At 40.0% G+C, this 63,947-nt stretch overlaps 1 long non-coding RNA gene across 1 annotated transcript; it reads left to right on the top strand.

Moving 5' to 3' along the window:
- The first annotated feature begins 554 nt into the window (after positions 1-554).
- On the top strand, positions 555-18,386 carry LOC125280999 (uncharacterized). The gene is made up of 3 exons (XR_007187960.2): positions 555-1,629; positions 11,359-12,045; positions 18,219-18,386. It is a non-coding gene; the product is annotated as an uncharacterized LOC125280999 (long non-coding RNA).
- Positions 18,387-63,947: the final 45,561 nt, after the last annotated feature.

Genomic DNA, 63,947 nt, shown 5'->3' on the forward strand with positions numbered 1-63,947 from the left:
CTTCATCTCTGACTCAGGAAACTTGATTCTTCTGCTAGATTCCATGAAACAGAAACAGGCTAACTTCACAGCTTGGAAGGAGAGTAGAAATCAAATCCCAGATGAGATCTTGAGGAGCCATCAGCACTAGGGCCCACCAGATGTCCAAATCTGATCTTCATATTCAAACATGCACTATACATTTCTGAAGCTAAATAATCAGCATCCTCTAACTTCTGGTTACCCAATTCTCCTACAGGGAGGAATCTGGTACAAAGGCTCATACATACAGCCTATGTCAACACATGTCCAGGCATGCCACCAACTCTAGAAAAAATCTACTTCAGATAAATTGAAGGGGCACCTGGGTGGCTCAATCAGTTAAGCGTCTGCCTTTGGCTCAGGTCATGATCTCAGGGTCCTGGGATCGAGCCCCACATCGGGCTCCCTGCTCAGTGGGAATTCTGCTTCTCCTTCTCCCTCTGCCCCACCCCAACATTCTCTCAAATAAATAAATAAAATCTTTAAAAAATAAAAATAAAAAAATAAATTGAAAACTTGAGTGAAATAATTGCCTGAGTCTTTCACTTTTTAATGATTACTATTCCATGGTTCAAATAATCTTAGTTTGCAGGCTCTTTAGCCTGGTTTTCAGTGACCTCCACCATTTGACTTCAAGCTCCCAGTAGAGGGTTATATCATTTGACTCAGGTCCAGGTACAGTCAGTGCATCTTAACCGAGCTCAGCATGTGCTAGAAAACATTAAGTAGCAGACAGAATTCTTGACTGCAAGGAATAGAAATCAACTCTCCCAAACTTGAGATTTATGGAAAGACTATCAATGAGCTCAAAGGATTGACCTTCAAGATGACCTTTTCGGGGTTCAGTAGATAACACCTCTTTTTAATGATGTGGATTTTGAGATTGGGACTCAAAAGTCAGGAATCCAGTCATGGTTCAACTATATATAACTGTGCAGTCATTTAGCTTCCCTGAAACTGAAGTTCTTCATCTGTGAAATGTGACTAACTCTTGGTCTCCTCATCTGTTAGGAAGATCTCAGGCAGCAGAATATAGTTTACATCACTCAGTGCCTGAGTCTCCTTCCTCCAAGAGGCCCAGAGATGGTCAACATAGGGTCCCTACAATGACAACTCTGAATTATCGAAGCCCTAAAGCTGGCGTTTGCAATGTTGCAAGAAGTTTTTGCACTTTATGGTGAAGAACAAAATGTCTTCAAGATAGAGCTTCACTTTGTTCTGGAAGAGACCATTTTGTGAGACCTGTTAAGTTATGGAGATGTTTCTGTAAATGTGGAAAGTAATTCACATGGATGTGATCCAGGCTCCGAGGGTTAAGTGTTCTATTCAGTAAGTTCACTTGGGTCCTTTTGGAGCATAATCATGCTTGCATCTGTGAGATCTAAAAAGGTTTTCCTTAAATTTTAATTTTGACTCTCCAATCCTTTAAAAAACTGCTCTTTGAGGATGTGTGTGTCATCTTTTTCCAGGTATTTGCTTACCAGCAATGAGGTCCTGAGCCTGGAATGGAAAATGCAGACTTGGTCTCCTCAGGAGGAAAGATAATAGAAGGCCTGCATGGAAACTGATGCAAAGCACACTGAACTGCGCTGTTGGTTTTATGCACAAGTAATTATTTAGAAGGAAATAATTTATTAAGTCTAAATCTTTATTGCGGTTGCCTTCTCTGGGCCGTGAGGGTGGGATGAGGGTCAAGGTGTCCCCCTGAGGGACTGCATCTCCCCTCATCAGTGGACATGCAAAGCAGTTAGCCCTGGGGGAGTGAAGGGGGCTCTGGGCCTGGACTCTGAGCCGTGGAGGTGCTGCAGAAGTGGGCCCACCACAGCCAGGCCTGCCAGGATCAGGTTCTTGTCAGCACTTCCATTGGCCCTGAACTCTCAGTCAAATGGTACATGAAGGCATCGCTTGGTGGCAGTTGTGCTGGAGGGAAACAGAGAGTGTGGGGTGTCCATGGTGGTCACAAACAGAGACAGGATTTTCCAGTGAGAGAAATGAGGCCGCAGTGGGGAGGCCACATGAGGAGTCAGGGCAGCGAGACACAGATTCTGGACACTTCCAGTCAGTGCCCTGGAAAACCCTCAGAAACAGTCAGGGAGGAGGGGATTGACATTTTCAGGGGATAATGTTTCCAGAAAGTACGTCAGTGTATGAAAAGTTTATATAATCCCATTTTATGGACTCAAGATAACAAGACTGGAAAGGTATAAGTGTGAGACATTGTACTAAGCATTTAATACGCTTTCTCACATTTGAACCTTACACAACACTATGACATGGTACTGCTGTTCTCATCTTACCACCGAAGAAACTGAAGCTTAGAGACTACATTACTGGGGCGCCTAGGTGGCTCAGTTGGTTAAGCGTCTGACTCTTGGTTTCGGCTCAGGTTGTGGTCTCAGGGTTGTGAGATTGAGTCCCACATTGGGCTCTGTGCTCAGTGCAGAGTCTACTTGGCAGTCTCTCTCTCCCTCTCCCTCTGTCCCCCACCCCCGCTTCTGGAATAAATAAGTAAGTCTTTAAAAAAAAAAGATGTTAAATCACTTGCACACGGTCACATGCCTGCTAAAGAGAACAGTTAGGACTTGAATTCAGACATGCCTGACATCACAGTTTGTGCTCTTAATTAACCACTGTGCTCAGCTGCAGCTGGACTGAGTCATTCCTGCAAGGCTCCAGGGATACCAAAGTCAGATGGACATGCGGAACTTGGCCAAAGACTGGTCAAGTAATCAAAGAGGAAATGGGGACGGGCCTTCACAACTGAAGGGGAAAACCTCAGGCCTTGAGATCGCACAATGCCAGGGCTCAGAGAGCCAGGGGACGAACACACAGCAGGAGACAAGAGCAAGCACGCAGTTCTTCTGGGAAATGACATACACCAGCCATTGCCCTGAGCCAGTCTATGTGCTGCCTTCTCTCTTTTGGGATGGACAGAGAATTTGCTGTCTTGGCAAGCACAGCCCTTATGATGATTAATTTTATGTGTCAATTTGACTGAATCAGAAGGTGCTCAGATATGTGGCTAAATATTATTCTGGGTTATGCCTATAAGAGTGTTTCCAGAAAAGATTAACATTTGAATTGGTCCTATTGATCAAATGGGCCTGGATAAACTGAACTTGACCCTGTTAAATCTATTTCCAAACAGATTTTGCTACTTGTGTAGACAAACAAGCCTTTATCTTTTTAAAATTCATATGTAAATATGGGGAAATAGACATGGGAGCATAAATACTTTAAAGAATGATTTGGCAAATCTATATCAAAATTTAAAACGTGCTTCAGACCAAACAATTCCACTTCTATGCATTTATTCTACAAAATCATACTAGTGCACAAAACTATATTTACAGAGATGCTTATTGCAGCACATTTTTATTTAACCGTTTACTGTTAAAATGTGCATTACTATTTGCCGTAGAGAACAACCTTCTAATCTATTAATAGGAGACTAGTTAAAAATTATGATACATCTATCCTATAAATGATATGTAACTATTTTTAAAAACGATTACCCCTATGTCATGAAAGGATAGGTAATGAATATTAAGTGGAAAAAATTTAATTTCAAAAGAGTATATATAAAGTGGTCCTATTTATGTAAAAAAAATATATTATGATGTTTTGTTTTATTTTTTAAAATTTGTTTATTTGAGAAAGTGAGAGTATGAATGGAGGGGCAGAGGGAGAGGGAGAAGCAGACTACCCGCTGAGCAGAGAGCTCAACAGGGGACTTGATCCCAGGACCCTGAAATCATGACCTAAGCTGAAGGCAGCCGCTTAACTGACTGAGCCACCAGAGTGCCCCTGATACTTTATTTTAAAAATATTTAAAAACTTGGGGAACCTGGGTGGCTTAGTCGGTTAATGTCTGTCTTCAGCTCAGGTCATGATCTCAGGGTCCTGGGATTGAGTCCCTGGGCCGGCTGGCTCCCTGCTCAGCAGGGAGTCTGCTTCTCCCTCTTCCTCTGTGCGCGTGCTCTCTCTCTCTCAAATAAATAAACAAAATCTTTAAAAAAATAATAATTAAAAAACAAATAAAAATACTTAAAAACAGTTCCACTACCACCACGATCCTTCGTTTGTCCTTTTGTAACCACATCCATATGTCTCGATGGTTACCCAACCCATCCCTAACCCCTGACAACCAGTAATCTGGTCTCTGTCTCTGTAATTTTGTCATTTCAAGAATGTTATAGAGATGGAACCATACAGTATGTAACATTGGGGGATTAGCTTTTATTCACCTAGCACAATTCCCTTGAGGTTCTTCCAAGTAGTTGTGTGTATCAGGAGTTTATTCCTTTTCATTGCTGAGTAGTATGGATGGATGTACCCCCATTTGTTTACCCACCTGGAAGAACATCTGGATTCTTCCCAGTTTGGCCTGTTATGAATACAGTTGCTGTGAACATTCATGTGGTTATAAAGAGCAGCAAAGAGATCTTCATGGTGAATTCTTCAGTATCTTGGCTGGCTGTCATGAATACAGAATTTCCACATGTGATACAAATGCACAATACGAAATACATGCACACATGGGTGTGCAAGTCAAACTGGGAAAATCTCACTAAGATTCTTGTATTTTATGCATGTCAATATGCTGATTATGATATTGTACCATAGGTTCTGCATGATGTTACCACCAGGGGAAACTGGATGAAAGGATATGTGGGATGCTTTCTACATGTGAACCTGCAAACATCTCAAATTAGACAGTTAATTTTTTTTTACTCTTTTAAGAACTCCAGGTGAAAATGCACAGTTTGATTTCTATTATTTCAAATTTACTTCACTAAGTGTCACTGATTGCCTACTATATGTCAAGTATATTCAACTTTGCTTTATAACAGCTTGGTCTTCCTATGCTACTACATAATTTTATTTTTTTTCTTTTTTTTATTACAATAATATTTTTTATTATATTATGTTAGTCACCATACAGTACATCCCTAGTTTTTGATGTAAAGTTCCATGATTCATTAGTTGTGTATAACACCCAGTGCACCATGCAATACGTGCCCTCCTTACTACCCATCACCAGCCTATCCCATTCCCCCACCCCCCACCCCTCTGAAGCCCTCAGTTTGTTTCTCAGAGTCCATAGTCTCTCATGCTTCATTCCCCCTTCTGATTACCCCTCCTTTCTTTATCCCTTTCTTCTCCTACCGATCTTCCTAGTTCGTATGTTCCATAGATGAGAGAAATCATATGATAATTGTCTTTCTCTGCTTGACTTATTTCACTTAGCATTATCTCCTCCAGTGCCGTCCATGTTGCAGCAAATGTTGAGAACTCATTCTTTTTGATAGCTGAGTAATATTCCATTATATATATGGACCACATCTTCTTAATCCAGTTATCTGTCAAAGGGCATCTCAGTTCCTTCCACGATTTAGCTATTGTGGACACTGCTGCTATGAACATTGGGGTGCATATGGCCCTTCTCTTCACTACGTCTGTATCTTTGGGGTAAATACCCAGTAGTACAATTGCTGGATCATAGGGTAGCTCTACTACATAATTTTAAAGGACCAAATTAATTGAACAAAAAATTGGTATCACTAAAACATTTTTTAAAGTCATAAAATTTTAAAGTCAGCAATACAATTTTAAAATTATGTCAAGGCAGAAAGTCATCTTTCCCCCTCAAGTTCCCTCCTCCCATTTAATCCCATCCCTCTAAAATTTCCATTCACTACATCTGTTTCCTGGCTCCAAAGCATATACATATACAGAAACACACACACATATATCTACACGCATTTCTTTAATGAAAAAGGAATCCTGCTATTCAAAATAATCTACATCCTGCTTTATCATTTAATAATATATTTAGAATGAATAATATACCTGGGATGAATCATGACAGCTAGATATATTTGGCCACTTTTAATGGTGTACACCATAACTTATTCAACAACTCGCCTATAAGTGAACGTGTAAGTTGTTTCCACTGTTGTGCTGTAATAAGTAAATCTGCCATAAACATTCTCATACATGTATGTCTTTACATAATAGTGATATCATTTTTAAAGAACAGATTCCTTGAAATGATATTGTTGCACCCAATATATAGATATGTCTCTGTTTACTATTTAAAATGTAATATCAGGAGGCACCTAGATGGCTCAGTAGGTTGAGCATCTGACTCTTAGTTTCAACTCAGGTCATGATCTCAGGGTCGTAGATGGAGCCCTGCTGCAGGTTCCATGCTCAGCAGGGAGTCTGTTTGAGATTCTCTCTCTCCCTGTCCCTCTGCTCCCCCACCCTGCTCACATGTGCACGCACACTCTCTCTAAAAATAAATAAATAAATCTTTTAAAAATGTGTCATCAGGGGTATTACAGATATTTTCTTTTTACTTTACACACCTGTATTGCTTAAATTTTGAAATGAGCATATAACTTTATAATAAATTAAAACATTTAACCTCTTTATTTAAAAGAAAACAAAAACAAAGTCTTTCATCACTTTGGGTCATTCTCTATAGGCTTCTTTCCCAGAAATTCTCTCTACTATTCAGTGCTTCCCACCTGAGGCACTTTGGAAGTGTATGGGAGCAGGATCCGTCTAGGTGATTGGTTGGTTGGCTGGCTGGCTAACCATTTGATTTGTTAGGTGTGAGCTCTCAAGATGACTAGGAGTGGCATTTTGTGGGTAGGAGCCAAGTATGCCAATATCTTGCAATCTATTAGACACTTCTGCACAAAATGCCAAAAGTTTCCATGTGCTGGGAAACTCCAAATCTTGTTTGAGAATATCAGATCCACTTCTTCCCACCCTGGCTTTTGGTCTGAGGCCCTTACCATTACCATCCATGGACATACAGGACTGCAACATCATCTGCTTCTTGATAACACAAGAGTACAGACCTCAGAGAGGAGGAAAAGCAATGAAGACCCAGGCTGCTGAACTGAACCTGTATCTGCCCAGACCTACCATTGGCAGTGGGGTGGTGGTTAAGCTGCCAAACAAATCCCTGGCATCCCTACACACGTGATTGGCTCTTGTTAAAACAATCCAGATGATGGCGACCAATTCAATTATTGTTTCATCACCCAGCACTTGCCCGTTATGATGACTGGGAAGTAAATGAATTAAAAATCATCCAGCCTGAACTTCAGCCCAGTGGGAGACCCACGCACAGAAAAGAAAAAAAAAATGCTTTTTTTTAATGGACCAGCAATAATACAATAAAAGTCCTTTGTCTTAAAAGCGGAATCTCAGGACAGGAAGTCAGGACTTTTACGGAGCAAGTAACCTCCCAACCCTCATGACGGCCTAAGGAAAACCACAATTTGTTTTCAATAAAACAGTGTCTACAACTTATTCTATTATAAAGAGACTAGATCCCTCTTGCCAGAAGAATACTTTCTGCAGTCTCAGGTCTGTAGTCTGGCTATTTTTAGGTGAACCCAAAACTGTAGTATCACTGACTCCCTTGATGCATTTCACAAAACCAAAAGAGGCAGTTACATTAAATTATGAAGCTTAATTTTCTTATTCCTGTCCTCCCAGCATTACTCAGAAGGGCTTCTACTTCCATTAGGAAATATTCAACTATAAATTCGCCCCCAAATTCATTTGCATATGGCATGGTGGACGCTGATGGGCTCCAGGGGCTTCCTCAAAATTACCTTCCACTCAGGTCTGAATTTCAATGCTCTTCTGGTGCTGCCTGAGGTGGGTTTTGATAGCAAGAGGGGAATGTGCACTGAAGAGAGCAAGCCAGGACGGCGGGGCGGGGGAGGGGGGGTCATATTTCAAGGGAGGCGGGCAATCCTGCCTTCACAACTAGCTCATAAAGGAGGGAGATTGAGGCTGTCATTCCTCCAGGAGAACTCTTTCTTGAACCCCTGACACAGAAGAATGCAGTAAAAACCCGTAAGTTTTATCCTCAAAGCTATCTGAGATATCCCCCGCGGTGAATTGGCTCAGGGCACACAGTGCCTTAATTAGAACCTCGCTGTTGTAATAGTCGTAGTTCAGTGACAATCTCACAAAGAAGTGCCACAAAAAAACGACACAGGCTTTATCATTTGCTTGAAATTCCGTTTTTGCCTAGAGACATCTGGCGGCAATCATAATTTACTCATTTGGACCGAATGAATGGTGTCTTATTTCTTCCCCTATGTGCAAACCCTCAAGTATGGCCATTAGAGGAGGCAGAGCTCTCGCATGTCATCCGATGCTGCTCTTTGCCAAGAAAGTCTTGTTCCCTATTTTTAAGCTCCTAGAACAATCCCATTTTAGGATATTTTTTATCTGGACTAGCTTTTCAATAATTTGCATCACCTGTTTTCCTTTAAAAATGATTTATCTATTTTCCACAGTGGGAGGCCTTTCTGGATTTCATGTTGGAATATTCTTCGGGTCTCTATCCATAATGTCCCTGCTCATTCAGTTAAGAAGGAAGCAGCCTTCACACTTATTGAAGGAACAAGCTACAAAGACTGTGTCAGTGGTTCTCGACCTTGGCAGCACATTAGAATCCCATGGAAAGCTTTTTAAAATCCCAATGATCCAAAAATGACATACATATAATTCCATTTACATGACGTTCTTAAAGGGAGGTGGGAGGGGCTATAGAGACAAAGAACAGATCCGTGGTAGCCAAGGTCTGAGCCTGGGAGTGGAGGTGGGGGGTCTGACCTCAAAGAATGAACCAGGACAATTTGGGAGGTGTTAGAATTGTTCTGTACCCTGATTGTGATGGGTATTATGAGAGTCAGTTATACACATGTTAAATTCATAGTAACATACATCCAAAAAAAAGTGAATACTATTATATATATTTTATTTTAAATACCAATGTCCAGGCCATATCCAGACTAATTAATTCTGAATTTCTGGGTGGGATCCAGGCATCCATATTTTTTAAAGCTCCCATGGGTTTTCGGTGTGCAGTCAAGGTTAAGAACCATTGGTCTATGTGAGTAATGTTTCTTTGACCTAGAAAAGCTGCTGCTTTGTTAGCAGCTAATTCCCCACCTCCCAAAAAAACTCTGCCAGTCAGGACCCACCTGCCACAGTTCAGGGTGTAAGGTAGGTTTTTGTGCTTTGATTCTCACAGAAACACTTTTCCTTATTATTAGTATGGATTTCTGTCTCTGAGACCCCTGCCCAGTGCCCAAAAGTAGTCCTATTAGACATGAAAGAGACTGGGCTACTGTGTTTCTGGACTATTCGAAGTTCACTCTGGTCTCCTACCCTCCCCCAGCCACAGAATGTAAAAGATAAAAAAATTGACATATGTGATCAGAGACAGGCAAGAGTTTTATGATAGTTAATTTTATACATTAACTTGACTGGGCCATGGAGTACCCAAACATTATTCCAGATGTTTCTGTGAAGGGGTTTTTGGGTGAGATTAACATTTAAATCAGTAGACTGAGTAAAGCAGATTGCCTCTATAATGCTGGTGGACCTTGTCCAATCGCTTGAAAGCCTGATCAGAACACAAAGGCCAACTTTCATGAATAAGAAAGAATTCTTCCTGCCTATTTGTCTTCAAACTGGGACAATGGCTTTTTCCTGCCTTCAGGCTGGAACTCAAATATCAACTTTTCCAGATCTTGAGCTTGTCCGTCTATTGACCTGTTGGACTAGAACTACACCATCAGCTCTCTTGGTTCTCAGGTCTTCAGATTTAGACTAGAATTACACATCAGCTCTCCCAGTCTCCATCCTGCTGATTCACTCTACAGATCTTGGGATGTATATACATATGTATAGGCACATACATATACCTTCTATTCTATTGGTTCTACTTCTCTGGAGAACTCTGACTAATACAGATCTCTTAAAATTCACAACCTCTGGCCAGGTAGTCCTAAGCTACACCAGTTTAAAGTTAACAAGAAGCCACCAGCATCGACTGTTCTAGAAACACTATAGAAGACTTACATGCCCTGTCCACCATGCACTTCTGTTCCAAGACACCACCTCAGGTCCTGGGGACATGGACCTCACTTCCTGCTACTGCCTCACCAATCACTACTCCAAAATTAAGAGCAGCAAGGAGAGGAAGAGAGATCTTTCATTGCCTTTTCCTAGAGTATGGTGGAAATGTCCTCCTTGGTCAGTCAGAAAGGTCGGTTCAAGCAGATCTTTGATTATTGCTTCCATTTCCATTGTTATGTTTCCTCCTTGGGAATATCTGAAATTATGAGGTTGGCTTTCTTTGTTATCTTCAGCAGCTATTATCCAGCACACATCATCTTGGTTAAAAGTCCTTGTACTTTTCCTCTGCATTCTAGAAGAGATAATAACATTCGTGCTCTACCTCAGTGGGCCCATTGCTTTCTGCCCACCCTACAGTTTACTGCCTTCCATGTAGATAGAGATGCAGCTGTTGCATTTTTAATTACTTTGCAAAGGTTCCTTAATTTACCCAACTCCTTTCTTGTCTCGTCCTCTTATATTTTCATGGAGGCAGGTTCTCCTGTTACAAATGTCTATCCCTTCATCATTTACGCTAGGTCTTCCTGCATCCTGTTATGCAAATGTTCCCTGGAACATTCTTGTACTTCTGCAATAAGTTATTCCAGACTTTACTCTCCATCTGAATATTCAGGAAAATGTTCCCTCTCCTGGATGTGGAGAAAGGGGAACCCTCTTACACTGTTGGTGGGAATGCAAGTTAGTAAGTCACTTCAGAAAACAGTGTGGAGGTTCCTCAAAAAGTTAAAAATAGAGCTACCCTATGACCCAGCAATTGCACTACCGGGTATTTACCTCAAAGTTACAGACGTAGTGATGAGAAGGGCCATATGCACCCCAATGTTCATAGCAGCATTGTCCACAATAGCTAAATTGTGGAAGGAGCCGAGATGCCCTTCAAAGGACAAATGGATAAAGAAGATGTGGTCCATATATAAAATGGAATATTACTCAGCCATCAGAAAGGATGATTAGCCAACATTTGCATCAACATAGATGGAACTGGAGGAGATTATGCTAAGTGACATAAGTCAAGCAGAGAAAGATAATTATCATATGGTTTCACTTATTTGTGGAATGTAAGGAATAGCAGGGAGATCATTAGGAGAAGGAAGGGGGAAATAAGGGGGGAGAACAGAGGGGGAGATGAACCATGAGAGACTATGGACTCCAGGAAACAAACTGAGGGTTTTAGAGGGGAGGGGGCTGGGGGGGATGGGCTAGCCCAGTGAAGGGTATTAAGGAGGAGAGCACGTATTGCAGGGAGCACTGGGTGTTATACACAAACAATGAATCATGGAACACTACATCAAAAGCTAATGATGTACTGGTGACTAACATATCATAATTTTTTTTTAATTTTTAAAAAATGTTTCCCTCTCCTTTCTTTAGCAGGAGGATTTCATAAGCCCTGTGATGAAATGTTTTCTGTTGACTTATTCAATAAAGAGAAGATATCCATCTGGACTCAATGTTTACCAAAATTCAAGGTGTGTGGACTGTCCTTGGCCCTAAACCCTCTCCACTAGGGTGCTGACTGAATTTTATTCTTAAATATGCAGCTGGAGAGGAGTTGATATTTCGGTTCTGGATCAATTTTCATGTCTAGGAAGCTTTTATCTGATGTGAGTCTGTTAAGCTAAAATGTAATCAGATTTTATTTCCAGGACCTGACTCTGATGCTCTGAAAGGATAAAGCACGTATAATACCATAATTCCCAAAACATACCACTGTTGAATTCTTTTAGTCTCTGATTCCTACATAGAATGCTTACTTACAGGGGGCAAGAAGACAGGTGTTAAACTTCTCATGAGGCAATCCTGGCATCTCCTTCCCTCTTCTTTATGCAATCTGTGAGTGGAGGTAGAATAACAGGTAAGATGGGATGAGGAAGCTTCTAAGAGCAGTGGCCACTCAGTGTAACATTTTTCATTCTTTCCTTTATTGAAGGGCTACTGAACATCCACTCTGTGTTTGCACTCTCGTATGATTAGAGCATATAAGAAAACAAAGTCCCCCCCTGTGGAGGTTGCATTCTGGTGGGTACAGAGCCAATGACTGGCCAAAGAGTTGATCAGGTGGGTAAGTTCGTGAAGAACATTAGCAGGGTAAAGGGATGAGAAGTAATGGAGGGGCTTAAGGATTTGGGAAAGGCATCTCATAAACTGATTTTTACCAGCTTCTTTTCTTCCAAATAAATATTATATAGAATCATAGTACAGAAAACACAAAATTCTCGGTTAAAAGGGGCACTGAGCTTCCTTTTGTTCCCTTCAGAGGTCTTTGGGTATGTCCACAGGGTTTCATAGATATAAAAACTGGTGCAACCATGTTGAAAAACAATTTGGCATGATCTTCTAAAGTTGAATATTTATAGACTCTGCCTCAGCAATTCCACTCCTAGAAATACACACAAGACAGACAGACGCACATGTAGCAAATTCACACAAGATTGTCCTCTATATTTAAGAGTCTGGTTTCTTGTCTCTCTTTTTCTTTGTTTGTTTTGTTTCTTAAATTTCACATATGAGTAAAATCATATGGTATTTGTCTTTCTCTGACTGATTTATTTCACTTAGCATTATACCCTCTAGATCCATCTATATCATTGCAAATGGCAAGATTTCATTCTTTTTATGGCTGAGTAATATTCCATTGTGTACGTATGCCACATCTTCTTTATCCATTCCTCCACTGATAGACACTTGGATTGACTCTTAAATACAGAGAACAAACTGGTTATCAGAGGGGAGGTGAGTGGGGAGATGCGTGAAACAGGTGAAGGGGATTAAGAGCACACTTATCATGATGAGCACTGAGTAATTGATGGAATAGAAAATACCCAACTATATAAATAAAAGTGGACCATGCATGATACAATAACAAGAATGTGTCATTAATTTAGGATTATGATTGACCCAATTCTGTACACCTGGGATCCAATGAAAAAATAATAAAATAAAATAGGGTTGAATAAGGCTTATCTAGCACTGATCTATATATGTCTTGCTAGAAACATCCTTAAAATGCAGAGTACTGTCATTTATCATTATATTTGCTAATAAGGCCTAGAAGAAGAAAAAAATAGAATGGGACCGATAACACTTACTTCCCATGGTTATTGTGAAAATCTGCATGACTTTATGAAAAAAATATATGTAAAACAGCTGACACTTAGAAATAGATCTTAAATATTAACTCCCTTAATATATATTCTTTACTTAACAGTCACAAAAATGCAGTGCTATTCCTTCACATTTTCTTGCTAAAATATGGAACAGCAAAAAGAGGGGAGGGTGCACTTAGAATTAGAAGATCTAGTTCTCCCAGATGCTAGCTGGTGACTTTGGATGAGTCATTTGAACTCAATGAATATTGTTTACTCACTTGAAAAAAAACAGTAAATTAAAATGCTTCAGGGGGGCCTGGATGGCTCAGTCATGAGCTCAAGCCCTGCATCAGGCTCTGTGCATGGAGCCTGCTTGAAATTCTCTCTCTCCCTCTCTTCCTCCACCCCTCCTGTGCTCATGCCCACTGGCTCTCTAAATAAATAAATAAATAAATAAATAAATAAATAAATAAATAAATTTAACATGTTTGAGACTCCTGAATGTGGTACTCATGTCTGTTTATGTCCTGTGATTTTCTCATTTCATGAAATACCACATTTATTTACATATTTTCCTCTCTATCATTCCCAAGAACACCTGACATACAGAATAGGATTATTTGCCAGTCCTCTTGCTGGCATTTACTCTATGAAAGTTAGAATGGCTTAACCAATAGTAAATAATGTAATAAATAAGAAGAAACTGAAAATCCCCATTACACAAAAATTCCATGTCTATAACCATCTTTCATTGAAGTCACTGTAGCTGAAGAGTTTTAAGACTCAAACAAAATATAAATTACTGAAGCCCAAATGGCTTCTCAGATCTTAGCGCAGGGCAAGGCCCAGAAAGAGTAAGATACTAGAGGAACTAAAGAGGAATAAATGGATAAAGGTAGAACCAAAGGAGATCCAGAAAAGGGAAATTCCCAGCATTTGTGGGGGAGAGTGTGGGGCCTGGTTTCGTTGCAAATGAGGCTGTAGAACAAGGAAGGAGGAGGCCCCTGGAGCACAGGGAAGGTTGTGAATCAAAGGGCACTGTGGTGGCACCTGGCTGGCTCAGTCAGAAGAGTCTGCCATTCTTGATCTCAGTGCTGTGAGTTCAAACGTCACACTGGGTGTAGAAATTACTTAAATAAATAAACTTGTTTTTTAAAGAGCACTGCAGACCAAAGATGCTCAGTTATCATTCCACCAGCTGGGGATGGGGTGGCCCAGGGGCAGCGTGTGAACCTCTGCCACTTTCTTTCTCTCACATGCACACCTACATGGGCTCTCACATGTATACAACTCAATTAGTCAAACCTCAAGCAAAATAAAATCTGAAGAAGTTCATGTTCCCCCCAAAAGCAAATAAGTGCATGATATTTTATTTTTTTCAAGATAGCACCCTAATGAATATGAGAAATATTCCAGTCACTAATTCAGCCTCTTGATCAGTTTTGTGAAATATTTACTGGGTATCAACTATGAAAATACTGCTAGTCTACTAGATGAAGTAAGGCCATAAGGAAGGAAATTCAGTGTCTGACTCAAGGTAGATGTAACAGCAAACAGGGGAGGAAGAGGAGGAAAAGGAAGGGAGACAGAAGAGGGAGAGGAAGGGGTTCTCACATACTGCTGATGAAGCAGGAAATTGATTTACTCCTTTCAGAAACAGTTTGTTGGGGCACCTGGGTGGCTCAGTCAGTTAAGCATCTGCCTTCAGCTCAGGTCATGATCCCAGGGTCTTGGGATCGAGCCCCCCATCAGGCTTCCTGCTCAGCAGAGAGCCTGCTTCTCCCTCTCCCTCTGCCGCTCCTCCAGCTTGTGCTTGCCCGCTCTCTCTCTCTCTCTTTCTGTCAAACAAATAAATAAAATCTTTTTTTAAAAAAAGAAAATAGCTCGTCATTACTGATAACATTTAAGATGTATACACCTTCCAACCCCAAAATCCCACTCCTAAGGAATTACTGTACAAAAATCCATGCTTATGTACTCCCGAAAATGGTCTTAGCAGCATTGTAGTTAGTAATTGTCCAACACTGAAAACAAAATGCCTACAGAAGAAGCATGGTTAGGGGCGCCTGGGTGGCTCAGCCATTGAGTGTCTGCTTTTGGCTCAGGTCATGATCCCAGGGTCCTGGGATCGAGCCCCACATCAGGCTCCCTGCTCAGCGGGAAGCCTTCTTCTCCCTCCCACACTCCCCTTGCTTGTGTTCCCTCTCCCACAGTCTCTGTCAAATAAATAAATAAAATCTTTAAAAAAAAGAAGAAGAAGAAGAAGCATGGTTAAATTGTAGTCTGTTCATCCAATGGAATACTATACAACAATGAAAATTTTAAAACCACAACCACACACAGCAATGATGACACAGAAGAATCTTAAAATGTAATGTTGAACAAAACAAGCCAGACACAATATTCATTCTCAACAATCCCATTTATAAAGTTCAAAATCTGAAAAAACTAAATGAATTTTAGGGACATGTACATAGGCAGTAAATCAAAAAGTAAAACAAAGAAGGGAGGGAGGTTTGATCCATGTGATGGTTAATCTTATGTATCAACCTGATTAGGACAGGAGACCCAGATACTTAGTCAAACACTAGTCTAGATGTTGCTGTGGGGGCATGTCTTAGATAAGACTAGAATTTAGTACAGCAGATCACCTTCATAACTTGGTTGAGCCTCACCCAGTCAGTTGAAGACCTTAGGGAAAAAAGAATGAGGTCCCCAAAAGAAGGGATTCTGCTTCCTTATTGCTTTCAGACCCAAGCTCCAACATCAGTTCTTCCCTAGGTCTCCAGCAGTGGCTGCTGCTTGCCCTGCAAGTTTCAGACCTGCCAGTCCCCACAATTGCATGAGCAAACTCCTTCAATATCTCTTTCTCTCCCTTTTCTCTCTCTCTCTCTCTCTCTCTCACACTCTCCATATATGTATGTACATCCTTTTGATTCTGTTTTCCTAGAGAACTCTAACTAATAGAATCATCTAGAATGGGACTTTGGGTTGCTAGGAATATTCAATTTCTTGTCCTGGATGGTAGTTAAATAGGTGCTTACTCCTCAATAATTCATTGAACTGAACGTTTATGTTTTATGTACTTCTGTATATATTTTTATACTTTACAATGAAAAAGGATTCATAAAAGTATTACTTTCTAGCTAGGACTGAGGAGTTCACAAACAGTCACCAGATGTTGTGGAGCATCAAATGACATGCTTTATAGCTGAACAACTGGGGAGTCATGATAAAACATCCAAATGTCATTATACCACGTTTTCATCCAGTGCCTGATCTTTGCCTCCCCCCATTCTCTAAAAATTTAAGTCTCTTTCTTCTGAATCCCCACAATACTTTATCTACACTTCTTTCTATCTTTTCACATCTCCTTGATTAGACTGAATGTTCTTTAAAGAAAAGACTGCTATGTCTTTCATTTTTGCATCCACTTTTGAGCACAGCATTCCTGCAGAACAATGGGGATATCTGCAAAGATGGGGCAGAACACATGAACTAAGAAGTGGAACAAAGCTGGCTGAATAAATAAAGCCAGGCTGGGAGACTGGGCCTTATTCTCTAGAACAAGAGCCAGTTATTATTTTCTTATCCTTTTTACTTTACATGAAAACCCCACTTTCAGGAAGAAGACCCTACAAGTTCATTCTCCTTGTGGCAGGAATCTTCATTCTTAAAAAATCTAAATTCTATGTCATTGTAGTTCTAATGATACTGAAACACTTAGATTTTCTCTTTTCCTTTGGCCTTCAGAGAGGGAGAAATACAGTTGTTACTAAGGCATGATCAGAGTGCTTTAAAACAGAGAAATGATCATCTTAGGATAATGGTCTTTGGTTTCCACCATGGAAGCACACTTGGGAAGACCCAAGTTCTTACACTGAATTATTGGACACAAGATACAAAAGGTTAAGACCTCATAATTGGTTAGATTGAGCTTTGTCCACAGCGCTGAGTAATATTTTTCAATTATTTAGATGGTTATTTTGACATCAAGTAGACTTAATCACCAACAAATTAAACTTTCACTTTTTGTGCTCTTGAGTTCATGCATTTTGTGTCTAGGAAAATTAATACCCTTTATCATTGTCCCAATAACACCATAGAGAGATTGCCAACATTTGGGGAAAGTGTTGGCCCATAGTTTCAGTCATCTCTGTACCATTGTTCTCTCTGATAATTTCTTCACTGCTGTTCTTTTTCTTTAGCTATACTTGGACTCCTAATGCAGCTTTCTTAGCTCTATAGCTTTTTTTTCTTTTAGTGTATTACATTCATAAAAGATAAAGCAGCCCTCTATAATTGAATCCTATGTGAATAAAAAAAAATGAAATTAAGAAAAAGCAGAGAAAATGAGAGATGGGAAAAGTGTCTGAACAAATGGTTGAAATCATGGGCAACTTTCCAGCTTGATTTATGCTGCTTTTAATTGCCAAGTCCCAGGAGCCTCTTCTGCCTGTTCTTTAATAGGAGAGGGGATGATCTATGCTTCGACCCAGAGTGAACCTGAAATGATGGATGGCGTGTGCATTCAACAATTATGCTCTTCTCGTATGGAGAAAACTTCCCCTGCCTGGGCCAAAAGCTTAGCTCAGTTGTTTTATAATTCCCATAAAGGCCAGAGCCCACACAGTGTGCACTGGAATGACACAGTGTCACAGCACCTATTTTAAAGAATGGTGTTTGTTGTAGATTCTTTGTTCTGGAATTCATACAGAATGTTTCAAATCTCAATGCAAAATAAAGGGAGAAACACATTTGGAGGTCATTATTCAATTGTAAGTTGTTTTATTAGCATGTAATCCCTTACATAAGAGTAAAATTTCTTTTGAAAACAATGACAAATATGCAAAAATACATCACCTCTTGTTCTACTATTCAGAGATAACCACTATTAATTTTTTGTGTATATTATTACAACACATAAAGGTGAGAGTGTTATTAAGGACTGAATGTTTGTGTTCCCCCAAAACTCATACATTGAAACCCTAATTCCCAATGTGATAGTATTGGGAGGTGGGGTCTTTGGAAGGTAATTAATTTTAGATGAGGTCATGAGGATGGAGCCCTCATAATGGGATTTGTGTACTTATGAGAAGAGGACGAAACTAGAGCTCTCTTTTTCTCTCTTTGTGCACAAAGAAGAGGCCATGAGTAGACACAGGAAGAAGGCAGCTGTCCACAAACAGGAAGAAGGCAGCTGTCCACAAGCTATGAAGCAGTTCTCACTAGGAACCAAATCAGCTGGCACCTTGATCTTGGACTTCTAGCCTCCAGAACTGTGAGAAATAAATTTACATTATTTAAGCCATCCAGTCTATGGTATTTTCTCATAGTAACCAGAACTAACTAATACAAGGTTTTGTTGTTTTTTAATGTGGACCAATGGTTTTCCAACCTCTCACTCCCAGGTTTCTTTTTTATTTAGCCCATGTGAGAAGTGCTCTATAAAGAGAGAAATGTTTGTCTGGTAGATGTGCCTCCCTGCAGCAGATTGGCTAAAAGCAGGGGCTCCAGTCTGTTTGTGTTCAAATATACCACCTATTAGCTGTGTGACAATAGGCACACTATTTAATCGCTCTGTGCCTCAGTTTTCTTAATTTGCATAGGATGTGTACGGTACCTCCTACAAAGGGCTTTTGGAGGGATTTAATTAGTAAATATATTTATAGTACTTGGAACAGCATCTGTTATATGGTAATTGCTCCACAAGAATTCACTATTACCATGTCTGTTCTCCTGTGGACTTCTTGGGTGGAGCACCACAAGTGAGGACCTAAAACGTGAAGATGTCAGCAAGACAGAGGCAATGTGGGGCAGAAGAGAGAAGAGGAAGAGAAGCCAGAGACAGGAACGTATTCCAAGACAGCCACCCAACTGCATGAAGACCAAAAAGCAATGTAAAAGAAAAATTGTCCTAAGCCCAGCCTGGGACAAAACCTTTTCATATGATGTAATTCAAAAGTCATTCTGAAAATAAATTAGTATTTCTGATCATATGCTTGAGCAATTTTCTGATAAACTTTAATGGGATTAAAACTTGTTCTTGGAAAAGAAAGAAAAAAAAGACTTGTTCTTGGAAACTGTACTCTGTGCTGTCAGTCAAGAGTCTAATGGTCATGTGTCCTTGGGTACAGGGTAAAGTTCCAGGTTCATCTGTGTAATCATTAATAGTGTGTCCTTCTTCTCTCAAATGCGTGCCATTTGGGAGAATTAATTCTTTGGACAAGTATTCTTTTCTTTTTAATATAGTATAACTTTTTAAATGTAGATTAACAATTATTAGCTAACCATTCTATTTTCCTTTAAATGTGTCTTCCAAAAGTGAATCTCTTAAATATATTAAAGCCTTTTCCTATGCAATTAGATTAAAATAAAACTTTGGCAAATGTTCTTAACTAAACTGCCAGGAAATATTTTTACTTGACAACAGCTCAATAGGTAAGAGACAAGGTGCCTGCTCCCATCCTCCTACATAGTTGTGATCTGTTAGAAATAATTTGTTACCAGCAATGAATAATTGGGATTTAAAATTTAAAACACAATAGCATTTTCACTAGCACCAAAAAAGTGAAATATTAAGATATAAATTTTTTTAAAGTACAAGATCTGTATGAAGAAACTACAAAACTCTGATGAAAGAAATAAACGAGGGGGGCGCCTGGGTGGCACAGCGGTTAATCGTCTGCCTTCGGCTCAGGGCGTGATCCCGGCATTACGGGATCGAGTCCCACATCAGGCTCTTCCGCTATGAGCCTGCTTCTTCCTCTCCCACTCCCTCTGCTTGTGTTCCCTCTCTCGCTGGCTGTCTTTCTCTGTCGAATAAATAAATAAAATCTTAAAAAAAAAAAAAAAAAGAAATAAATAAACGAGGAACTCAATAAATGAAGAGATATAATATGTTCATGGATAGGAAGACTCGATATTGTCAAGACATCAGTTCTTCCCAGCTGGATGTATATATTCAATGCAGTCTCAATCAAAATCCCAGCAAGTTGTTTTATGGATATTGATGAGCTGATTCCCAAGTTTATATGAAAAGACAAAAGACCCAGAACACCAAACACAGTATTGAAGAAGAGCAAAGTCAGAGGACTAATACTACCCAATTTCAAGATTTACTAAAAAGCTACAGTAATCGAAACTGTGTAGTATTGGTGAAGGAATAGACAAATAAGTGGAACAGAATAGAGAGCCCAGAAATAGATCCACACAAATTACAGTCAATTGATCTTAGACAAAAGAGTAAAAGTAATTCAATGAAAAAAAATAGCTTTCATAAATCGTGCTGAAACAACTGTACATTCACATTCAAAAAAAATCTAGACACAGTACTTAAACTTTTCACAAAAATTAATTCAAAATGAATTATAGACGTAAATGTAAAATTGAAAATTATCAAACCCTTAGAAGAGAACACAGGAGAAATCCTAGGAGACCTTGGTTTTGGCAATGACTTTTTATTTATTTTATTCATTTTTTAATTTATTTTTTAAATTCAAGTATAATTAACATGCAGTGTTATATTAGTTTCAGGTGTACAATATAATGATTCAACAAGTCCATACATCACCCAGTGCTCATCAAGATAAGTGTACTCTGAATCCCCTTTACCTATTTCACCCATCTCCCCACCCATCTCCCCTCTGGTAACCATTTCTTTGTTCTCTATACCTAAGAGTCTCGTTTTCGGTTTGTCTCTCTCTTTTCTTTGTTTTGTTTTTAAATTCCACATATAAGTGGAATCATATGGTATTTGTCTTTCTCTGACCAACTTATTTCACCTAGTGTTATACCCTCCAGCTCCATCCATGTATTGGCAAATGGCAAGATTTCATTCTTTTTTATGACTAAATAACATGCCATCATATAAAATGGTGATGACTTTTTTCAAGTACCATATCAAAAGCACAATCTATGAAGAAAAATACATTTTACTTCATTAAAATTAAGAACTTTTGCTTTGCAAAAGTCATTGTTCAGAGGATGAGATGACAAACTTTTCACAAAAATTAATTCAAATTAATTGAGAGAAAACAATTTTTAAAACACATAACTGATAAAGGTCTTGTATCCAAAATATACAAAGAAATCTTAAATCTCTATGATAAGAAAACAAGTGCCCAATTAAGAAATGGGCAACAGATCTGAATAGATATCTCACCAAAGAAAATATACAGATGGCAAATAAACATATGAAGAGACACTCCACATCATATGTCATTAGGGAATTGCAAATTAAAACAATGCGATACCGCCAGCAGTATTAGAATGGCCCAAATCCAAAACACTAAAACACCAAATGGTGACAAAAATGTAAAGCAACAGGAACTTTCACTCATTGCTAGTGGAAATCAAAATAGTACAGCCACTTTGGAATAGAGTTTGGCAATTTATTATAAAACTAAACTCTCACCATACAATTCAGTAATCATACTCCTTAGTATTTATCCAAAGGAGCTGAAAACATGCCCACAGAACAATCTGCACATGGATGTTTACTGCAGCTTTATTTACAATTACCAAAACTTGGAATCAACCAAGATGTCCTTCAGTAGGTAAATGGATAAATGAACTGTGGTACATCCAGATGGTGGAATATTATTCGGCACTAAAGAGAAATGATCATTAAGCCATAAAAAGACATGTTAAAATATGTTAAATTCATATTACTAAGTGAAATAAGCTAATTTAAAAAGTATACACACTGTGTGATTCCAACTATATGACATTCTAGAAAAGTCAAAACTATGGAAGCAGTAAAAAGATCAGTGTTTGCCAGCTCAGAGACAGGGAGGGAGGGATGACTAGGTGCAGCACAAAGGATTTAGGGGGCAGTAAAACTATTCTGTATGATACTGTAGTAGGATACATGTCATTACACATTTTTCAAGACTCAGAATGTAAATGCAAAGACTGAACCCTGATATCACTTAAGGACTTCAGTTAATAATAACGGAGTAAAATTGGCTCATTTGTTCTATCATATGTACCACACTAACACAAAATGTTAATAACAGAGGAAACCGGGGAGTGGCGGTGAATGGGCATATAAGAACTCTCTATGCTGGAGTGCCTGGGTGGCTCAGTCGGTTAAGCGTCTGCCTTCAGCTCAGGTCATGATCTTGGGGTCCTGGGATTGAGTCTCACATCGGGCTCCCTGCTCGGCGGGGAGTCTGCTTCTCCCTCTCCCTCTGCCCCTCACTCCTGCTTGTGTGCTCTCACTCTCTCTCTCTCTCTCTCAAATAAATAAAATCTTTAAAAAAAAAAAAAGGTTTTGTGCTGTATACAGCACATCTCATAGGAAAAAGTCAATCTACAGGAAGACAATAGAAACCAAGTAATTACCCCAAAGCAGGAAGGTGACTTCTGCACACCAACATTCACCAGTATGGTGCTGAAGTGGTGTTGATGGATTCGAAAAAATTAGGTTTGCTGTGAAGAACTGGCTGGATTCCTTGAAGTCTGAGAACCATCACCCAGATTCAATAGAATGATAAATTTCCATTTCATTTACTTTTGAAACTCACTATCCTGCTACTGATAGGCTTATACCCAAATCCTTAAAGTTTTATGAAGAGAATTTTGGGAAGTTCAACCACAAATAGGCAATCTCAATAAACCTCTGAAAGATGAAAATAAATGGAAGTGGGTAGCCAGTGAAGCAGAGCTGAGCATGCAGGGCTTTGAACTCAATTATGGAAGCTCCAGGCCTGCCTTGCAGACAGGGAGAATGGGGCTGGAAACCGGGCCTTAACAGAAGGTCTGTGTGTCAAAGTTCACCGCCCATCCATCCCTACAACCACTACCAAGCAAGCAGAAAAAGTAGATACCTACAGTCTCCTCCCCAACACAGTACCAGCAAAGACCAAAGAAAAAACATGATATAAGCTAGGGGGATGCTGTTTAAGAACAAACAAACAAAAAACAACGAGCTGCCTTGCTATCAGCCAAGTAAGAACAAAGATACAATTTGACAGGTACTTATGTAATGACTCACCCATTTAGTAGGTCACCTCCAAATCAGCCTTTTTATTGCTTCATACTTAGATACAAACAAGCAATGAAAGTTTACCAGACCTTCCTCAAATAAGGAAAACCCACAACATGTAAAGGAGAGACAGACCAAGATAAACATACTAGTCACAATTTCATGCAACTGGGTTTCCATTTTATTTCACCTGATATGAACTATGAGCACAACTGCAAATTTGTTTGCAAATTCCCATGAACAGCTGGTGTTGCTTCCCTAAGAATATGCAGAGATCTAAGATGTCAGCTTCACCACGTGGTGGGCCTGGTCATAAACAGAATCAGCCAATTAGAGGGTTCTAGTCATTGTGACCGCTATAATGAAGGGCAGTTAATTTGCTGCACACATCAGTGGTTCACTTCATGTACAAGAGAGTCTGGGTGACACCCACAAAATGTTTGCAAGAACTGGAATCAACACTGAGTAGCTGTTGTTCATGCTTTGAAGCTTGGGAGAAAACTAAATTCAGAAGTCAGTAGTAAACAAGAGTGGTTTGGCTGTTCTTGTATTGACACTTTCTCTCACTGGGAGAGGAGCTGGTGTGTGACCAACCTTCATTTCCCTTGCTTGGAAGCTCACATGCTGCCACCGTTTCAATCATGCGAAGTAGATGTGGAATGAGCACTGGTAAGGATACTTTCAAGTTTCCGGGAGGACTAAGCAACCATATTCCTTTTTTTTAAATATAGATTTTATTTATTTATTTGACAGAGAGAGAGACAGTCAGGGAGAGAGGGAACACAAGCAGGGGGAGTGGGAGAGGAAGAAGCAGGCTCCCAGGGGAGTGCAGGGAGCCCAATGCAGAGCCCGATCCCAGGACTCTGGGATCACACCCTGAGCAGAAGGCAGACGCCTAACGACTGAGCCACACGGGCACACCATAAGCCATCATATTCCTGTGATGAAATGCATGTCCTAGGCATTGAAAATGATGGTTGGACATTTCTATCAAAGGCCATTATTTTTGAAAGAACCCAAGAATGTCATTCTATTGACTCTTTCAATTCCTTTTTCCTTCTTTAGTTCAGGGATTTATGGTGTTGTTCTATTTTGCTTTCAAAAATAGAACTTGAAGCAAGTAGCTGGTGTGCTTCCTTGACATTTTCAGAGAACTGTTGCAAACAAACTCTTGTATTTGTAGTTGAGTACTGAACATTCTGTCAGTGCTCAGTATAAGCTGTTGTTAAATTGCTTTCAATGAAATGATGCGTACTTCATTAAATTTGGTGCCAACCTCACAATCAGGATACTAATTTGTTCACAGAAAATGGACTTGTAGCAATTAGAACGAGTTCTCAGAAAGACCTGAAAGACACTCTCTGGTTCTCAATTCTGATCTTAGAAAGGGAAAAACAGCATTTGGATGTTTTATGCGTGCTACTTAAGGCCAGAACAAACACAATTCTTGAGTAACTCCTTCTTTGCAACTGCTAGGAACAATATAGTAGTATAGTTATAGTGAGGGACATGAATGGGTGAGCATAAAACTTGGCTATATTTCAACCCTGGCCATGTAGCATTGACAGAGGACATTGCTGACATTGCTATCAATGACCAGATCCAGAAGCTCTTGTGCTTGAACTGGTTCTCATGGAAAGGTCATGGGATTCACACCAGACACTCCTTCAGTACACGGGGAATTTCTCGAGGAGCATATGTAGCCCAGTCTGTCTTCTTGACTCTGACCAACCCTTATCAAGTTGGAGAGAACACAGAGACAAACTCTTCCCCAGTGGTTAACATTTATAAATGAACCCCTCAGGTCTACTTTTTTTTATAATAATTTTTTATTATATTATGTTAGTCACCATACAGTACACCCCTAATTTTTGATGTAAAGTTCCATGATTCATTACTTGCGTATAACACCCAGTGCACCATGCAATACGTGCCCTCCTTACTACCCATAAATGAGTGAAGCCATATGATAATTGTCTTTCCCTGCTTGACTTATTGCACTTAGCATTATCTCCTCCAGTCCCATCCATGTTGATGCAAATGTTGAGAAATCGTTCTTTCTGATAGCTGAGTAATATTCCATTGTATATATGGACCACAACTTCTTAATCCAGTCATCTGTTGAAGGGCATCTTGGTTCTTTCTACGATTTAGCTATTGTGGACAATGCTGCTATGAACATTGGGGTGCATATGGCCCTTCTCATCACTACGTCTGTATCTTTGGGGTAAATACCCAGTAGTGCAATGGCTGGATCATAGGGTAGCTCAATTTTTAACTTTTTAAGGGACCTCCACACTGTTTTCCAGAGTGGCTGTACCAACTTGCATTCCCACCAACAATGTAGGAGGGATCCCCTTTCTCCACATACTCTCCAACATTTGTTGTTTCCTCCCTTGTCAATTTTTGCCATTCTAACTGGTGTAAGGTGGTATCTTAGTGTGGTTTTGATTTGAATTTCCCCGATGGCTAATGATTTTGAACATTTTTTCATGTGTCTGTTAGCCATTTGTATGTCTTTATTAGAAAAGTGTCTGTTCATATCTTCTGCCCATTTTTTTATTTGATTATTTGTTTCTCGTGTATTGAGTTTGAGAAGTTCTTTATAGATCTTGGATACCAGTCTTTTATCTGTAGTGTCATTTGCAGATATCTTCTCCCATTCCATGGGCTGCCTCTTAGTTTTTTTTAGTTTCCTTGTGCAGAAGCTTCTTATCTTGATGAAGTCCCACAAGTTCATTTTATCTTTTCTTTGTCTTGCCTTTGGAGATGTGTCATGAAAAAGGTTGCTGTGGCCAATGTCAAAGAGGTTGCAGCTTATGTTCTCCTCTAGGATTTTGATGGATTCCTGTCTCACATGGAGGTCTTTCACCCATTTGGAGTTTATCTTTGTGTATGGTGTGAGAGAGTGGTCAAGTTTCATTCTTTTGCATGTAGCTGTCCAATTTTCCCAGCACCATTTATTGAAGAGACTGTCTTTTTTCCACTGGATGTTTTTTCCTGCTTTGTCAAAGATTAGTTGCCCAAAGAGCCGAGGGTCCATTTCTGGGTTCTCTATTCTGTTCCATTGGTCTGTGTGTCTGTTTTTTTTTCCTTTTATTTTATTTATTTTTCATTTTTTTTAATTTTTTTTATTATATTATGTTAGTCACCGTACAGTTCATCCCTGGTTACTGATGTAAAGTTCGATGATTCATTAGTTGCATATAACACCCAGTGCACCATGCAATACGTGCCCTCCTTACTACCCATCACCAGTCTATCCCATTCCCCCACCCCCTGCCCCTCTGAAGCCCTCAGTTTGTTTCTCAGAGTCCATAGTCTCTCATGCTTCATTCCCCCTTCTGATTACCCCCCCTTTCTTTATCCCTTTCTTCTCCTACCGATCTTCCTAGTTCTTATGTTCCACAGATGAGAGAAATCATATGATAATTGTCTTTCTCTGCTTGACTTATTTCACTAAGCATTATCTGCTCCAGTGCCGTCCATGTTGCAGCAAATGTTGAGAACTCGTTCTTTCTGATAGCTGAGTAATATTCCATTGTATATATGGACCACAACTTCTTAATCCAGTCATCTGTTGTGTGTCTGTTTTGTGCCAGTCTGTTTTTCTGATCACAGCTTTGTAGTATAACTTGAATTCTGGCAACGTGATGCCCCCAACTTTGTTTTTCCTTTTCAACAAGTCCTTGGCGATTCAGAGCCTTTTCTGGCTCCACACAAATTTAAGGGCTGTTTGTTCCAGTTCTTTGAAAAATGTCATTGGTATTTTGATTGGGATAGCATTGAAAGTGTAGATTGCTCTGCGTAGCATGGACATTTTAACTATGTTAATTCTTCCGATCCATGAGCATGGAATATTTTTCCATCTTTTTGTGTCTTCTTCAATGTCTTTCAAGAGTGATTTGTAGTTTCTAGAATATAGATCCTTTACGTCTCTGATTAAGTTAATTCGGAGATAACGTATAATTTTTGGTGCTATTGTAAATGGAATGGATTCCTGAATTTCTCTTTCTTCAGTCTCATTGTTCATGTATAGAAATGCAACTGATTTCTGAGCATTAATTTTGTATCCTGCCACATTACTGAATTGCTCTATAACTTCTAGTAGTTTGGGGGTGGATTCTTTTGGGTTTTCCATATAGAGTATCATGTCATCAGCGAAGAGAGACAGTTTGACTTCTTCTTTGCCGATTTGAATACCTTTGATCCCTTTTTGTTGTCTGATTGCTGTTGCAAGGACTTCTAGTACTATGTTGAATAATAGTGGCGAGAGTGGGCATCCTTGTCGTGTTCCTGATCTTAAGGGAAAGTCTTCCAGCTTTTCCCCATTGAGAATGATCTTTGCTGTAGGCTTTTCATAGATGGTTTTTATGAGATTGAGGAATGTACCCTCTATCCCTACACTCTGAAGGGTTTTAATCAGGAAAGGATGCTGTATTTTGTCAAATGCTTTTTCTGCATCAATTGAGAGGATCATATGGTTCTTGACTCTTTTCTTGTTGATATGATCTATCACGCTGATCAATTTGCAAATGTTGAACCACCCTTGCATCCCAGGTATGAATCCCACTTGGTCATGATGGATAATCCTTTTAATGTACTGTTGGATCCTATTAGCTAGGATCTTGTTGAAAATTTTGGCGTCCATATTCATCAGGGAAATTGGTCTGTAATTCTCTTTTTTGATGGGGTCTCTGCCTGGTTTGGGGATTAAGGTAAATACTGGTCTCATAGAATGAGTTTGGTAGTTTTCCTTCTGTTTCTATTTTTTGAAACAGCTTCAGGAGAATAGGTATTATTTCTTCTTTGAATGTGTGGTAGAATTCCCTGGGGACTCTGTCAGGCCCTGGACTCTTGCTTTTGGGGAGGCTTTTTTTTTTAATGTTTTTTTATTACATTATGTTAGTCACCATACAGTACATCCCTCGTTTCTGATGCAAGGTTCGATGATTCATTAGTTGCGTATAACACCCAGTGCACCATGCAATATGTGCCCTCCTTACCGGCCTATCCCATTCCCCCATCCCCCTCCCCTCTGAAGCCCTCAGTTTGTTTCTCAGAGTCCACAGTCTCCCATGCTTCACTCTTTGGGAAGGCTTTTGATCACTGCTTCAATCTCTTCATAATTAATTGGTCTGTTTAAAAAATCAATTTCCTCCTGTTTCAGTCTTGGTAGTTTATACGTTTCCAGGAAGGCATCCATTTCTTCCCGGTTGTACAATTTATTGGCATAAAGCTGTTGATAAAAGTATCTAATGATCCTTCCAATTTCATTGGTGTTGGTTGTGACCTCTCCCTTTTCATTCATAATTTTATTAATTTGGGTCCTTTCTCTATTCTTTTGAATAAGTCTGGCCAGTGGCTTATCGATCTTATTTACTCTTTCAAAGAACCGCTTCTAGTTCTGTTGATCTGCTCTACTGTGCTCCTGGTTTCTAATTCATTGATCTCTGCTCTAATCTTGATCAACTGCTTTCTCGTGCATGGGTTAGGCCTGTTCTTCTGTTCCAGCTCCAGCTTCTTGAGGCGAGAATATAAAAACTGCATTTTATTTATTTATTTTTATTTATTTATTTGACAGAGATAGAGACAGCCAGCGAGAGAGGGAACACAAGCAGGGGGAGTGGGAGAGGAAGAAGCAGGCTCATAGCAGAGGAGCCTGATGTGGGGCTCGATCCCGTAACGTCGGGATCACGCCCTGAGCTGAAGGCAGACGCTTAACCACTGTGCCACCCAGGTGCCCCTAAAAACTGCATTTTAGATTTTTCTATTCTTTTGAGTGAGGCTTGGATGGCTATGTATTTTCCCCTTAGGACTGCCTTTGCAGTGTCCCATAGGTTTTGTACCATTGTGTTTTCATTCTCGTTGGTCTCCATAAATTGTTTAAATTGATTTTTAATTTCCTGGTTTACCCAATCATTCTTGAGCAGGATGGTTCTTAGTTTCCAAGTGTTTGAGTTTCTTCCAAATTTTTCCTTGTGATTGAGTTCCAATTTCAAAGCATTGTGGTCTGAGAAAATGCAGGGAATAATTTCAGTCTTTTGGTATCTGTTGAAACCTGTTTTGTGACCCAGTATATGGTCTATTCTGGAGAAAGTTCCGTGTGCATTCGAAAAGAATGAGTATTCTGTTGTTCTGGGGTGTAGTGTTCTGTATATATCTATGAGGTCCATCTGGTCCAGTATGTCATTCAAAGCTCTTGTTTCTTTGTTGATTTTCTGCTTAGGTGATCTGTCTATTGCTGATAGTGGAGTGCTGAGGTCCCCTACTATTAACATATTTTTATCTATATGTCTCTTTATTCTGGTTAAGAGTTGGCTGTGTATCCTGCTGCTCCCCATTTGGGGGCATAGATATTTATAATTGTCATATCCACTTGTTGGATACATCCTTTAAGAATAATATAGTGTCCTTCTGTATCTCTAACTACAGTCTTTAGTTTAAAATCTAATCTGTTCTCAGGTCCACTTTTTACAAAATAAGTGCTCTCAGAGGCACCAGCATCAATGAAGCACTTCTAATATTTCACTGCACTTCAGCCATAACCATATTCACCAAGGAAAGAAACTTCCAAACATTAATTTCCCAGATCTTCCCAAAGTTGCATGGAATCGTTCCAGGAATCTCATGTGAATGTACTTCCTATAAGCAAGGCAAAGGCTTGTGGACCGTGAAAGGGAAGAGTTCATTCACAGACTCTATCTTGAGCTCACTCCTGACTTGTGTAAGTATCCACACAAGTTCCCAGACATTGGTCTGGATTTCAAGAACTGAAATTTAAATTCTACTTGTAAGTTCTAAGGATCTACGGGAGCAAACAATCCAATGTTAACTGCTGGACCTTCTTAATACCAAAACAATAGTCGTTAGCCAACTAATTCATCACACTTAAAAGTGGACATTCAAAGAATCTTCTAAACAATAACTCGTTGTTGTTGAGGACTAGAATCAGAGTTCTGAACTTTAATACTCCCTGAAATGTCAAGATTTCTACACCAACAATTTCTTGCATTTTTATATTTTGCCAAAAATAAGTCACAAGACTAAGAATTTTCTAGCAGAAAAAATTAAAAATAAGCTTACTCTGGTATTAAGAATGTCTTCTTGAAACTGCATTAAATCCAGACTAATACTGTGTATGTTTCCTGTAGACGTACCTGTACTAACTATATGACTTACTGGCTGGCATAGAGTTAGCCTATTATACAACTAAATTTTCCTAACTGTATCACTTTCCAAAGATGCTTAGAAACTTCACTTTCATTGTCCAGGATATAAATTAAGCACTCGAGCTTGTATGACTTGGTTCTCCCTGAATCTCCAAGGAATGGAGATCGGATTCTCACCAAGCCCTGATTATTATAAACAAAGTGGGATTTGCAGTAGGTGCTGCAAGTTTTCTAAAACATGATCATTAATATAAGAGCACAGTGCCTTAGTTCTCTTCAACATTGCAAAGAATTCTTGCTTTTACCCACAGAGAATCCGTTGCTAGTAGCAAACTGGTAGCCATGCCATGCGCTGTGAGCTTTTGGCAAGAAAAATGAACTTCATTAGAGTATTAACAAGTGTAGACAGAAATACGTAAATATTACTGTCATTGTCTAAGAAATAAAGTCAAAGCATTGGCACTTGTGGCTTTCTATTTCCCCTTAAATTTCAAGGGATCTACTCCAGGTGATCTCTGCCATTTTTCCTTCCCATGAGCAAAAGGGTATTTTTTGTTTTTATTTTTAGTCTCATTAGCAGGTGCAAGGAAGACGGTAACAGCCCTGGATGGCTAGCATTTAAACAGCTTCCACATGTTGGCCTGTATTTTTGGAGCCAGCTTCATAGCTCTGCAGTTTCTTCCAAGCTTTGAAAAGTCACACCAGCTGGTTCACTCACGTCTCCTTCAAAAAAAATTTGTTTTTAAAAAGTTTGTATAGCTTCTCAAATGATCATTGGCATATTTTCTTTGTGCAACAGTCTTAACTATGGTGACCCTTCAAAGAAGCCTCCAGACCTTGCTGTCACTTTCCAGGTAGGGCACACAGGAGCAAGAGGTTGCTCATTCAGTTCTCAGGGAATCACCGAGGAATTAACTCTAATTGCTTCCTGGAAAGCTACTTCTGGAAATTGAATTAGTAAAGGCAAACATGTTTGGGGCAGTAAAATGAAAATATTATCATGCTACCTGATTAGTCAGCAACCTAATGAACATCAACTAAGACACCCTAGATTGTTACCTCAGCCAAGGAATAGATTTAAGCTCAGTTATTTCTCCCACCCAGTGGCTTCAAAGCTTCTATGAGTCTCTACTAGCTTCCACTGTGGAGAAGCAGAATTACTAGTATTCAGAACAAATGTATTTATATAAAGTGGGATATGTTCCATAAACAGGATGATGTGAGAGAAACAGTATGGGGAACAGTGAGAGCTCAGGAAAAGACAATGCAAAAACTGAAAATGCACAATATGAATTTCTCTCAACTACAAAGGCATCACTTACTCCTTCCAGGGAGCAAACAAGGGCAAGAAAGGGAATCTTTCTACCAGCAAAAGTGAAGGTATTCTCCATTGGGATATTGAACAGCACTTCTGCCTTGGCAAGAAGGGATGTTGGTAGAGATTCTGAACCTCTGTCATTGCCTAGGATTAAACTCAAGGGCTAGAGCTTGGGTCACTCCATTCTTGCAATTTCAAGGATTCAAATCAAGATGTTCTTCTTGGATTCTCTCCCACAAACAAGTTTTGTAGACAGTGAAAAACAGGTTGTAATAGACTGTAGAGGCTTATAGGCTTGTATACAGAAATAGGCTATAATAGCCTTGGTCCTGGCTGTGTGGTTCAGTAGAAATTTCCACATGTTCTGAATGCCTAGGATTTGGCTATATGCTGGATCTGCCCCTGCCCCTCCAAAGAATCCACTCATACAAAGCATTATTAGCTAATATGAACTTTACTGAAGATCTCACCAAGGAGACAGTGGAAAGACCTGTATCACATTACACAGCCCATAGCCCACTCTAAAATCTTCATTAAAAGGCTCTTGGTGTTCCAACCCTGTACCCAATATTCATTACCAAAACCATCACTGGGGTCTGCCAGTTTATTGGATCCACCCACCTACAGAGGTAGCTAGACACCATCTTTTATTTTGTAACATGCTCTAGGGGATCCCATTTAAAATTCTCACCCCTGGTAGTTTATTTTCCTAAACAGATTAAGTACTCTTACAAACAGGAATTATGGTGAGTGAAACTGTCTAATTACACTGATAAAGGCAACCAAGTAATCAAAAGCAAAGGGAAATCAGGCATGGTTGCGCAAGCACCAACAATAGATAATCCAATTTGAAGACTCAGAGTCATGATTACAGTCAGCTGCAGCACACGGATTCCATGAACAATAGACCCCCAGTCAGCAATTGAGGGTCCCCAAGGAGCTGGACCAAGGCCTGGGAGAAAGGAGACCCTAGACATCAGCAGGGAGTCAAAGTCTAAACTATATGGAATTTGAAGCAAAGCTCCAGTTTCAGAAGAGAAGTAGAGGCAGAAGTCCAGTAATAAAGCATTGGAGAAATGGGAAATGGTGTGACTCAAAGGTAATATAGATGTCCAGGAGTCATATAAGTCATACAAGGTCAGTGAGCACAAAAGCTTTCATTTCTGAGAGCTTTCTTGCTCTTACTCAAAAGTGGGAAGTTCTAAACCAAGTTGAAGGACATCAGTGATTTCCTCTAAGAGGGCCTGGCCATTAAGAAGGACATAAGGGGTGTACTGCCGAGCTGTATGGGCCTGGGGCCAGGCACTGTAGTGTGATGCTAACTCTTAGTACAAGCCATGAAGTTAAAGCTATCATTTACATTCTTCTGGAAAACACACACTCCCCAATCTTATCATTCTGATTGACTATTTCTGAGAATTACTTTGATGATGGACCCATGAATTATAAAAATAATACAGAACAAGAGAACAATTTCTTGGATTTTTTTTTCTACCTCAACTTTCAACGTCTTTGGTCTAAGATGTTCTATTGTTTTCTGACTTGACCCATTTTTCATGTCAGGAAACTTAAGTGTGACCTAAACTCCCCAGATGTTTGCCTGCTTTCATTTAATAGACTATTTCTACTTCATTATTTCCTCTTAATTTTAATTTTTCCTTAGCAAAACAGGACTTGGGATATATGATGAAATATTTATATATTCAATTTCAGAATATTTTTTAAAATATTTTTTGCAAACAACCTCTCAATATTAGAAGAATAGGTTGGAAAACTATATTACAATACAAAGGAATAGAACACAATCATTAAAAGCAATTAAGCAGACAACGAGGGGAAAGCTGATGAAAAAAAATAAATAAAAAGTTAAACTCTCCTCAGGACACTCCAGAGGATCAAATACAAAAGCTGACCTTGGAAGAAATAGCTTATGCACCAAATGAAGTCCAAGACTGTGCTTGTCCAGACAAGCAGGAAACTTGTAACACATGTAGAAGCAGGTTATAAGGAGCCTACACCAAGGAGATAGAGCATAGCTTAGGACTCGGCCAACAGTATTGATATGGGTGAAATATCTGAGACGCAGAGTTTATGTGTCAGTTACTACAACTGGGGAATGGTTCTCACAGTCTGCTTGGCTGGGTAGCATAATTAGAATAGGCACATTCAACAACTCAAAGAATCCCCGCATTGTCTCTCGGACCCACAGGGTAAGAGCTCCTTGTTAGGGAGGGCTACATGGAGTCCTCAAAACATCCCCTCTCTGCTAGGATAGCAAACCCAAAGCTATACTACATCTTGAAAGGAGTTTGCAGAAATCTGTGCCACCGCCACACTTGAAGGAAGAAGGAGGGGTGAAACATACCAATTTTCTCATTCTATAGATCTATTTGGCCCATCAGGAGGTGGAGACATCTCAGAGAGTGTCAATTATGGTAAATGTAAACAGGTGCTGGCTTCTATTGCAGCTGCTGCTCCAGATGTGAAACCTTTCCTAGAGCAAATTGGAACAACTCATTGCATCTTGTATGCAGTTCTTGATGTGGCAGATTCTTGGTTTCTCTACTCCAGTTTCCAAGGACCACTAAAATCAATCTGCTTTCATTGGCAGGGCCAACAGTACAACTTCAAATTTTGCTGGAGGGTAGAAATATTAATGGTCTTGGCATCCCACAAAAATCATACCAGTCTGCTATATCGACGACATTATGCTTATTAGATGCAATGCACATGAAGTAGCACGTACCTTGGATGCCTGAGTAAGAAAATGCATACAAGTCAGGGTTGGAGGGAGAGATGAGCCTGAGGTCTAGGCAGAGCATGTTGGGATATCTTCTCCAAAGTGGAAACAAGTTGCACCTTCCCCCTCTTACAGTGGTAAGAGATGATAATGCTTGGCAGATCCTTTTTTATTTTAAAGGGAACATATCACATTAAAGGTGCTATTCTGACCCATCACAGTTCTAGTTTTAAGTGGGGACGAGAGGCCAAGAGGGAGTCTGCATCAGGCCCAGACTCCAGAACAAGTTGTTCTGTCATTTGGGCCTTGTGGCACAGAATATCCATGATGCATGAAGTTTCTATGGAAACTAACAATGTGGTATGAAGCCTCTGACAAGCTTCAAATAAGGGTGTCTTAATGCAGAACCTTAAGGTCTGGGAGCAAAGCCTTCCCCTGGTCCATGGATAATTATTCTCCTCTTGAAAAATGGCTCCTGCCTTTCTACTCGTCTTCATAAGGACTGAAGTCCTAGCCATGGGATATCAGATGGTTATGGGACTTTACTAACCCATCATGTACTGGTATTATCTGATATACTTAAAACACTGGGGATGCACAAGATCAGAGATGCAGACTTCCAAGTAGAAATGATACAATGAATCAGGTTCAAGCAGGTTCAGAAGGCATGGGACCTTGCACTGTGTGTCTGTCTCAGACTTCCCTGACATCTGTTCCTGTTCAGTCCCCTTGTACAAACTCATAGGGAGTTTCTTAGGACTCACTGATGGAGATGGAGAAAGGCTCTGCCCTTGTTTCAGATGGTTTTGCACAATACATGAAGCAGAAATGGATTGCTGCTTGCTACGACCCAATCAAGAGTGTTCCTGAAAGATGGCAGGAAAAATTCCAATCAGAACATTTGTTATTCTCTTTGGAGATGTAGCCAGAGGCGTAGTCTATGCTGATTCATGGGAAGCAGCTAATGGTTTGGCAGGTGTCAAGGACTTAGAACAGGATTGGAAGATTGGTAACTAGGCTGTCTGGTGACAAAGAGGTATGTGGGTGGATCTCTGAGAATAAGCATGGGGTGTGGCGATAAATGTGTCCCATATGAATGTTAAGTATAGGGCATCCTTACAGTGAAGGCTCTTACAAATTAGGTGAGAGTGAGCCAGCTTGTTTCCCACACACCCAGCTCTTTATCTGTGCATGTGCAAGAGTCTCTGGTGTTGGGGAAGGGGCTGTCTTAATCAGCTCAGGCTACTATAGAAGAATACCACAGATTCAGTGGCTTAAACAACAGACAGTTCTTCCTCACAGTTCTGGAGGCTGGAAGTCCAAGAGCAAAGTGCCGGTGCTTTGATGTCTGGTGAGGGCCCTTTTCCAAATTGTAGATGGTGACCGTCTTGCTGTATCCTCACAAAGTGCAGAGAGAGAAAGCTCTCTGGTCTCTTTTTAGAAGGGGATTCATTCCATTGATGAGGGATCCACCCTCATGACCTAATCATCTCCCTCTAAAGGCTCAACCTCCAAATGTCATCACATTGGGGATTCAATTTCAACATATGGATTTGTGGGGGGACACAAATATTCATTCAATCAGGGGCTGTGCATAAACCCAGTAACTTGGGCCTCTTTCCACCAAGGCTAATCTAGCCACTGCCATTGCCTAGCCTGGCAGACAATCATTCTCATGTGAGCAATGCATCCACCAGGCAGTCACAATGATTCCATGATGACTGCCACCCAGCCATGTTGGAGTCCTCATGCCTCCAAACCAATGGCAAAAAAGGAGACTCCTGAATTAGCTGGAGTGATTGGTGCTGAGTCCCAGTGACTGGGTTACTTCTCCAGAAAGGAAAGAAGGGGATATTTCTGGAACCCAGTGGTTCCAGTGGGTTCTCCAAAATTTTCTTAGTGCCACCCTGCTCGGCGATGATAGTTAATGAAAAACTACAATAACTAAAAAAAGACAAGACCACGAAGATTCAGACCCTTTAGGAGTAAAGATTTGGGTCACCCTAACAGGTAAAGAACTCCACGTACTTGAGGAAAAGGGGAACAATGAAAGTTTTAATATATTTTTATATTAATATAAAAAAGTGCAAGAAGGCCTGAATATCTATGTCTGTCACCCAATTTCTCCTAATGCCATCATCTTCTGTTACTGTGGAACATTTGCAAAACTAAGAAACTAACATTGGTAGTTAGTAGCCAAGCCACTAGTAGCCAAGCCACAGACTCAGTTTGGGTTTCAACAGTTTTTCAATCAATGTTCTTCTTTCTATTCTTTCATATTTTCAATCCATAATATGATTCTAGGTTCAGTTGTCATGTCTCCTTAGTGCCTTCTGGCCTGTGACAGTTTCTCAGCCCTTCCTTGTTATTCGTAGCCTTGGCAATTTTGAGGAGTACTGCTCAAGCATTTTGAAGGATGTCCCTCAATTTAAGTCAGTCTGACATTTCTCTCATGACTAGATGGGGGTCATAGAATTTGGGAAATACCACTGAGATGAAGCATCCTTCTTATCACATCATATCAGGGGGTGCATGACATTTGCATGGCATCAGGGAGGATATTAGCCTTCATCTCTTTGTCAAGGTTGTGCTTGCCAGGTTTCACACAGTGGAGCTGTTATTTATCCCTTTCCATACTGTGTGCATTAACCCTGAGTCACCTAGTCCAACCCAACCTTAAGGAGCAGGGAGGGGCAGAATTAATCTTCCCCTCTTGGAAGGAGAACAGCATCTGCATACATTATATGGGACGCTTCTATAAAGAACAGTTGTCTCTTCTCTCCATTTATTTATTCAGTCATTTATTTATATCAGTATGTGCTCATTTATACCTTGGGTTATAATCCAATACTACTTTATATTCTATAGCTCAAATTGGTCCATTTTGGCCATAGAAAGCCCTTTCAAGTTGGTTCCTATGTCCTTTTGACATACTCCTATCTTTTGGGGTTTTGTTTTGTTTTGTTTGTTTTTTGGGTTTGGTTTTTTTTTTTTTTTTTTTTTTAGTATTTCCTTACTTTCTGGAGCTACAAGATGCTCCAGGCTCATCCCATGTTTTCCCTGCCCCAGATCAAAAATCAGTCATTTCTGAAAGAACTCTGATTCCTTTTATTAGAGAATAGAATTTATAAATCAAGATCTGGGCATTAAGTGTCCTCATTGCTAATGGGGTGTCATTGTTTCTAGGACTTCTCAGTAGACAAAGCTAGGTGATATGTGTCTACATACTACCCCATGTGCATACACACATCATAATTGTTTCTGGATCTGTCCATCTGTATACAGACATTAAATGAACCTGAGTTCCTACTGATGTCTCCAACTTAAGCCCAATATTACAGAGTTCATTCTAGCCTTTCCCCTTTGCTTATCTATAACTTTGGAAAAGGAAGTTTTAAATATTAACTATGGCCCTATAAACAAATAAAAGAAAACAAGCACTCTAGTAGCTTATGCATATTTTCTGTTTCTTGTGCTGTGTATAGAGAATACATCAACTAATTTTTCCCTCTCTCTTACTTTCCTCTTTTTATTTCATGTAAAAATTGTTGGTAGTGGTTAACTGTCAATTTATTATTTAGGTTACAGAATATTCCAGGGGGCATCTAACTGAATTTGGGAAGTAATAAATATCACCTAGAGATGGAAGCCATGACTGACTCCTCTTGAGGCTTCCTGTCTACAATTGGACTGGGGGGTAGTCCCAGCATATTCATTTATCTGAAAGGTGGTCCCAGCCCCACAGAGACCCCCTCCAAGCTGCTGATTTCTGGTCATCTCACTCCTTTCCCTCCCTTGCCCTAGTCTTAAGTGTGGGAGTGGCTCCCTGCAATTCCTGTTTATGTGTTACCTCAGTTTCTCCTGTGTGCTTAGTCAGTTCTCCAACTCCTGTTTAGCCAATTCTCTATATTAAATTTTCTCTGTTAAAACTAATTTAGCTTCTGTGTTCCCACTTGGATCCTTACAGATATTGGCCACAAAATATAAGCATGCAACTCAGAAACCACAAACAATATGCAAGGTGAAAATGGTTGTTTCCATGTGGTGAGCCCATGGGTGCTCCTGTATCTTCCTCTGAATATTTCTAAAGTCCTGGTATAATAAGGTTTCGTAACTCCATGCCCTTTTCAGAGGACAACATGTACCCTGTGTACCAGGGCAAGCTCCTCCTATGAGTAATGATAGGTAAGGAGACCAATTTACGTAACTAAATGTTAATTTCCGGATGGGAGGGGATAGAAAGCAAGTCCTAGGAGAAAAAGCAAATAGAATACTCACAGAGATGCTACCTAATGGAGAAAAAAATGTTTTCTGGTAACAGAAAACAATCCCAGAGTTGAAAAAGAGCACAGTATTTTATCACATTAAAAGTTCTGCTCTCTTTTACTTCCCCTGACATTTGGAAATGGGTGAGGTACACAGGCAACTGGAGTACACCCCGGAGGAACAAGCTGTCTTTCAGGAAGCATTCTGCAAGGGAAACTGATGATCTGGACGGAAGCTTCCTGGGAGCAGCACTGCAAGCGTTAACGCCCACTGTTGGTCAGGACTCTGAGGGTGAACTGACAGCACCCTGAGTGTTATTGGCTGAACCGTGTCCCTTCCAAAATTCATCTGTTGAAGTCCTAACCCCCAGGATCTCAGAATGTGATTTATTTGCAATTCTGACCTTTAAAGAGGTAATTAAGGTTAAATGAAAACCGTTAGGGTGGGACCTCATGCGATGTGACTGTTGTCCTTACAAGAAGAGTCCACACAGAGGGAAGGCCGTGTGAAGATGTAAGGAGAACACAGCCATCCATAAGCCAAGGAGAGAGACCTCAGAAGAAACCTTAACACTTCGATATTGGGTATCTATTCTCCAGAACTGTGAGAAAATAAATATCTGTTGTTTAACCCACCCAGTCTGTGGTGTTTATTATAGTCACCCTGACAAACTAATACTGAGTCCTTGATTACCATGACCACAGCCCCTCTTCCTTTGACCCCACTCCCAAAAAATGCATATTTTTTTACTAGATAGGGCTATGGCCCCAAACCTTTATCAAGTCTCCTACTCTGGAAAATTGGGCTGCACAAAGTAAGAACAGCAAGGAATTGGCATCAGGTTGTCTCAAGTCCAAGGTGGAATGGCTTTCTATTTCAAGAATAAGGAACATGAGGGACACCTGGGTGGCTCAGTCGGTTGAGTGACCGACTTGATTTCAGCTAAGGTCATGATCTCAGGGTCGTGGGATGGAGCCCTGTATTGGGCTCTGCACTCAGTGGGGAGTCTGCTTAGGATTCTCTCTCCCTCTGCCCCTTCCCCCTCTAAAATAAATAGATAAATCTAAAAAAAAAAAAGAAGAAGAAGAAGAATAAGGAACATGAGGTCATGTGGCACAAGTGGAAAGAGCACCAGCTTTGTACGTAGGCAGATCTGGTTTCAATCCCAGTCACAACACTCATTACGTGAGAAAGAAAATCAGTTCCTTAGAGTTTCCTTCTCTGTAAAATGGGGATACTAATGTTTACCCCATCATTACAGACTCTATTGTTATGGCATATTTGTGTCCACCACCCAAAGTTGTATGTTGAAGCCATTACCTCCAGTGCGGCTGTATTTAGAAATGGGGCCACTAAAAAAGTAATTAAGGTTAAATAAGGTCATGAAGGTGGGGCCCTGATCCCATAGGGTCAGTGTCCTTATAAGAAGAGACAGCAGAGAGCGCTCTCTACCCTCCCTGCACCAGCACACACACTGAGGAAAGGCCATATGAGGACAAGGCAAGAGGACAGCCATCTAAAAGCTAGGAAGAGAATTCTCACCAGAAGCCAAAACTGAACCAGCCAGTTCTTAATCTTGGCCTTCCAGCCTCCAGAACTGTGAGAAAATAAATTTCTGTTTTTAAGCCTCCCAGTATTTTATTATGGCAGTCCTAATAACTAATACACCCATAGAGATACCTTAAGAGAATAACCAGCCCCCAATATTCAATAAATACTAGCTGCAATTATTAAAAATTTGAGGGTAGGGGATAGAAAAGAAAGGTGACTTCATCTTCTAAAGGCCAGAGTTACCCAAATTGGAAGGGGATACCTTCGCAGGTATGTCTGCCACCATGAAATTCAAGAATAGGCCAGAAAACCCTTGGAAGGCATTGCCACAGAGATGACTCAAGCATCAAAAAGTGGTGGGAGAACATGTCTTTTCAGCGCCCTTTGAACCCCAAGAGTTTTTGAAAGTATGCACTGGGATTTTAAAGTTTTTCTAAGATGCCTTAATACCCATTTTCTCTGGATAAGATAAACTTCATCTTATAAAGTGATGGTCAATGCCATAAAAAATTGTCAGAAAAGGTGTCCTTGTTGAGCTATCCTCTTGTGTGTGTGTGTGTATGTGTGTGTGTGTGTGTGTGTGTTATGCTTAGAATATTGAAAATTCCCACTTTCATGTTTCCTTAGTATCAGTGTAGAGTATTTTTCACAGAGCACTTGTCCAGTGACAATAAAGTCACATATGTCCACATACACAAAGAAAAAGCCAGCAAAACAGTTAATCTGTGGCTTCCTAAACTATCTCCAACATAACAGGGCCGCCCTAACAAATCTCTCCCTTTTTGGCTTATCACAGGAAACTTCTTCCTTACCTGAGGCCCTGAAAGGGTTTTAAGTGTTGATTTTATTAACTAGCAACTGAGAGGTCTTAGTGTGTTGACTCTTAGCCCCTAAGATGTCCTGACATTTTCCTCCTGCAAGGAGACCCCTTCCTGGCCTGCCCCACATACCCCATCAACCTGGCCTGGTGTGTTCCTGCAGGACAGCTGACTTAGGCTATCATACCGGATCCCCCTCACAGGACACAAGAATCGTCACCATGAGTCAGATTTATATGTCTTCTGCCCAGTTTGCTCTCCTTGAGGAAAGCCACACACAGAACACCACAGTGAACAGAATTCCCTCGGTTTTAGTGCCCCTTATATCTGCACACTGTTTGGAAGTAACAATTCCTTTGTATGTGCTTTGAACACCCTTGAATTTTGTCAAAGATGGACAACCGGGCCACTGTCATAGGTAGATAGTTGCAGGGACCCAATCTGTTAGAACCATGAGAGAGGCTGAGAGCCATGAACTTGAGGATTGTGCTGGAAGCACCCTCTGGTGGACAAAGACCACCATGCTGCCTTGGTCTCTGGAAAACTGAAAACCTGTATAAAACCGTATTAAATCTATTTGATAACTTTAATAAAATTAAGTGCATTGTCTTATCTTCCAAAATTGATTGGTAAGTTTATCGAATTTTATTGGAAGGGTATAGTGGCTAGGAGTGTGATTTGAAGATAGACAGCCTGGCTTTGATGACCAGCAAAGCCACTTTGCAGCTGTATAAACTTAGGCAAATTTTTTTAACTCTTTATGCTTCAGTTTCCTACTCTATGAAATATTTCACACCACGTTGTGATAATTGAATAGGTAAATACATGCAAAGGCTTAGAACAGTGCTTAGCACTAAATAAATACCAATTCTTAATCTTAAAAGATGCTGAGAAGTCAGGTGACTGATTCAAATTTATCTTCTCCAGAAATCCTGTTTTATTAGCCTTGATTTGATCAGTCCCATAATGACAGATTCCTAACTCTGAAACTGACACAACCTGTGTGTCAACACTTCAGTGGGTATCTTCTGCCCCTTCACTTCAAGTTCAGCATGCACCTGTACGTGACTAGTCTAACCAGGACATGATGGTGATGTGTACTCCCATGCTGCTATAAACCTGACCTTGTTCCTTTCACTTTGGTGCCAGTCAGTTGGTGCATGTCATGTGCCCCCATGCCTGTGTAACTTAACCTTTGTTTTCTGGGGAGCTCTTTACCTCCTTTGATCTGGAGCCCTCTTTGCTGATCCCATTCTTCATTCATACCTGAATCTTCCATCTGGACCACTGCACCCAATACCCACTCCCTGATCTCAGATCACAGGTAGAATGTCACAAAATGCTAGGGGAAGAAACAGATTCATTGGACATGGTGGTGACAAGCATCTCCATGAAATGCCACAAAGTGCTCAGAGTTTATATTTATTCCATAACTGCATGAAAAAATGTGATTTGTCTCCATTGTCATAGAATAAATAGAAAATGTTGTTAAAGAAAAATAAAATGCTTAAATCCCCCAAAACCCAACTCCATCATTAAAATACAGATGAAGAAAATGAGATCCAGATAAGTGATGTCAGTTAACCAAAGACAGACAGCCACTATTGAGAAAACTGGAATTAGAACGCAGATCCCTGAGCCCTAACCAGCCTAGAACCAGAAGGGCTTCTGTCTAGTGCCCCACACAACTTCCTACTGCTTGATAATAACTGCATGATCACATTTTCAGTCCAAAACGTCCAAATACCTAAGTATCTCATAAAAATGAATATTCTTATTAAATAAGTGATTCAGATTTGAATTATGATGAAAAATCTCATCAACACCTTCCAGACCTAAATGGAGATTTACAGCAGTTGACAAGAATAAATTTGAGGTGAAGCCATATTCATAACCTACTTTAATCAAGGGACATGGAATATGAAGGAAGAATTGCCCCACAGCTCATTGATGTTCTGTTTATTCTTTTAATATTTGAATATTATACTTATATTTCATCTGTTTCTTATATGCAGCAACAGATGAATTATGAAAACCAATGCTGGAAAAAATAGCTGACAACTGCAAAAAACTTTGGAATCAGGAAAGCAAATGGTCTGTCAAAATAGCATAAAGGCATAAATGACAGCAAGCTCACAAAGACTGAATCATCAAGAAGGCTAACGTTAACATCAATCTGTTTAACATTGCAGAGTGCCCCCCAAAACTCAGGAATTGGCAGCGCCCAGATACCTTTGTACTGATCCACATGGTTACCATTTCTTTTGTTCTTCATTCACTTGTGTGATCTAGATTTCCATCTAGCATCATTTTCTTTCTGCCTAAAAGATTTTCTTTAACATTTCTTGCAGTGTGAGTCTGCTGGCGATAAATTCTTACAGCTTTTATTTCTAAATAGTTTCTTATTTCATCTTCATTTTTTAACAATATCGAGCTTGGTAAAGGATTCTAGGTTGATAGTTTTCTCTGGTAGTACCTTCCTCCACTATCCTCTGTGTTGCATTGTTTCCTAGAAGAAGTCTACTGTTATTCTTAAATTTTTTCTTCATATCTGTTTCTTTCTCTGACTGCTCTTTTTTATTTTTTTATTGTTATTAATAGACTTCACTTTTTAAAAAGATTATTTGAGGGAGAGAGTGTATGAGCAGGGGGAGGGGCAGAGGGAGAGAGAGAGAATCCTCAAGCAGACTCCCCGCTGAGCACTGAGCCCAACACAGGACTCTATTCCAGGACCCTGAGATCATGACCTGAGCTGAAATCAAGAGGGGGCCACTTAACCAACTGAACCACCCACATACCCCAATAGACTTTACTTTTTAAAGCAGTGTGGGTTTAGATAAAAATTGAGAGGAAAATATAGAGAGTTCCCAATATACCTTCTCTTCTCCCCCCATACAGTTTCCTCTATTATTAACATCTTGGGTTAGTATGGCACATTTGTTGCAATTAATGAACCAATATTATACATTATTATTAATGAAAGTCATTAGTTTACATTAGGGTTTACTTTTTGCATTGTACAATTCTATCAGTTTTCATAAGTGTATAATATCATGTATCTACCATTACTGTACCATAAAGTATGGTTTTACCACCCTAAAAATTTCCTATATTCCATCTATTCATCTCTCCCTCCCTCCCTGCTTCTGAACCTCTGGCTATGACCAAACTTTTTTCCTGTTTCTATAGTTTCACCTTCTCTAAGTGCTCTTATTGTGTTAAAATTTACATAATATAAATTTTACCATTTTAACTATTTTTAAATGTACAATTCAGTGGCATTAACTATACATTCACAGTGTTGTGCAATCACCTCCATTATCCACTTCCAGAACTTTTTCATCATTTCAAATAGAAACTCTGTACCCATTAAACAATAACTCTCCATTCCCCTTCCCCACACCCTCATTAACCTCCATTATGCTTTCTGCATCTATGAATTTGCCTAGTCTAGATACCTCATATAAGTGGAATCACATAATATCTGTATTTTTGTGTCTGGTTGATTTCAGTCATTGTTATTCGCTAATGTCCTGCAAATTCACCCATGCCGTAGCATGTATCAGAATTTCATTTCTTTTTATGGTCGAATAATATTCCATAGTATGTATATACCACATTTTCTATCCATTCATCTATTGAACAACTTAGATTGTTCTAATCTTTTAGCTTTTGTGAATAATCCTGCTATAAACAAAGGTCTATGAATGTCTGTTTGAGTTTCTGCTTTTAATTCTTTGGGGTATAAAAGTACAAGTGAAATTTCTCTGGTGCTTTTAAGATTTTCGCTTTATCCTTAGCTTTAAGCAATTTAATTATGATGTGCCTTGATATAGTTTTTCATTGTTGTTATACTTAGAATTTGCTGAGGTTCTCTGATCTGTGCAGTTATCTTTTTATCAAACTTGAAAATGTTTCAACCATTATTTCTTTGCACACTTTTTTCAGCACCCTCATCTCTTCTTCTTTGAGAACTCCAATTACACATATATTAGGCTGTTTGAAATTGCCTCACAACTCATTGATGCTGTTTATTTTTCTCTTTCTTTTGCTCTGAGTTTCATTCTGGATAGTTTCTAATGTTATGCCTTCAAATTTACTAATGTTTTCTTCTGAAATGTCCAATCTTCTATTAATTCCATCCAGTGTGTTTTTCATCTCAGACGTTGTAACTTTTATCTCTAGATCTTTGATTTAAGTCCTTTTTTTTTTAATCTTCTGTATGTCTAGTTAACACTGGCCATCTTTTCTCTACCTCCTTGAACAAATGGAGATTGGCTGTAATACTTGTTTTAATGTCTTTGTCTACTAATTGTCTGTGTCTATTTCTATTGACTGATTTTTCTGCTCATAATGGGTCATATTTTCCTGCTTCTTTGCATGCCTAGTAATTTTTTATTGGATACCAGATATTGTATTACCTTGTTTGGTGCTAGATATTTTGTAATGCCTGCAAATGTTCTTGAGCTTTATTCTGGAAGGTGGTTAAATTACTTGGAAATAGTTTGATCCTTTCATGTCTTAGATTTATGTTTTGTGAGGTAGGGCTGATTCTGCCCCAGTATTAAGGCAAACCTAACCCTTCTGGGTATTCTGTTGGTTTCCCTGTGAATTATGAGGCTTTTTTATTCTGTTTTGTGGGAGTAGGAACTATTCCTGATCTTATGCGAGCTGAATTATTGCTCCTTCTAATCCTGTTAGGTGTTTTTCCTAGGCTTGGGGAACTTCCTCATCTGCACGCACTGATCAGTACTCACATGACAACTCAAGGCAGACTCTCTGCAGATCATGAGAGCTCTTTCTATGCAGTTTTCTTCTGATTCTCTGCCTTGTGAGCTTTAAGTGTGTTTCCCTCACTGTATTCCCAGCTCCATCTCCTCAACTCAGCTCTGCAAATATACCACAAGGTCAGGGGCAACAAAAATTGACATGGTTTCAGCCCATCCTCTGGGGTTGAAGTGCATACTCTGGCTTCTAGCCTGCCCCTGACATCCATCATCCCTTCCTGAATCCCTGTCCTGTGGACTTAAAATTCCAGCCTCAGACATGGAGAAAACTCAGACTTACAGAGACTGTCTAACCAGCTCCCCCAGTTGTGTGGGGCCACATTCCTGTAAGAATCCCTTGATCCCTTATCCATTTGCATATTTTCATCCTTTTACTTATGAGTACGACTTCTATGGTTGAACCCAGGCTAACACACCTGGAATTTTAAAATGAACTTTGCCTGCTTCCAGGGATGGGAATGGGGCAGACTGTGCATGGAGTCTTGCTTGGAGGAGTCAGAGCAGGAACATTATATGCTGCATGTCTGAGGCACAAGAAGCCTGAAATAAGAGGTAATCAAGAGCTAGCACCAAAAAGGTAGCAGCTAAGCTTTCAATGGGCAAAGCATGGAGCTGAAGGGTGGAGCCAGGGTCAATTACTAGGGGTCAAATTCAAAACACAAAGAACCAACTTGAGTGGTTGGTGGTGACAAGGGTCACATCTGTGCCATAAAAAACCACAGTGGCTGAAATGGTCAGGGTGAGTAGAACAGAGATTGGCTTGGGAAGCCAGCGACCCCTCCCCATGTACCCTCATCAGGATCTATTTACATCAGATAATTTGCATATTGTCTCAGTCAATATTGAGACAGGAAAACAGAAACCACTCTGGATAGAGTAAAATGGGTTGTAACATTGTGAATCAGTTACAAATATGTTGGCAGAACTGGAGAAGTAAAATAGGATGAGAACGGGGATTATCTAGAGATCAGGAATCTGCTACCTGAGCTGGAGCCACACTTGCTGCCACTGTGGTTTCTGGAACTCTGTCACTGCTGTGGCTGCAGCGATGCTGTTGGATGCCACCGTCACCTGCTACTCCTGCAGCTTCCAGTGCCAGACACAGGGAGAGGCTTCTATCTCATGCCTTCTGTTTCCCACTACTACCTTCTGCTGACAGGCCTTACCTGGTAAACAGCTAGCAATGTCTGAGAAATGCAGTTTTTAGACTCTGGCCCCCTGCAAAATAGAGGAGAACACAGAAAGGCAGCAATGGAGCTGAGTGCCAACAGATAGCATCTGACACACATGCCATGCTCTTATTTTTCCTAACTGGCTGAGGAATAGGGATGTTTTTGTGAATGGGCATCTTGGGGAAAGATGGGGACAAAAGAGGAGATGGCATTAAATCTCTTCCCACCTGGTCCCATGGGCTGATTCTGATCCATCCTGGAGCAAAGTCAGAAAAGTCAGTAGCTGTTTTCTCGCAAGTCCTTGTGAACAGAAAGCAGTCAGGCCCAAGAGACAGACTGTAACAAATCCTTAGGGATCAAGTTGGTTGGATTGCATGCAAGTGCTTAAATCCCTAGGAGCATGGGAAGAGCACACAGACTGCTCGCACTGGGGTGTAAGTAAAGGAGATGAAAAGACAGCTCTGCAACCAGAGGGAGTTTGTCAATCTCTGAAGAACCCTGTTTCATGTTGCTCAGGCCGTCATCACAAAGTACCAGAGATGGTGTGGATTGAACAACAGACATTTCTTTTCTCACAGCCCTGGAGGCTGGAAGTCTAAGATCAAGGTGTCAGCAACACTGGTTCCTGCCCAGGCCTCCCTCCTTGGCTTGTAGGTGGCCACCTTCTCACTGTGTCCTCACGTGGTCTTTCTTCTGTGTGTACATCCCTGTCTCTCTCTCTCTCATTTTACAAGGACACGATCATATTAGATTAATGACTAATGACCTCATTTTTAACTTAGTCACCTCTTTAAAGACCCTATCTCCAAAAACAGTCATATTCTAAGGTACTAGGGGTTAGGACTTCAATATATGAATTGGGGGAGGGGAAATATTTCAGCCGGTAAGTCCAGAAGTTTGCAGGATCAAGAGAGCCAAAGAATCTTCAGCAATGCCTCTGAGCTCTGAGCACCCACGTTTCCTGATGGGAGAGACCCAGGTGATACTTTCAACTCAATAAGGCATTTATAAGCACATTAAAGTTAAGAGGATGCATGTACAACTGCAACAGAACTCACCTGATCACTATCAGCTCGTTTATAATTTTGGATGTGGTTGAAGCCAGTGCTTCTCAAAGTTTCTTGTGTGTACGAATCCTGGGAGTCTGTTAACACAGAGATTCTTATTTGGTGGGGCAGGGTGGGGCCTGAGATTCTGCATTCCTACACACTTCTAGGGACCACCCATACTGGAGGTCTGCAAACCATACTTTAAGTAGCAGACAGTAGTTCTCAACCTTGACCATGGTAGAGTCTGGGGAGCTTTTAAGATCCCCAAGAGCTGGGCTTTACCTCACACCAATGAGATCTGAATGCTGATCCTGGGACCCCGGCATTAGTATTTGTAAAGCTTCCCAGGCAATTCCAAAGTGCAGCCAAGATGGAGAATCATTTCTATTGATGAATGCCCACTAGTGTTCTTCTTACTGAAAGGTACAAGGCAAGGAGGGCTGGTCTGGACTCATGGGAGCATTGGCCTGATGGTTGTGTGTCTGGTTAATCCTACTTCCATTAGCAGTTTTCTTTCTTAGTACATTTGGGCAAAGGTACTGGACATCCTCATATGCCCCCTGTGCATGTACCTTCAGAATAAAGAAAGAAACTTACTTTATGGCAAGTATAAGTTCAAATACTAAGTGTATAGACTCTAACAGGAAACCAAGTTTCCTCCATATCTCAATCCCATGCCCCAGCTCACAGTCTCTAAAGAAGCCACACCTGAGCCCCACCAAAGAGCCAGAATTTAAACGCCTGCCACTGACAAAGCATGCCACTCTTGCAAGCCAGGGTCAGCCAAGAGCAAACTATAGCAATTAAATTTAAAAATACATTTTTGAATTCCTTTCCTCAAATCTCCTTCCCCACCCCAGTCCCCACTCCTGTGATCCTGAAAACAACAGAGACATAAGGAAATGGGGAAGGAAATAAAACGTGATTATGCTCCTTCCCCACCATGGGTCTTATTTTAGGCTTATCCTGTTATGAATTGTGTCCCCCCCAGAATTCACATGTTGAAGTTCCAACCCCCAGCACCTCAGAACATGACTGTATTTGAAGGCAGGACCTTTAAAGAAGTCATTAAATTAAAAAAATAAAGTGATTAGTGGGCCCTAACCCAATATGACTGGTGTCCTTCTAAGAGGAGATTAAGGGGCGCCTGGGTAGCGCAGTCATTAAGTGTCTGCCTTCGGCTCAGGGCGTGATCCTGGTGTTCTGGGATCGAGCCCCGCATCAGGCTTCTCCGCTGGGAGCCTGCTTCTTCCTCTCCCACTCCCCCTGCTTGTGTTCCCTCTCTCGCTGGCTGTCTCTCTGTCAAATAAATAAATAAAATCTTTAAAAAAAAAATAAGAGGAGATTAAGACAGACATATACAGACAAAGACCATGTGAGGATCCAGGAAAAGGGTGGCTATCTGCAAGCCAAGGAGAGAGGCCCAAGAGGATATTTGACACCTTGATCTCAAGCCCCATAGCATCCAGAAATTTGAGAAAACAAATTTCTGTTGTTTAAGCCACCCAATGTGTGAGACTTTGCTATGGAAGCCTGAGCAAACTACCCTAGTCCCCAACCACAGATCAGCCTGGAATTGCGACAAAGGGTAAAAAAGCAGGATGTGGTGTTTGGGGCTGGTCCTTTCCATTGTGAAACTAGGTTGCAACTGTCAAATGGGACTTGTTTTTATTACTGAAGACGATTTAAATGCCACAGGTTCTGTGGGAGACACTGTCAAAGAGTAGGAAGCACATCACAGAGCTGGTCTGAAGGCAGTGCTGAAGGATATACAAGTCATTTCCTGCTTGGACCTCACAGAATTCATCCTGTTCAATAAACCCATCACACCCAGCATAGTTTAGTGTCTTCTGTTGGCCTCTTTTCTCTTCTGAGCTTTCTTCTCTAGTTTTATCTTTTTTAAGTCCTTTTGCTCAATTTTTCTGATTCTTGAAATTCTTTAAAAGAGAAAGAACTCTTTAAAAGATCTTAAATGTTAAGATCTGAGTGTTTTTATGTCATTTCTGAATTTTTAGTGTTCACCCCATCATAGGGTAAATAGGACTCCACATCTCAAGAGATTTTTCGTGAGTAATTTCTTACTGCAGCATACTCTCTCATGCTTATTTAAAGCCCTTGTTTATTGAGCCATGAATTCAATTTACAGAGCCACTTCAGATGTGAATCATCTATATGAATCTGGACAGCAGTACACTTTCAGCCACGAAGTAACAACAGTTTCCATGATGATCACTCTCAGTATTTCCTGGATGAAAATGATCCCAGGCTATAGTAGTCAAGGCCCTTCTGCTATGAACAACAGATTCTGGTTAGTTCTTTAAAGGGGGTGGGGAAGAATTGCATTGGGAAACACTGAATTAATAAAAATTAATAAGAATTAAGGAGCCAAACCTTAGGAAAGACAAACTCTGGAAGCACACGGAGCAGGAATGCACTGAACCTTTCCTTGTGTGCTGCATTATTATGGCTCAGCTCTACTGACCGTCAGACTCTGCTTCTCTGTTCAAATACACACAATGGACTAATACTGAACCTTAAAAAGAAAGGAAAGTCTGACACATGCTACATTGAACCTTGAAGACATTATGCTAGTGAAATAAGCCAGTCACAAAAGAACAAATACTATAAGATTCTACTCATATGACGTACGTACAGTAGTAGGATTAGTAGAGACGTAAAATAGAAGGGTTGGGGGAAGGGAAGAGTGGGGAACTGTTGCTTCATAGGTACAGAGTTTTAGTTTGGGAAGATAGGAAACGTTCTGGAGGTGGATGGGAGTGATGGCTGTGCAACTGTGTGAATGTACTTAGTGCCAATGAAGTGTACACTTGAATATGGTAAAAATATTCACAAGCAAAAAGAAAGAAAATGAATAAAAGAAGAGAAGGAAAAAGAAAAAAGAAATAGAAATGGCTACTAAGAGGTTTAGTCACAACCCTGATTCTGATGCCAGGAGCTAATCCCACTCTAAAGACTACAGGCTCACGTTTCAGTTATCAAATAGACAGAGCAGACCCTGAGAAACAGGCAACAGAAGTGATTTGCCCACGAAGAAGAGAATTGATGTTGGGTGATGACCAGGTACATACCCTGACATTGAGAGCTGGGTGCTTACTGTCAGGATGGTAGGCACCATGGCCTGTGCTGTGCTTGCTATCTCCAGAGCAGTGAGCCCTTGCTCAGGTGGGATGCTCTGTTCCCAGCAACCTCTCTCAGTTTAGCTCACTTTGTAGCAGTAGCAGGTTATCCAGTGCTAAGAGGGATCTAACCACCATAGTTTCTTCTGCTGTTGGTCAAGATAAAGCCAAAGGCCTCTGTCCTAGTCAAAGTACAGGTTATACCTGTTACATAAAGCCATGGTGGATCAGTCCTGTGTATATCAACCTGATAAAGAGAAACTCTAAGGCAGAGAACATAGAAGGAGCCAATGTTTTACTTACATTTAGTGTCAACAGGCTCTATTACTCTAAGCAGACCTCTTCAATATGTCAAACAATTAACTCTCCTCCAGTCTTTATGTACAAAACAAACCACATTCCCTTAATTGTTCCCATTTATAATTTAGTTATGTCTCCAGGCTCAGACAGTTTTATGGGCAAGTTTTTCCAAACTTTCCATACGCTTCATACCTGTTTGACCTATGGGATATTATTTCCACAGAGTATGTCACCAGACTAGTATTTTACAGAAATTCACTTTGGAAAATATTGTAGTGATGGTCTCCCCAGCAATGTGAAGGAAAAATGGAATGCTGCTGACTCCACTTTAACAGTGTTCTAAAACTTCAGATTATTCTCAGCTATACGATATTGGTATGGACTAATATAAGAAGTATACAGATAATCAATGTGAACATTAGAAGATTTGAATGACCTTATCATCCAATTTGACCTACTGGCACTTGTAGAATATTCTGTCTACCAAGAGCAGAAAGTTCATTCTTCTCAAGTGCACTTGGCACATTTTTCAAGATGGACCACATTTAGGTACAGAAAACAATCCTCAATAAATGTAAGGTTATTTAAGTCATAGAAAATATGCTCTTTAGTTATAATGAAATTAAAATAGAAATCAATAACAGAAAGATCTCTGCACAAGCTCTAAATATTTAGAAACTAAACACCACACTTCTCAATAACTGATACATAAAAGAAAGTAAAACATAAACCAAGATAAAATTTATAGCACTAAATGCCTATTTTAGAAAAGAAGAAATATTTCAGATACACTTTAGGAAACTAGAAAAAGAAAACCAAATTAAACTCAAAGTAAATAGAACAAAGGAAATCATAAAGATCAGAGTACATCAATTAAATAGAAAATAGTAACACAATAGAGAAAATCAATGAAACCAAAAGCTGGTTCTTTGAGAAGATCAATAAAATTGACAGCTTCTAACCATTGTGATCAGGCAAAAAAAAAGAGAGAGAGAATATACAAATTACTAATATCAGGAATGAGATGGTGACAACTGTGCAAATTCTACAGATATCAAAAACATAAGGAAATAGTATTAACATAATATCTATTAGCATAAATTCAACAACTCAGATAAAATTGATCAATTCCTTAAAAGACACAAATTTCCAAAGCATATGCAAAAAGAAATAGATAACCTGAATAGCTCTCTACCTGTTGAATAAATTGAATTTGTATTCTAAAAAATCTTACCACAAAGATAATTCCAAGACTAGATGGCTTTGATAGTAAATCCTACCAAACAGTTTAGAAAGAAGTAATATCAATTCTACACAAGTTCTTTTAGAGATTGAGGAGAAAATACTTCAAAATTTATTATATAAAACCAACACTACATGGATACTAAACCAAAGACATTACAAGTAAAGAAAACTCAGGTCACCGTTTCTCATGAACACAGATATAAACATTCTAAATAAAAGTTTAGTAAATTGAAGCAAACAATGTAGCAGAAGGATAATACATTAGGGCAGTTTTTCCCAGGAATGCAAGGGTGGTTCAACATTTGAAAATCAATCTAGGTAATCCATCATACTAACAAATTTTAAAATAAAAGCATGGGGCACCTGGGTAGCGCAGTCGTTAAGTGGCTGCCTTCGGCTCAGGGCGTGATCCCGGCGTTCTGGGATCGAGCCCCACATCAGGCTCCTCTGCTAGGAGCCTGCTTCTTCCTCTCCCGCTCCCCCTGCTTGTGTTCCCTCTCTCACTGGCTGTCTCTCTGTCAAATAAATAAATAAAATCCTTTTTTAAAAAAAGCATAAGGTCATCTCAATAAATAAAGAAAAAGCACTTGGAAAAATCCAACGTCTATTCTTATTTTTTAAAAAATTCTCAAGGGGTGCCTGGATGACTCAGTCAGTTAAGTGTCCCACCGTTGATTTTGGCTCAGGTCATGATCTCAGGTCATGCAGCCTGCTTAAGATTCTCTCTCTTGCTCTCCCTCTGCTCCTCCCCACTTCTCTCTCCCTCTCTTAAAATAAATAAATACAATTTAAAAATAAAGGATTTTATTAGTACTGACAAAAAAAATAATTTTCAGGAAACAAGGAATAAAAAGGATTTCCTCAAACTTATAAAGAATATCTACAAAAATCTTACAGATGACATCATACTTTAAAAGACTAAATGTCTTCCCCATAACATGAGGAACATGATAAAGATTTCTGTTCTATTTAACATTAAACTAGAGTTTCTAGCCAATGTAATAAGGCATGAAAAAGAAATAAAGGGACCAAGATTAAAAAGAAAGAAGTAAAATTGTTTTTATTTGCAGACAACCTAATTGTCTCAATAGAAAATTCAGTGGGATCTACAAAAACCTACTGAAACAAATAAGCAATATTAGCAAGATTGCAAGATCCATATACAAAGTTCAACTGTATATCTAAACACCAATAACAAATTAAAATTTGTGAAATAATCCCACTTCAAATAGCATCAAAAATACAAAATGGGAAAAATCTGACAAAAATGAAAGATCTGGGGGAGCCTCACTGGCTCAGTTGGTTAAGTGTCTGCCTTCAGCTCAGGTCATGATCCCAGGGTCCTGGGATTGAGCCCCACATCAGGCTCCCTACTCTGCCAGGAGCCTGCTTTTCCCTCTCCTGCTCCACCTGCTTGTGTGCTTTCTCTCTCTTTCTCTCTCTCTCTCTCCATCAAATAAATAGATAAAATCTTTAAAAATTTTTTTCTTAAATGAAAGATCTGTACTTTAAAAATCTACATACTCTACCCTCAAAGAAGTGATACATAACTCCCCACTTCTTAAGTGCAAGATATGCATGGTGACTTCCTCCCAAACAGAACAGTATGTAAGGAAGGAAAAAATAGTAACTTCACAGAAGAAAAACCTGAAAAACTCGGCCTCAGCCAAGTGATCAAGATTCACATCAACAGTGATAAATCATGTTGATAGTATACACCTTTGATGTGCTGTGATGAGATATATGTAATGAGAATGACACTTTACTTCTGTGGCCATCTTCCAAAAACCAATAACCCCAGTCTAATTGTGAAGAAACACCTCAGATAAATCCCTACTGAAGGACATTTTTCAATACTCTTCAAAAATATCAAGACCATCAAAAACAAGGAAAGTCTGAGAAACTGTCACAGTCAAGAGGAGCCTAAGAAGACAAGACAACTTGTCTCACTGGAGAGGATCCCATATCATAAAAGGCACATTAGGTAAAAACTAAGAAAATATGAGCAAAATGTATATTTTAGTTATTAATAATGTATCAATATTGCTTCATTAAATGTGATAAATGTACCATACTCATATAAAATGTTAATGATAGGAGAAACTGGGTGTGGGGGGCATGGGAAATCTCTATACTATTGTCACAATTTTTCTCTACCTCCAAAACTATTAAAAGTAAAAAGAGATTTAAAATAAAATCTGAGGATCTAAAGAAGATGGTGGAGGAGTAGGGGACCACGTTTTCAGCCGGTCCCCTGAGTCAAGTTGGATAGGTACCAGACCAGCCTGAACACCCACGGAATCAGCCTGAGACGCAGGAAGATACATCTGGATCTCTACAAATGAACATCTCCAGCGCTGAGTATTGAGGTACGAAGCGGGGAACCATGAAACCGCGCACAGATATCGGAAGATAAACGGAAGGGGGAGGGAGACGCCCCTTTAAGGTGCCGGGAAGCGGTAGCCACCTGCACGGGAGAGTGGGCGGACTCATGGACCAGCACCCACGAGAGAGCAGACTGAGATCATGAGCCAGGGAACGCGTGCCACCAGACTGAAACGGAGCTCCGGTGTGCTCACTGGAACCAGACTGAGACCGGAACTCCAAGAGTGCGCGGGGGCGGGTGGCGGCTGGTGGTGTTAGAAACACAAGGGACAGAGACACACCAGCCCTGGAAGTGAGGGCTGGGATGCCGCGTGTGGGGCGCACATCCCGGGATGCTGCAGGGTTGAGCAGCACCAATAGAAACAGAGTTAAAGTGGCCAGAACATCAGTGGAGAACGGTCTGCAATCCCTCTGTTCTGAGACAGAGGCTGAGATTCGGCCACTGCTGCTCTGACTCTCAGAAGAGGCAAAGCAAACCGCCAGGGAAAGCCACCAGAGAACAAAAGCCTGGAAATACTGGCTCACAGTGTGCCCATCCCCATCCCCCCTCGCAGGGGACACGGAGACTCTACCCAAACAGGGATGCCTGAGTATCGGCGTCGCAGATCCCTCCCCCAGAAGGCAGGCTGAAAAATCAAGAAGCCCACATCCCTAAGATCCCTATAAAACAAGGGTGCATGGCCTGGGTCCCAGTCAATAATCTGGGCTCTGGACAACCCCGCATCCTCTCCTCATCAGAATGATGAGAAGGAGAGATCCCCCCAGCAAAGAAAAGACAATGAGTCTGTGGCCTCTGCCACAGAACTAATGGATATGGATATAACCAAATTATCAGAAATGGAATTCAGAGTAACAATGGTTAAGATGACATGTAGACTTGAAAAAAGTATTAACAAAAATGTTAATGAGAATATAGAATCTCTAAGGGTGGAAATGAGAGCGAGTCTGGCAGAAATTAAAAATTCTATGAGCCAAATGCAGTCAAAACTAGAGGCTCTGATGGCCAGAGTGAATGAGGCAGAAGAACGTATCAGCGAACTGGAGGATGGGTTAGTAGAAGACAAAGCTAAAATAGAATCTGGACTCAAAAAAATCCACGCTCAGGAATGTAGGTTACGGGAGATTACTGACTGAATGAAACGTTCCAATGTCAGAATCATTGGCATCCCTGAGGGGGTGGAGAAAAACAGAGGTCTAGAAGAGATATTTGAACAAATTGTAGCTGAAAACTTCCCTAATCTAGCGAGGGAAACAAACATTCATGTCCAAGAGGCAGAGAGGACCCCTCCCAAGCTCAACCACGACAAACCTACGCCACGTCACATCATAGTGCAATTTGCAAATATTAGATCCAAGGATACAATATTGAAAGCGGCCAGGGCAAAGAAATTTCTCATGTACCAAGGCAAAGGTATCAGAATTACATCAGACCTGTCTACACAAACCTGGAATGAGAGAAAGGGTTGTGGGGGGCATTTTTAAAGCTCTTTCAGAGAAAAGCATGCAGCCAAGGATCCTCTATCCAGCAAGGCTGTCATTCAGAATTGATGGAGAAATAAAGACCTTCCAGAATCGCCAGTCACTGACCAATTTTGTAACCACGAAACCAGCCCACAGGAGATATTAAGGAGGTTCTATAAAGGTAAAAAGGCCCCAAGAGTGATACAAAACAGAAAGTCACAATCTATAGAAACAAAGACTTTACTGGCAACATGGCATCATTAAAATCATATCTCTCAGTACTCAGTCTCAATGTAAATGACCTAAATGCTCCCATAAAGACACATGGTTGCAGATTGGATAAAAAGACATGACCCATCCATTTGCTGTCTACAAGAGACTCATTTTGAACCTAAAGATACATTCAGACTGAAAGTAAAGGGATGGAAAACCATCTTTCAAACCAATGGACCTCAAAAAAAAGCTGGGGTAGCAATTCTCGTATCAGACAGATTGGATTTTAAACTAAAGACTATAGTTAGAGACACAGACGGGCACTATATTATTCTTAAAGGATGTATCCAACAAGTGGATATGACAATTATAAATATATATGCCCCCAACAGGGGAGCAGCAAGATACACAAGCCAACTCTTAACCACAATAAGGAGACATATAGATAAAAATACATTAATAGTAGAGGACCTCAACAGTCCACTATCAGAAATAGACAGAACACCCATGCAAAAAAATCGACAAAGAAACAAGGACTTTGAATGCCATACTCGACGAGTTGGACCTCATAGATATATATAGAACACTACACCCCAGAACCAAAGAATACTCATTCTATTCTAATGCCCATGGAACATTCTCAAGAATAGACCATGTTCTGGGACACAAAACAGGTCTCAACCGATACCAAAAGACTGAAATTATTCCCTGCATATTCTCAGACCACAAAGCTCTGAAATTGGAACTCAACCACAAGGAAAAATTTGGAAGAAACTCAAACACTTGGAGACGAAGAACCATCCTGCTCAGGAATGATTCGATAAACCAAGAAATCAAAAATCAATTTAAACAATTTATGGAGACCAACGAGAATGAAAACACAATGGTCCAAAACCTATGGGATACTGCAAAAGCAGTCCTAAGGGGGAAATACATAGCCATCCAAGCCTCACTCAAAAGAATATAAAAATCTAAAATACAGTTTTTATATTCTCACCTCAAGAAGCTGGAACAGCAACAGAGGGACAGGCCTAATCCATGCATGAGGAAGCAGTTGACCAAGATTAGAGCAAAAATCAATGAATTGGAAACCAGGATACAGTAGAGCAGATCAAAAGAACTAGAAGCTGGTTCTTTGAGAGAATTAATAAAATTGACAGACCACTGGCAAGACTTATCCAAAAGAATAAAGAAAGAACCCAAATTAATAAAATTACGAATGAAAAAGGAGAGGTCACAACCAACATCAATGAATTTGGAAGGATTATTAGAAACTTTTATCAACAGGGGCGCCTGGGTAGTGCAGTCGATAAGCGTCTGCCTTTGGCTCAGGGTGTGATCCCGGCATTCCGGGATCGAGTCCCACATCGGGCTCCTCTGCTGGGAGCCTGCTTCTTCCTCTCCCACTTCCCTGCTGTGTTCCCTCCCTTGCTGGCTGTCTCTCTGTCACATAAATAAATAAAAATAAAAAATCTTAAAAAGAAACTTTTATCAACAGCGTTATGCCAATAAATTAAGCAATCTGGAAGAGATGGAGGCCTTCCTGGAAACCTATAAACTACCAAGACTGAAACAGGAAGAAACTGATTTTTTTAAACAGGCCAATTAATTATGAAGAGATTGAGTCAGTGATAAACAACCTACCAAAAAACAAACTCCAGGCCCGGAAGGTTTTCCTGGGGAATTCTACCAAACATTCAAAGAAGAAATAATACCTATTCTCCTGAAGCTATTTCAAAAAATAGAAACAGAAAGAAAGCTACCAAACTCTTTCTATGAGGCCAATATTACCTTGATCCCCAAACCAGGCAAAGACCCCATCAAAAAAGAGAATTACAGACCAATTTCCCTAATGAATATGGACTCCAAAATCCTCAACAAGGTCCTGGCTAACAGAATCCAACAGTACATTAAAAGGATTATCCATCATGACCAGGTGGGATTCATCCCTGGGATGCAAGGGTAGTTCAACATTCTCAAATCTATCAGTGTCTTAGATTTTATCCAGAAAGAAAAATTCAAAAATCATATGATCCTCTCAAATGATGCAGAAAAAGCATTTGACAAAATACAGCATCCTTTCCTGATTAAAACCCTTCAGAGTGTAGGGATAGAGGGTACATTCCTCAATCTCGTAAAAACCATCTATGAAAAGCCTACAGCAAAGATCATTCTCAATGGGGAAAAGCTAGAAGACTTTCCCTTAAGATCGGGAATACGGCAAGGATACCCACTCTCGCCACTATTATTCAACATAGTACTAGAAGTCCTTGCAACAGCAATCAGACAACAAAAAGGGACAAAAGGTATCCAAATCGGCAAAGAAGAAGTCAAACTGTCTCTCTTCGCAGATGACATGATACTCTATATGGAAAACCCAAAAGAATCCACCCCCAAACTACTAGAAGTTATAGAGCAATTCAGTAATGTGGCGGGATACAAAATTAATGCTCAGAAATCAGTTGCATTTCTATACATGAACAATGAGACTGAAGAAAGAGAAATTCAGGAATCCATTCCATTTACAATAGCACCAAAAATCATACGTTATCTTGGAATTAACTTAATCAGAGATGTAAAGGATCTATATTCTAGAAACTACAAATCACTCTTGAAAGACATTGAAGAAGACACAAAAAGATGGAAAAATATTCCATGCTCATGGATCGGAAGAATTAACATAGTTAAAATGTCCATGCTACCCAGAGCAATCTATACTTTCAATGCTATCCCAATCAAAATACCAATGACATTTTTCAAAGAACTGGAACAAACAGCCCTTAAATTTGTGTGGAACCAGAAAAGGCTCCGAATCGCCAAGGACTTGTTGAAAAGGAAAAACAAAGCTAGGGGTATCACGTTGCCAGATTTCAAGCTATACTACAAAGCTGTGATCAGAAAGACAGCATGGTACTGGCACAAAAACAGACACACAACAGATGACTGGATTAAGAAGTTGTGGTCCATATATACAATGGAATATTACGCAGCTATCAGAAAGAATGAGTTCTCAACATTTGCTGCAACATGGACGGCACTGGAGGAGATAATGCTAAGTGCAATAAGTCAAGCAGAAAAAGACAATTGTCATATGATTTCTCTCATCTATGGAACATAAGAACTAGGAAGATCGGTAGGGGAAGAAAGGGATAAAGAAAGGGGGGGTAATCAGAAGGGGGAATGAAGCATGAGAGACTATGGACTCTGAGAAACAAACTGAGGGCTTCAGAGGGGAGGGGGGTGGGGGAATGGGATAGACTGGTGATGGGTAGTAAGGAGGGCACGTATTGCATGGTGCACTGGGTGCTACATGCAACTAATGAATCATCGAACTTTACATCAGAAACCAGGGATGTACTTTATGGTGACTAACATAATATAATAAAAAAAATTAAAAATAATAATAATAATAAAAATAAAATAAAAGTCTACATGCTGAAAGTAATTTTATAAAAGCCTTAAAAAATGGAGAAATACTCTATATTTATGGGCTAGAAACTCAATGTCGTAAAAATTTCCATTCTCTCCCAAATTGATCTACCGCACAATCCCAATCCGGCTTTTTCTGTAAAAACTGACAAACTCATTCTAAAATTCATATGGAAACTTAGGGGACCTAGAATAGCCAAAAGAAATTTGAGAAAGGAGAACAAATTTTGAGGACTAACACTAACTGATTCTAGGACTTATTATCAAGACAGTGAAATACTGGTGTCAAGATACACAAATAGGTCAATGCCAGAGAATAAAAGTTCAGAAATAGGCTCACACATATGTGAACATCTGCTTTTTAATAGAAGTACAAAGGCATTTCAGTAGAGAATGAAAAGACAATCCCACAGACTGGAGAAAATATTTGCAAGATATATATCTGATAAAAAAGTGAATCCAGGGGCACCTGGGTGGCTCAGTCGTTAAGCATCTGCCTTCGGCTCAGGGCATGATCCCGGTGTTCTGGGATCGAGCCCCACATCAGGCTCCTCTGCTGGGAGCCTGCTTCTTCCTCTCCCACTCCCCCTGCTTGTGTTCCCTCTCTCGCTGGCTGTCTCTCTCTCTGTCAAATAAATAAATAAAATCTTTTTTTTAAAAAAAAGTGACTCCAAAAAAAAAAGGGACTCCAAAATATTTTTAAACCCTCAAAACTTGATAATATTCAGTGCCAAAGAAGATATACAGATGGCAAATAAGTATATGAAAAGATGTTTGACATTATACACCACTGGGGAAATACAATTTAAATATTAAAAAGACTGATCATACCCCATGTTGGTTAGGGGAAGAAGCAACTAGAATTCTCATACTTGCTGGGGGAAATGTAAAGTGGTACAACCTCTTTGAAAAACAGTTTGGCAATTTTTTTAAAAAGTGAAACATGCCATATAATCTAGCCATTCCATTCCTAGGTATTTACATACGAAAGTAAATGTCCATACAAAGACTGTACCTGAAAGTTCACGCCAGCTTTTATTGTAGTAGCAAAAAAGTGGAAACAATTGAAATGACTGCCAACAAGTAAATGGATAAACAACTTATCTACGCAAGGTAACACTGTCCAGCCGCGAAAAGGAATGAACGACTGATATATGCAACAACATGGATGAATATAAAAATAATTATATTAAGAGAAAGAAACCAGGCAAAATGAATCATACATCCTATAGGATTCCATTTATATGAAATTCTAGAAAATGCAGATTAGCTGCTAGTGACAGAAAGCAGATCAACAGTTGCATGGGGATAGGGATGGAAGGAGGGAGGAATTACATGGGCACAAGGAAACATAGGGGCATATGCTCATTATCTTTATTATGGTGATGGTGTCATACAAGCATACAGGTGTCCAAACATCAAATTGTTCACTTTAAATATGTATAGTTTAGTATATTTCGATAATACCTCAATGAAGATGTTAAAGAACTAACAGATACTTTAAATATTTTTAAAAAACAAATGATAAATGGGGCACCTGGGTGTCTCAGTCAGTTAAGTGGCCAACTCTTGGTTTCGGCTCAGGTCATGATCTCAGGGTCCTGGGACTGAGCCCCACGTCAGGCTCTGTGCTCAGCAGGGAGTCTGTCTGAGGTTCTCTCTTTCCCTCTGCCCCTCCCCCTGCTCACATACACACACTCTCACTCTCTCTCTCTAAAATAAATAAATAAATCTTTAAGAAAAAGCAAATGATGAATTAGGGAAATATTTGCAAATACATTACAGAAAAGGATAAACATCTGTATACAAGACTTCATACAAATCAATGGAAATAATAAGCACTATAAATTTTAAATGGACAAATTACATGAATATGCGATTCACAAAGAATAAGCACAAATATAAATAATAAATATAAGAAAATGAAATAAATACAAATAAATACAAGAAACAGTAATCAAAGAACTATAAGTAGCACAAAAATAGAATTCTCTTGCCTATCTGATTGGTAAATACTATTTTTAAAGTTAGTATATTTGGTGTTAGTGAAGAGAGGGCACTCAAACACTTTCTGAAGGTCATTTTGACAATGCATATCACAGTCTTAAAGTGGGCATACCTTTTGACTGAAGAATTTGGTTCCCAGCCATTTGTATGAAGGCTAAAATCATGAATCAATACAAAGATCTATCTGCAAGTGTGTTCGTTAAAGAGTGAGTTATAACAGAAAAGAATGAAAACCAACAACAAGAACAGGGGATTGGTCAAATACATTATACTTTTTTAGAATGGAGTACTAACTGGCCATTAAAAATGGCATTACTAGGGATGCCTAGGTGGCTCAACTGGTTAAGTAGTCGACTCTTGGTTTCGGCTCAGGTCACAATCCCAGGGTCCTGGGACTGAGTCCCACATCGGGCTCCCTGCTCAGCAGGGAGCCTTCTCTCTCTCCCTCTGCCCCTCCCCCTGCTTGTGCTCACTCTCTCTCTCTCTGACAAATAAATAAATAAAATCTTTAAAAAATGACATTACAAAAAATATTTCTGTACAGTATATACAGATTTTCAGCGGGGGAAGAGTGCATGAATGTACATACCAAAATGTATTGCCTTCTTTGTGCTTTATGCTTTTCAGATACTTTTTTTACACTTAACATGTCTTACTTTTGCTTAAATAGTTATTTTAAAATGCTTATTTGTTCTATGTTCCATTCATTTAGCGTGTTAAGCCTTAATTAGCATAGATAGATGAATTTGCATCGATGGCATATAAGCAGCTAATGTATTTATCCCCGTTATAACAAACACCCTGACTCACTCAAAATACAATGTAAAGAGAACATCTCTCCAACACGTGACTTTATTTTTTTTTATTAATAATGATTTTTTATTATATTATGTTAGTCACCATACAGTACATCCCCGGTTTTTGATGTAAGGCTCGATGATTCATTAGTTGTGTATAACACCCAGTGCACCATGCAATATGTGCCCTCCTTACTACCCATCACCAGTCTATCCCATTCCCCCACCCCCCTCCCCTCTGTAGCCCTCAGTTCCAACACGTGACTTTAAAGTGGAAAAACCATGCCTTTTAGGGAATCCTAAATGACGACATGTAGATCCATATTCCTGTACATCAGGCATATTAAGGAAGCCAAACCTGGGCATGGAAGCAGGAACTGGGAACAAAAAGGAATGAAATGAAGCATGGTAACCAATTTGACCAGTCACTGGTAACTTTATCTGTATTGACAGAGACAGAGGAGAGAGAGACAGAGAGAGACTGACTACAGGACATCAACGTGAAACACCAAAACAGGCTACAAGAGGAGATGAAGAGCCCAACTCCTATAGTGTCTGGCTGGCTAGCTGACAACACTGCTGAAAACAAGCCACCCCCAACAGAAAGACTGCCTTACTTAATGGAGGGACTTGAGACTTTGGCCCCTAGTAGTCAGCTTTTTTAGCGACTCTTGTTAATTTTCCACACCACTTTGTATTAACACATAACTGTCCAAACTCAGAGTCATCCACTAGTCCCCTCATAGACAGGACACAGCCCGTCTTGGTGGGCTGGGTGCTTGTTTGGGGATGGGCTGTGCCTGACATAGGTGTGGCATTCAGCTCTGTTTCTAAGGGTCAGAGGCTTGCTCTTGCAGAGCTGGTACACTGCTGCCATCTACTGGGGAAATTTTGCAACTTGCCAGAGCTGAGTTCTTAATAGGCTTCATTCCAAATCCCTGAACAAATACTTTGTCAACAGAGACCATCATGTCTCAAGCCGGTCATCCAGGAGGAGAAGGGCATGGCGAAGGCAGACAGGACCCCAGTGGAA

The sequence above is a fragment of the Ursus arctos genome, unplaced genomic scaffold (genome assembly GCF_023065955.2).
Source record: "Ursus arctos isolate Adak ecotype North America unplaced genomic scaffold, UrsArc2.0 scaffold_11, whole genome shotgun sequence".
Lineage (NCBI taxonomy): Eukaryota > Metazoa > Chordata > Mammalia > Carnivora > Ursidae > Ursus > Ursus arctos.